A 72,089-nucleotide genomic window follows, 5' to 3' on the forward strand; every position below is an offset into this window, starting at 1 on the left:
ATGAAATTAAAAGATGCTTGCTCCTTGGAAGGAAAATTATGACAAAGGCTTATGACAGCATATTAAAAAGCAGAGACATCACATTGCCAACAAAGGTCTGTGTAGTCAAAGTTATGGTTTTTCCAGTAGTCATGTATGGATGCAGATTTGGACAATAAAGAAGGCTGAGTGCCAAAGAATTGATGCCTTTGAATTGTGGTGCTAGAGAAGACGCTTGAGAGTCCCTTGGACTGCAAAGAGATCAAGCTAGTCAATCCTAAAGATCGCCCTGAATATTATGTGCAGCAAAAGCAGTAGTTTTGGGGAAACTTTTAACATGAAATGCATCTGTTAGAAAAGAATAAAGACTGAAAATCAATCATCTAAACTTCTACTTTAGGATAACTAAAAACAAGCAAACCAAATTAAATCCAGCTTCTAGCTAATGCAATAAAAAGGAAAGGAAATTAGATGTTCTAATTATTAAGGAAGAAATAAAGGTTATTTTTTGTTTTTTGTTTTTACAGATGACATGATATTTTAAGAGAAAACACAAAAAACCTACTAGAACTAACAACAACCTTATACAGGTTCCTGGAGAAGGCAATGGCAACCCAGTCCAGTATTCTTACCTGGAGAATCCTATGGATGGAGGAGCCTGGTAGGCTGCAGTCCATGGGGTCACGAAGAGTTGGACACGACGGAGCGACTTCACTTTCACTTTTATGCGTTGGAGAAGGAAATGGCAACCTACTCCTGTGTTCTTGCCTGGAGAATCCCAGGGACAGCGGAGCCTGGTGGGCTGCCGCCTATGGGATCACACAGAGTCGGACATGACTGAAGCAACTTAGCAGCAGCAGCAGCATACAGTTTCCATGACACAAGTTAATATAAAATAGCCAATTGCTTTCCTTTATGCTAGCAATGAACAAGTGGAATTTGAAACTTAAAAATAATACCATTTATGTTAGTATCCAGAAATTTAAATACTTAAGTATAAGTCTAAAAATATATAAGACCTATATAAGGAAAACTATAAAACTCTAATGAAAGGAATCAAAGAACTATAAAAACAGAGAAATATTCTATGTGCATGGATAAGAAGCCTCATTATCATCAGGATATCAGTTCTTCCCACCTTGATCTTTAGATTCAATGCAATCTCAATGAAAATAAGAGCAAATTGTCATTTTGGATATTGACAAACAGACTCTAAAATTTATGTGTAGTGGCAAAAGACCCAGAATAGACAATATAATACTGAAGGAGAAAAACAGTTTGAAGAATAACACTACCTGACTTCAAGGCTTACTATAAAGCTACAGTAATCAAAACATTATGGCAGACTCACAGATACAGAAAACAAACTTGAGGTTACCACCGAGTAGAGGGAATGGGAAAGGGACAAATCACAGGTATAGGATTAACAGATACACACTATTATACATAAAATGTATACACAACAAAGTATTACTGTTTATTACAGGGAATTATACCCAATATCTTGTAATAACCTGTAACAGAGTATACATTACAAAAATAGTGAAACAATATGCTATATACTTGAAATAAACACAATATCATAAATTAACTATATTTCAGTTTAAAAAAGATAATGTGTTATTAGTGAAAGAATAGACATATAGATCAATGAAGAGAACTCAAAAATAGACTCATAAATATGCTCAATTGATCTCAAGAAAGGAGTAAAGGCATTGCACTGGAGAAAAGATAGTCTTTTCAATAAGTGAGGCTGAAATAACTAGACAGCCATATGCAAAAAAAGGAATTTAGGCATAGATTTTACATTTTTTGCAAATATTAACTCAAAATGGATAACAGACCTAAATATAAAGTACAAAAGTATAAAATTTCTAGAATATAACATAGGATAAATTCTAGATGACCTGAGATTTGATGATGACTCTAATATACAACACCAAGTTATACTCTATGAAAGAAAGAAAGAGCCAGTGTATTGAAATTTAATAATTCTGTTCTGCAAAAGACACTGTCCAGAGAACAAGAAATTAGTTCACAGACTGGGAGAAAATATTTGCAAAGATACATTGACAAAGGACCCATCCACAACACAGAAAGAACTTAACAGTAAGAAAACAACCTGATTGGGGGCAGTCCTAAGATGGCGGAGGAATAGGACAGGGAGACCACTTTCTCCCACACAAATTCATCAAAAGACCATTTGAATGCTGAGCAACTTCCACAAAACAACTTCTGAATGCTGGCAGAGGACACCAGGCACCGAGAAAGGCAGCCCATTCTCTTCAAAAGGAGGTAGGACAAAATATAAAAGACAAAAAGAGAGACAAAAGAGTTAGGGATGGAGACCCATCCAGGGAGGTAGTTGTGAAGGAGAGGTTTCCAAATACCAGGAAACACTCTCACTGGCGGGTCTGTGGGGAGTTTTAGAATCTCAGAGGGCAACATAAGTGGGAGGGAAAAAAAAAAAAACCCACAGAATACATGCCTAACTGCAACTCCCTGTGGAGAAGTAGCCCAGACACTCACGTCTGCCACAGCAAATGGGGGCTGAACAGGGAGGCACGGGTTGCATGTTTAGGGTAAGGACCAGGCCTGAGTGCCCTGAGGAAAATCTGAGGGAGCTAATGTGAGATAGAAACCCAAACTGTAGGATAGCCAGAGAGGGGAAAAAAGAGAGAGAGAAAGAGAGAACATTTCTGCAAAAAGCTCTAACCTAAGGCATAGCCATTGGAGAAGGAAATGGCAACCCACTCCAGTGTTCTTGCCTGGAGAATCCCAGGGACAGGGGAGCCTGGTGGGCTGCCATCTATGGGGTCGCACAGAGTGGGACACGACTGAAGTGACTTAGCAGCAGCAGCAAGGCATAGCCAGGCCTGCTCACAGAACAAAGGATTGAGCTAATATCAGAGGAGAGCTAGCTGGCTGCGGACTGGCCCATCCCCTCATGGGAGGCAGAGAGGCAGGCGGACAACAGCCACAGCCGAAAGGCAAGGGGCAATCTCGGCCCCAGAGATGGCATCCTCCACCAAACTGTGAGCAGGCTCCCCAGTTGCTAACCAAGTCTTCCTGGGACCCTGGATGGTTGACATCTGCCAAGAGGGTCACAGCCAGAGATCAACTCTCCAGAGGAGACACACAGCACATCTGAGATGGCGCTCTTGCTGTGCACCCAGGAAAATGAGCAGCTGGGACCTGGGAGGTGATAAGATGCACAGACCACCTGGGACAGTGCACTTGCCAAGCACCTGGTTGCCTGAGCTGCTCAGATCTGGGAAGGGCACAAAACGCATGCCCAATCGACTCTGTCCCTTTGTGGAATACCCAAGAACCTGAACCTGAGCAGCTTAGACCTGGGAAGTGCACAAAACCCAGGGGCCATTTTGGACAGTTCCCCTGCAGAGCAACCTGGAGCCGGAGCAGTGTAGACTGGGAAAGCACACGCACTGTGAGCTGGGGCAAACCCATTGTGGTCCATACACTACGAGCACTCCCCACATATACATGCCAGTGATATTTGTTTGCAAGGTTCCTCCCTCCCCACAGCACAACTGAACAAGTGAGCCTAAATAAGTGACCACCTTTGCCCCCTTGTTTCAGGGCAGAAATTAGACACTGAAGACACTTGCAAACAGCAGAAGCCAAAAAACAAAGTACAGGGAACCACTCTGGGGGTGACAGCTGCAACAGATTAAAACCCTATAGTTACCATTGACTAATCATTGAAAGGGGCCTATAGACCTTGAGAAGAAGTATAAGCTGGAACAAGGAACTATCTGAAACTGAACTGACCACACACTGCCCTCAACAGCTCCAGAGAAATTCCTAGATATATTTTACTACTATAATTTTTTTTATTTTTAAGTTCTTTATTACTCCTTTAATTTTCATTTTTATAACCTACTAGTTCAGTTGCTCAGTTGTATCTGACTCTTTGTGATCCTATGGATCACAGCACACCAGGGCTCCCTGTCCATCACCAACTCCCAGGGTTTACCCAAACTCATGTCCAGTGACTCAGTGATGCCATCCAACCATCTCATCCTCTGTCTTCCCCTTCTCCCTCTGCTCTCAATCTTTCCCAGCATCAGGGTCTTTTCAAATGAGTCAGCTCTCTGCATCAGGTGGCCAAAGTATTGGAGTTTCAGCTTCAACACCAGTCCTTCCAATGAACACTCGGGACTGATCTCCTTTAGGAAAGACTGGTTGGAACTCCTTGCAGTCCAAGGGACTCTCAAGGGTTTTCTCTAACACCACAGTTCAGAAGCATTAATTCTTCGGCACTCCATCTTACAAAAAAAAAAAAAAAAAAGACCCTATTTTTAAAGCAAATTTCACATATATTTTTTAATAATTTGGGGGATTTTATTTTGCATTTTTAATATTGTAATTTTGAGAGTCTAACCTCTACTCTAGAATTTTAATCTTTGCTTTTTGGTATTTGTTGTCAATTTTGTACATTTAAGAATCTAATTTTCAGTACCCATTTTTACTTAGGGGTGTGATTACTGGCTTGATTGCCTTCTCCCATTTTGACTCTCCTTTTTCTCCCCCAGGCCACCTCTATCTCCTCCCTCCCCCTTCTCTTCCCTACTTAACTCTATGAATCTCTGGGCTGTGGAGAACACTTAGGGAACTGATTACTAGCTAGATTGGTCTCTCTCCTTTTGACTTCACTCTTTTTTTTTTTTTACTTTTCTCTTCTCTTCTCTTCTCTTCTCTATCTCCTTCCTTCCTCTTCTCTTTGCTATGTAAGTCCGTGAATCTCTGTGGGTGTTCAAGACTGTGGAGAACACATAGAAAATTAATTACTGGCTAGATTGCTCTCTCCCCTTTTCATCCCCCCTCTTCTCCTCCTGGGCATCTCTGTCTCTCTCCTTCCTTTTCTCTTCTCCATGTAACTCTGTGAACCTCTCTGGGTGTCCCTCATTGTGGATAATCTTCACCATTAACCTAGATGTTTTATCATCAGTGCTTTATGGGTGGAGAGGTCTAGAAGTTACTGTAAGAATAAGACTGAAAGTCAGAGGCAGGATGCTTAAATCCAAAGCTTGAGAACACCAGAAAACTCCTGACTCCAGGGAACATTAATTGACAAGAGCTCATCCAAAAGCCTCCATACCTACACTGAAACCAGGCTCCACCCAAGAGCCAACAAGTTTCAGAGCAATATATACCATGCTAATTCTCCAGAAACACAGGAAAATAACCCTGAGCATTAATACACAAGCGGACAAAAGTCACACCAAACCCATAGACACCTCAAAACTCACTACTGGACACTTCATTGGACTCCAGAGACAAGAGATCCAGCTCCACCAACCAGAACACTGACAAAAGCTTCCCTAACCAGGAAATCTTGACAAGCCACTCATACAAACCCACCCACAGGGAGGAACTTCCACAATAAAGAGGAACCTCCACAATAAAGAGGAAGCGCAAATTTCCAGCATACAGAAACTCCACCCCAAACAAAGCAATCTAAACAAAATGAAGAGGAAGATAAATATTCAGCAGGTAAAGGAACATGATAATGCCCACCAAACCAAACAAAAGAGGAGGGGATAGGGAGTCTACCTGAAAAAGAATTCAGAATAATGATAGTAAAGATGATCTAAAATCTTGAAAACAAAATGGAATTACAGATAAATAGACTGGAGACAAGGATTGAGAGGATGCAAGAAATGTTTAACAAGGACCTAGAAGAAATAAAAAAGAGTCAATCAATTATGAATAAGGCAATAACTGAGATCAAAAGCACTCTGGAGGGAACCAACAGTAGAATAACTGAGGCAGAAGACAGGATAAGTGAGGTGGAAAATAGAAAGGTGGAAATAAATGAAGCAGAGAGGAAAAAAGAAACAAAAGAAATGAGGAAAACCTCAGAGACCTCTGGGACAATGTTAAATGCCCCAACATTCAAATCATAGGAATACCAGAAGAAGACAAAAAGAAAGACCATGAAAAAATACTTGAGGAGATAATAGTTGAAAACGTCCCTAAAATGGGGAAGGAAATAGCCATCCAAGTCCAAAAAAAAAAAAAAACAGAGAGTCCCAAACAGGATAAACCCAAGGCAAAACACCCCAAGACACATATTAATCAAATTAACAAAGATCAAACACAAACAGCAAATATTAAAAACAGCAAGGTAAAAGCAACAAATAACACACAAGGGGATTCCCATAAGGATAACAGTTGATCTTTCAATAGAAACTCTTCAGGACAGAAAGGAATGGCTGCTGCTGCTGCTAAGTTGCTTCAGTTGTGTCCGACTCTGTGCGACCCCATAGACGGCAGCCCACCAGACTTCTCTGTCCATGGGATTCTCCAGGCAAGAACACTGCAGTGGGTTGCCATTTCCTCCTCCAATTCATGAAAGTGAAAAGTGAAAGTGAAGTCACTCAGTTGTGTCCGACTCTTAGCGAACCCATGGACTGCAGTCTACCAGGCTCCTCCATCCATGGGATTTTCCAGGCCTGGATTTTCCAGAGTACTGGAGTGGGGTGCCATTGCCTTCTCCAAAAGGAATGGCAGGACCTATTCAAGTGATGAAAGAGAAAAACCTACAACCCAGATTACTATACACAGCAAGGATCTCATTCAAATATGAAGGAGAAATCAAAAGCTTTATAGACAAGCAAAAGCTGACAGAATTCAGTACCACCAAACCAGCTCTTCAACAGATGCTAAAGGAACTTCTCTAGACAGGAAACACAGAAAAGGTTGACAAACTTGAACCCAAAACAACAAAGTAAATGGAAATGGGATAATACTTATCAATAATTACCTTAAATGTAAATGGGTTGAATGCCCCAATCAAAAGACAAAGACTGGCTGAATGGATACAAAAACAAGACCCCTATATATGCTGTCTACAAGAGGCCCAGCTCAAAACAAGGAACACAAACAGATTATAAGTGAAAAGCTGGAAAAAGATATTTCATGCAAACGGAGACCAAAAGAAAGCACGAGTAGCAGTACTCATATCAGATAAAACAGACTTTGAAATAAAGTCACGAAAAGAGACAAAGAAGGACACTACACAATGATCAAAGGATCAATCCAAGAGAAGATATAACAATTGTAAATATATATGCACCCAACAAGGAGCACCACAATATGTAAGGCAAATGCTAACAAGTATGAAACGGGAAATTAGCAGTAACACAATAATAGTGGGAGACTTTAATACCCCACTCACAGCTATGGATAGATCAACTAAACATAAAATTAGCAAGGAAGCACAAATTTTAAATGATGCAATGGACCAGTTAGACCTAATTGATATGTATAGACATTTCACCACAAAACAATGAATTTCACCTATTTCTCAAGTGCGCACGGAATCTTCTCCAGAATAGATCACATCCTGGGCCATAAATCTAGCCTTGGTAAATTCAAAAAATTGAAATCATTTCAAGGATCTTTCTGATCACAATGCGGTAAGGTTAGAAGTCAACTACAGGAAAAAAAACTATTAAAAATACAAACATATGGAGACTAAACCACACGCTTATGAATAACCAACAAATCACAGAAGAAATAAAAAAGAAATCAAAATATGCATAGAAATAAATGACAATGAAAACACGACAACCCAAAACATATGGGATTCAGTAAAAGCAGTGCTAAGGGGAAGGTTCACAGCAATACAAGCTTACCCCAAGAAACAAGAGAAAAATCAAATAAATAACTTAACTCTACACCTAAAGCAACTATAAAAAAAAAAGAAGAAGAAGAAATGAAGAAGCCCAGGGTGAGTAGAAGGAAAGAAATCATAAAAATTAGGCCAGAAATAAATGAAAAAGAAACAAAGGAGACTATAGGAACAATCAACAAAACTAAAAGCTGGTTTTTTGAGAAGATAAATAAAATGGACAAACCATTAGTAAGACTTATCAAGAAAAAAGGGAGAAGAATCAAATCAACAGAATTAGAAATGAAAAAGGAGAAATCACAACAGACAACACAGAAATACAAAGGATCATAAGAGACTACTATCAGCAACTATATGCCAATAAAACAGACAACTTGAAAGAAATGGACAAATTCTTAGAAAAGTATAACTTTCTAAAACTGAACCAGAAAGAAATAAAAAATCTTAAGAGATCCATTACAAGCATGGAACTTGAAACTGTAATCAGAAATCTCCAAACAAATAAAATCACAGGACCAGATGGCTTCACAGCTAAATTCACCAAAAATTTAGAGAAGAGCTAACACCTATCCTACTCAAACTCTTCCAGAAAATTGCAGAGGAAGGTAAGTTGCCAAACTCATTCTATGAGGCCACCATCACCCAAATACCAAAACCAGACAAAGATGCCACATAAAAAGAAACAACAGGCCAATATCACTGATGAACATAGATGCAAAAATCCTCAACAAAATTCTACCAAACAGAATCCAACAACATATTAAAAAGATCATACATCATGACTAAGTGGGCTTTATGCCAGGGATGCAAGGATTCTTCAATATTTGCAAATCAAGCAAAGTGATACACAACAGTAACAAATTGAAAGATAAAAACCATATGATTATCTCAAAAGATACAGAGAAAGCCTTTGACAAAATTCAACATTCATTTATGATAAAAAAAAAAACCTCCAGAAAGCAGGCATAGAAGGAACATAGCTCAACATAATAAAAGCCATATATGATAAACCCAGAGCAAACATTATCCTCAATGGTGAAAAATTGAATACATTTCCCCTAAAGTCAGGAACAGGATAAGGGTGCCCATTCTCACCACTACTATTCAACATAGTTTTTTAAGTTTTAGCCATAGCAGTCAGAGAAGAAAAAGGAATAAAAGGAATCCAGATTGGAAAAGAAGAAGTAAAACTCTCACTGTTTGCAGGTGACATGATCCTCTACATAGAAAACCCTAAAGACACCACCAGGTAATTACTAATGCTAATCAATGAATACAGTAAAGTTGCAAGATATAAAATTAACACATAGAAATCCCTTGCATTCCTATACAGTAACAATGAGAAAACAGAAAGAGAAATTAAGGAAACAATTCCATTTGCCATTGCAATGAAAAGAATAAAATACTTAAGAATGTATCTACCTAAAGAAACAAAAGATCTATATATAGAAAACTATAAAACACTTATGAAAGAAATCAAAGAGGACACTAATAGATGGATAAATATACCGTGTTCATGGATTGGAAGAATCAATATAGTGAAAATGAGTATACTACCCAAAGCAATCTATAGATTCAATGCAATCCCTATCAAGCTACCAATGGTATTTTTCACAGAGCTAGAACAAATAATTTCACAATTTGTATGGAAATACAAAAAACCTCGAATAGCCAAAGCTATCTTGAGAAAGAAGAATGGAACTGGAGGAATCAACCTGCCTGACTTCAGGCTCTATTACAAAGCCACAGTCATCAAGACTGTATGGTATGCACAAAGACAGAAATATAGATCAATGGAACAAAACAGAAAGCCCAGAGATAAATCCACGCACCTGTGGACACCTTATCTTTGACAAAGGAGGCAAAAATATACAATGGAGGAGAAAAGACAATCGCTTTAACAAGTGGTTCTGGGAAAACTGGTCAACCACTTGTAAAAAGAATGAAACTAGAACATTTTCTAACACCATACACAAAAATAAACTCAAAATGGATTAAAGATATAAAAGTAAGACCAGAAATTATAAAACTCCTAAAGGAAAACATAGGCAAAACACTCTCTGACATAAATCACAGCAGGATCCTCTATGACCCACCTCCAAGAATAATGGAAATAAAAGCAAAAATAAACAAATGGGACCTAATTAAACTTAAAAGCTTTTGCACAACAAAGGAAATTATAAGCAAGGTCTAAAGACAACCTTCAGAATGGGAGAAAATAATAGCAAACAAAGCAACTGACAAATAATTAATCTCCAAAATATACAAGCAGCTCCTGTAGTTCAATTCCAGAAAAATAAAGGACCCAATCAATAAATGGGCCAAAGAACTAAACAGACATTTCTCCAAAGAATACATATACAGATGGCTAACAAACACATAAAAAGGTGCTCAACATTACTCATTGTCAGAGAAATGCAAATCAAAACCACAACAAGGTACCATCTCACGCCTGTCAGGATGGCTGCTGTCCAAAGTCTACAAACAATAAAAGCTGGATAGGGTGTGGAGAAAAGGGAACCCTCTTACACTGTTGGTGGGAATGCAAACTAGTACAGCCACTATGGAGAACAGTGTGAAGATTCCTTACAAAACTGGAAATAGTACTGCCATACGACCCAGAAATCCCACTGCTGGGTGTATACATCAAGGAAACCAGAATTGAAAGAGACACATGTAACCCAATCTTCATCACAACACTGTTTACAATAGCCAGGACATTGAAGCAACCTAGATGTCCATTGGCAGATGAATGGATAAGAAAGCTTTGGTACATATACACAATGGAATATTACTCAGCTATTAAAAAACAATGCATTTGAATCAGTTCTGATGAGTTGGATGAAACTGGAGCCTATTACACAGAGTGAAGTAAGCCAGAAAGAAAAATACCAATACAGTATACTAATGCATTTATATGGAATTTAGAAAGATGGTAATGATGACCCTATATGCGAGACAGTAAAAGAGACACAGATGTAAAGAACAGGCTTTTGGACTCTGTGGTAGAAGGCAAGGGTGGGTTGATTTAAGAGAATAGCATTGAACCATGTATATTACAATATGTGAAGTAGATCTCCAGTCCAGGTTTGATGCATGAGACACGTTTTCAGGGCCGGAGCACTGGGATGACCCTGAGGGACATGGAACACATGTACACCCATGGCTGATCCATGTCAATGTATGGCAAAAGCCATTACAATATTTTAAAGTAATTAGTCTCCAATTAAAATAAATTAATTAATTTTTTAATAAAACAACCTAATTAATAAATGGGCCAGAACTTAATATATATTTCATCAAAGAAGACATACAGATGGCCAATAAGCATATGAAAAGGTGCTTCAGAGGATATCATCAAGAAAAATGCAAATTAAAATAACAGTGAGCTACCATACCTATTAGAATGACTAAAGTCCAGAGTATTGTTTTTTTTTTTTTTTTTTTTTAAATTGTGAAACACTAGGAACTCTCATTCATTTCTGGTGAGATTGTGAAATGGCACAGCCACTTTGGAAGTGTTTGGTGTTTTTTTAATAAAACTAAACACACTCTTACTGTACCATCTAGCAATCATGCTCCTTCATATCTACCCAAAGGAGTTAAAAACTTATGTCCACAAAAGATCTGCAAGTGATTATCTATAGCAGCTTTTTTCATAATTGCCAAAACTTGGAATATTGTTAAGTGCTAAAAAGAAATGATCTATCAAGACATGAAAAAATGTAGAGGAACTTTAAATACACATTACTAAGTGAAAGAAGCCAAGTCTTAAAAGGCTACATACTGTATAATTCATTTTGGAAAAGTCAAAACTATGGAGACAATAGAAAGATCTATGGTTGCTCCAATACTTTGGCCACCTGATGCAAAGAGCCAACTCATTGGGAAAGACCTTGATGCTGGGAAAGATTGAAGGCACAAGGAGAAGAGAATGACAGAGGGTGAGATGGTTGGATGGCATCACTGACTGGATGGACTTGAGTTTGAACAATCTCTGGGAGATGGTGAAGACAGGGAAGCATGCTGTCTGCATGCAATCTGTGGGGCTGCAAAGAGTTGGACATGACTGAACAACAACAAATGGTTGTCAAAGACTACCTGGGAGTAAGGGATGAATAGGTGAAGCACAAAGGATTCTTACGGCAGTGAAACTACTCTGTACAATACTATATGGTGGATACATGCCATTATACACTTATCTGAGCCCATATAATACACAATACCAAGAATAAGCCCTAACATGAACTACTGACTTTGAGTGACAGTGATTTGTCAATGTACATTCATCAGTTGTAACAAATGTACCATTCCTGTGGGGAATGTTCATAATAGGAAAAGGTATGCATTTGTGGTAGCAGGGGGTATATGGAAAATCTCTGTATCTTATGCTCAGTACTACTGTGAGCCAAAACAGCTCTAAAAATAACTTCTATTAAAAAATTGGGAAGATAACTTTTTGATGGTAAAAGCTTACAAGGTATTATTATGTGTCTGATATATACAATCACGGAGAAGGCAATGGCACCCCACTCCAGTACTCTTGCCTGGAGAGTTCCATGGATGGAGGAGCCTGGTGGCTGCCATCTACGGGGTCACACAGAGTCGGACACGACTGAAGTAACTTAACATAGCATAGCATAGCATATACAATCAACTGTTGTAAATCAATAATAAATATTTATATTATACAACAAATAACTTGGGAAAAAATATACATAAGCAAGTCATAAAAGCTTCCCTGCAGCTTCAGACAGTAAAGAATCTGCCTGCAGTGTGGGAGACCCAGGTTTGATCCCTGGGTTGGGAAGATACTCTGGAGAAGGGAATGGCAACTCTCCCCAGTAGTCTCACCTGGAGAATTCCATGGACAGAGGAGCCTGGCAGGCTATAGTCCATGGAGTCTCAGAGTTGGACACAACTGAGCGATTAACACTTTCACAATGAATGGTTAACAGACATGTAAAAGTTGATTTCAACTCCATTTTTCAGCAGACAATTACAAATTAAAATAGCAATGTACACTGGTTTAAAATGCTACGATAGTAATGGATGAGTGCCAGAAAGTTTGAGTAAACCAAATATTAGCAAATGAAAAAAATATTAAACCTCATACCCAACTTGAGGGACATAGACTGATACCAATATTCTGCCGAGTAAATTGAATTAGTAAACATAAGCATACACAAAGTTTATCAATGAATCCCACTCTCAGATTAATATCCAAGACTAATCTATGCACTTACTAATAAAAGATCTCATGTAAAGATACACATCACTGCACTCCTTGTGGAAGTGCAATAATTTGCAACTTAGGTTTCCATTATTTGGGGAAGTAAGTAAAATTTAGTGCATACATACTTTAGAATAGTACTACACATCAATCAATAATGACGACCTGAAGGTCAAATAGCAACATAATTGATCTTCAAAGTATATGTTGGTATCTGGCAATATGAAACACTCAAGAAGTGGCCATTGAACTGAATGTTTTCAGATTCATTTGTTGTGCTTATTTGATCTGTTGGTATGACATTTAAAAAATGAATCAGTATTTGTACATAAAACAACAGCAATAATCTGTTCATATTTATACAACACTAATATATCTGGTTTAAAGATGAGTAACGCAAAAAAAAAAAAAAAGCTACCACATAGTGTGGTATTTTGGGTGTTGTTTTTATTTTTTTGGTTCTACATGATTCACCTAAACTAAATGATGGCTGTGAACAGAGCCCAGATTTTCTGACTATCAATGCCTGCTGAAAAATGTGTCAGATCAGTATATACTCTAATAGTGATTCCAACACTACAAAGTTAAAGAACTCCTTTTTTAAACCACTGACTATTTATCTTCCTGAAATATGAGCATAACTGGTAATACATGAGAAAAGTGATCCACAGATAGTGATAAACTCTTCCTGATCTAGCAGAAGAGTTTTATACCTGGCTCAGGGCTTTGCAACTTAGAGGCTGCATGCTGTCCAGCTTTTAGGTTCTGTGAACCAACCATAAATATATGAGTTTTCTATTCCACTTGCATAACTGCCAAATTGTATCAGCAACTTTCAAGTCTAATTGCTATGATCTGTTAATGACCACAGACATCTGATTACACAGAACAAAAAGATTTAAATTTTTGTCATCTTATACTAATATTGGCTTCCCAGGTGGCTCAGTGTTAAAGAATCTGCCTGCCAATGCAGGTGACACAGTAGACCTGGGTTTGATCCCTGGGTCAGGAAGATTCCCTGGAGTAGGAAATGGCAAACCACTCTAGTAATCTTGACTGGAAAATTCCATAGACAGAAGAACCTGGAAGGCTACAATCCATGGGGTTACAAAGAGTTGGACACGACTGAGCATACATACACTATGCTAATATTAATAGTAAAGTGATGTTATACATATTTGTTTAAATGTTTTTTAACTTTTTATTTTGTACTGGCTGTCAAGAAGATCCCCTGGAGGAGGAAATGGCAACCCACTCCAGTATTCTTGCCTAAAGAATCCTATTGACAGAGGAGCCTGGTGGGCTACAGTTCAGAGGGTCACGGAGTCAGACACGACTGAACTGACTTAGCACGCATGCATGCATAGCTGATTAACAATGTTGTTATAGTTTCAGGTGAACAGCAAAGGGACTCAGAAATACATATACATATATCCATTTTCCCCCAAACTCCCCTCCCATCGAGGCTGCCACATAACATTGAGCAGAGTTCCATGTGCTAAACAGAGGCTGATTTATGACAGGAATCCATACCTAAAAGCTTCTTTATCTTCATAACAAGCCAATTATGAAGAAATTAAAAGATACTTGCTCCTTGGAAGAAAATTTATGACAAAGCTATGCCATGCCATGCTTTGCTAAGTCACTTCAATCATGTCCCAGTCTATGTGACCCTATGGATTGTAGCCTGCCAGGTTCCTCTGTCCATGGGATTCTCCAGGCAAGAATACTGGAGTGGATTACCATTCTCTTCTCCAGGGAATATTTCTGACCCAGGGATCAAACCTGCGCCTCTTACATCTAACCTCCATTGGCAAATGAGTTCTTTACCACTAGCACCACCTGACAAACCTAGACAGCATATTAAAAAGCAAAGACATCACGTTGCCAACAAAGGTCCATAAAGTCAAAGCTATGGTTTTTCCAGTAGTCATGTATGGATGTGAGAGTTGGACTGTAAAGAAGGCAGAGTGCCAAAGAATTGATGCTTCTGAACTGTAGTGCTGGAGAAGACTCTTGAGAGTCCCTTGGACAAGGAGATCAAACCAGTCAATCCTAAAGGAAATCAACCCTGAATATTCATTGGAAGGACGGATGCTGAAGCTGAAACTGAAGCTGAAGCTCCAATAGTTTGGCTACCTGATGTGAAGAGCCGACTCACTGGAAAAGACCCTGATACTGGGAAAGATTGTGGGCAGGAGGAGAAGGGGACAACAGAGGATAAGATGGTTGGATGGCATCACCGATTCAAAAATGGACATGAGTTTGAGCAAACTTCAGAAGATAGTGAAGGACAGGGAAGCCTGTATAAAACATCATCTGGGAATTCCCTGGTGGTGTAATAGATAAGAATCTGCCTGCCAGTGCAGGAGAAATGACTTCAATCCCTGGTCCAGGAAGATTCTACATGCTGCAGAGCAACTAAGTCTGTGGGTCACAACTACTGAGCTCACACTCTAGGGTCTCTGAACTGCAGCTACTGACCCCACGTGGTACAACTACTAAAGTCCATATAGTTGGAGCCTGTGCTCCACAACAAGAGAAGCCAGTACAATGAGAAGCCCATGCATCACAATGAAGAGTCGCCCCCACCTGCTGCAACTAGAGAAGGCCCACATGCAGCAACGAAGACCCAGTACAACCATAAATAAATAAATAATACTAAAAAAAAAAACACATCATCTAACCATGCTTTCTATCTGAATTTCGAGTGTGAAGAAAGAGTAAAAGTAGAATTGGTCCTATATGTTTAAATCAGCTTCTGGTTTTCTTAGTCCTGCAAAAATGCTTCAATATGGACAAATTTTCAATCTCATTCTGAGTTTTTCCTAAATCTGTTGCATGCTTATGGAACTCAATCTGTTCTTTAAAAAAAAAAATTATTATGGTGTGATTGACATACACAAATGTGTACATATTTAATGTATACAACTTGATGCATTTGGAGATAATTATACATCCATGATGGAGAAGGCAATGGCACCCCATTCCAGCGTTCTTGCCTGGAGAATCCCAGGAACAGTGGAGCCTGGTGGGCTGCCATCTATGGGGTTGCACAAAGTCAGACACGACTGAAGCAACTTAGCAGCAGCATACATCCATGAAATTCTCACCAGTCTATACTATAAGGATATATATCACCTTCAGATATATATATATATATATATCACCTCCCACCCTCTTTATTATATTTTGTAGTAAGAACACAATGTATTAATAAGACCTACTCTCTTAGCAAAAGTTTAAGTATACAATATAGTCTAAGAATTATATTGTATAGTATATCTCTCAGACTTGTTCATCTTATATAAAAGAAGTTTTGTACCCTGTGACTAATACACCTGTATATCTTTCTCCCACCATAACCTGACAACCACCATCTTACTCTCTGCTTCAGTGAGTATGGCTATTTTAGATTCTTCATATAAGTGGTATCATATAGTATTGTAATTCTGTGTCTGGCTTATTTCACTTATTATAATGGTCTCCAGGTTCATCCATGTTTTCACAAATGGCAGGATTTCCTTCTTTTATATGTTCCTATACACAGAAATCAGAGAAGGCAATGGCAACCCACTCCAGTACTCTTGCCTGGAGAATCCCATGGACGGAGGAGCCTGGTAGGCTACAGTCCATGGGGTCTCTAAGAGTTGGACGTGACTGGGCGACTTCACTTTCACTTTTCACTTTCATGCATTGGAGAAGGAAATGACAACCCACTCCAGTATTCTTGCCTGGAGAATCCCAGGAACAGAGGAGCCTGTTGGGCTGCCGTTTATGGGGTCGCACAGAGTTAGACACGACTGACATGACTTAGCAGCAGCAGCAGCACACACAGAAACGATATTGGTGGATCATGTGGTAGTTTGTTTCTTAAGGAACTTTCATATCTTTTTCCATAGCATCTGTACCATTTTGCATTCCCACCAATAGGGTACAAGTGTTCCCTTATCTCTGCATCCTTACCAACAATTTTATCTTTTATTCTGTTGATAAGATTTTATCTTCTGCTTAGCCATGCTAATTGATAAGAGATGATATCACTGTGGTTTTGATTTTCAGTTCCCTGATGATTACTGATATTGCCTATCTTTTCATACACCTGTTGGCCATTTGGGTGTCTTCTTTGGAGAAATATATATTCAGTTTCTTTGCCTATATTTTATCAGGTTATTATTGTTATTGATTTAAATGATTTCCTTATATATCTTATATATTAACCCTTTTTCTGATATGTGGTTTGTAAATATGTTCTCCCATTCTGTAGGCCTGCCTTTATTTTTTTTTTCTGTGCAGAAGCTCTTCAGTTCAAGGTAGTTCCACTTTCCTTTTCCTCTTGTTGCTGTGTTTTTAGTGTCATATCCAAGAAATCATTGGCAAGACCAATGTCGAGAATCTTTTCCCCTGTTTTCTTCTAGAAGTTTTACAGTTTCAGGTCTTATGTTTAAATCTTTAATCTATATTGAGTTATTTTCAATGTACGGTATAAAATAAATGCCAATTCCACTCTTTTGCATGTGATTATCCAGCTTTCCCAACATAATTTGTTGAAAAGACTATCTTTTCCCCATGGTATATACTTGGCCCTTTTCAAAGACCAGTTCACTCTACATAGGTAGGTTTATATCGGGGCTCTAGATTCAGTTAAATTGGTCTTGATGCCTATTTTTATGTTAGTACCACATTGCTTGAGGGAAGGAAATTGCAACCCACTCCAGTATTCTTGCCTGGAAAATCCCATGGACAGAGCAGCCTGACAGACTAGAGTTCATGGGGTCACAAAGAGTTGGGCATGACTAAGCAACTTCACTTCACTTCACCACATTGTTTTGATCACTGTAGATTTGTAATATATTTTAAAAGCAAGGTGTGTGGTGACTCCAACTTTGTTTTCTTGCTCAAAATTGCTTTGACTGTTTAAAGTCTTTTGTGATTCCATATGAATTTTAGAATTTTTTTCTATTTCTATAAGAAGTGCCATTGGAATTTTGATGGGGATTGAACTTAATATTTATATCACTTTGGGTAGTATGACTTTTAACAATATTAATTTTTCCAGTTCATGGACATGAGGTGTCTTTCCATCTCTTTGTGTCTGCTTTCATTTCTTTCATTTGTGTTTTATAGTGTCAGTGTACAAGTCTTTCACTTCCTTGGTTAAATTTACTCCTAAGTATTTTATTCCTTTTTATGCTACTATAGATTTGATTGTTTTCTTAATTTTGTTTTCAGATAGTTTATTGCTGGTGTATAGAAATACAAATGATTTTTTATGTGTTGATTTTGTATCCTGCAACTTTACTGAATCAATTTATTAATCATATGTCTGTGCAAACACATGAAGTCTTTAGGATTTTCTACATAAAAGATCATGTCATTGACAGAGATAATGTTACTTGTTCCTTTCAATCTAGAACATCAATCTGTCCTTCTTATCTTCTGAATAATGTTGTTTTATTAGGTCATAGCTAAATATTTATCTGTTCCTATAAAGCTAATTTAATCCTCACAGCAACCCTAGGAGGGAAGTTCATTATCTCCACTTTACACTTGAAAAAGCTGAAGAATAGGAAAAATAACTTTCACAATGCATACAGTGAGTAATCGAAAATTCAGATTCAAATATAATCAATTGCCTCCAGAACCTGCTAAGTCAATGCACAATCAGGTATTATTATAAATTATAATTTCTACATTATAAACTTATCTTAATTAAAACATTTTGGTATTTGTACAGGACTTATCAAATTTATCAATCAAACAAAAAAGAAATCAGTAATAGACATTTATTTGTCAAAATACATGAAAGTTGAATTTGTAATAAATGTGACTTTAAATCAATACAGTGATTCTGGGAAAACTATCCATATGGGACAAATTATGTTTATTTCTAAGACCAAGTATTCAAAAACTTAAACTACAAATAGGTTAAAGACTCAAATATTTAAAATTTCATAAAATGAGTTAAATGCATATGACAGGTTCATCTCCTTTAATTACAGAAAGTATTCCTAAATAAGATGAGTCAGACTGATGAATCTAATTATATTAAATTTAAGACCTTATTTTTAACAAAAAAATAACAATAAGTTTAAAAAGACAAGTGATGGACCTGAAGAAAGTATTTGAGACATGCATAATGAACAAAAAAATTCTTATCAAGAAAAACTTACAAACTACCAACTGAGGAGACATGCAAATAACACAGGTAGTGGATATTTATAGAGGATGAAAATTGTCATAAAAGAATGCTCAGCTTTATCAGTAATCAGGGAAATGAAATTTCCAGGTCAAGAGATATAATTTTTAATCCATCAATTGGCAAAAGATAATATAATTTGATCATCTAAAACATTTAGCAAAAGTAGAAGAAACAGATTATGATATCTGACCCATTTCTAAAGCCTGTCTAGGGAATTCCCTGGTGGTCCAGTGGTTGGAACTCCATACTTGCACTGTTGAGGGCTCTGGTTTGATTTCTGGTCAGGGAACTAGATTCCCACATGCTGCAAGGTGCAGTCAGAAGGAAAAAAAAAAAAAACAACTGTCTATACTATATCTTTAAAATTTTCCAAATTTGTTCACTTCTCTTCATTGGAGAAGGCAATGGCACCCCACTCCAGTACTCTTGCCTGGAAAATCCCATGGACAAAGGAGCCTGGTAGGCTGCAGACCATGGGGTAGCAAAGAGTCGGACACGACTGAGTGACTTCACTTTCACTTTTCCCTTTCATGCACTGGAGAAGGAAATGGCAACCCACTCCAGTGTTCTTGCTTGGAGAATCCCAGGGACGGGGAGCCTGGTGGGCTGCCGTCTATGGGGTCGCACAGAGTCGGACACGACTGAAGCGACTTAGCGGCAGCAGCAGCAGCAGCAGCAGGCTAAATTATCAACATATCTCACCAGGGTGTGCGCTACATAAAATCCTACAGACAAGTATCCTATTTGTTTCTCTTATATCTCAACAAGTCATTCACTATTTAGGATCCAAAGTAATCATTTTTAAAAACACATCAACATCACTCCCCTTCCTTAAAATCTTTGAATGACTTCATTTTATTTAGGAAAAAAAAGTCAAACCCTTTCATCTGGTTTTCATGGTCCTATGGAATCTATAGCCTGTCTCCTTTCTCAACTTCATCTAATACTACTCTTATCGTTGCAGATTATGTCTCAAAAACACTGGATTATCTCTTTCTAGAACAAGCCAAGCTCGTCTCAATCTCAGGGTCTATGTATCTTCTGTTTCCTTTGTCAAGAATGATATCTTTTTTGTTCTTATTTGGTCTCTGGCTCAAATGTCATTTCCTAAACTAGGTCTTCTCTAAACACTTTGTATAATATTAATCCCCATCACTGCTATCCATATTATATCACTATTTATTACTACTTAATGTAATACTAATTATATATTGATTTGCTTATTATATACTTTACCTATTAAAATAAAAATTTAATCATAAACATATTTCAGTCTTCTCTTTAGCAAACCTAGTACTTGAAATATCATAAAATTGAATATTTTTTCAAATGAATAAACTGTTGATGGGAACAGAATTTGATACATCCCCTTTAAAGACAAATTTTCCATGGGAATATGCATATTCTATCATGTAGAAATTCTGTTTCTCAGTATCTACCCAAGACAAGCATAAGTACAAAGAATATAGGTTCAAAATGCTTATTTCACCAATGTTCACAACAGTGAAGTATTTAAGGAAAATTTGAATTTTACTCAGGCAAAAAATAGCTAAAAAATATAACATGTGCAATAAATTTGTCTCAACTCTAGCCATTCCAGGCTCTTTTGTTGACTATAATGGCTACTCCATTTCTTCTAAGGGATTCTTGCCCACAATAGTAGATATAATGGTCATCTGAGTTAAATTCATCCATTCCAGTCCATTTTAGTTCACTGATGCCTAAAATGTCAATGTTCAGTCTTGCCATCTCCTGTTTGATCACTACCAATTTACCTTGATTCATGGACCTAACATTCCAGGTTCCTATGCAATATTGTTCTTTATAGCATCAGATATTACTCCATCACCAGTCACATCCACAGCTGGGTGATGTATTTGCTTTGGCTCCATCTCTTCATTCTTTCTGGAATTACTATGAACAAAGTTAGTGGAGGTAATGGAATTCCAGTTGAGCTTTTTCAAATCCTAAAAGATGATGCTGTGAAATTGCTGCACTCAATATGCCAGCAAATTTGGAAAACTCAGCAGTGGTCACAGGACTGGGAAAGGTCAGTTTTCAGCCAATCCCAAAGACAGGCAATGCCAAAGAATGCTCAAACTACCACACAGTGGCACTCATCTCACATGCTTGCAAAGTAATGCTCAAAATCTTCCAAGCCAGGCTTCAACATACATGAACCATGAACTTCCAGATGTTCAAGCTGGATTTAGAAAAGGCAGAGGAACCAGAGATTAATTTGCCAACATTTGTTGGATCATGGAAAAAGCAAGAGAGTTCCAGAAAAACATCTGTTTCTGCTTTATTGACTACGCCAAAGCCTTCGACTGTGTGGATCACAACAAACTGTGGAAAATTCTGAAAGATCTGGGAATACCAGACCACCTTACCTGCTTCCTGAGAAATCTGTATACAGGTCAAGAAGCAACAGTTAGAAATGGATGTGGACCAACAGACTGGTTCCAAATCAGGAAGGGAGTATGTCAAGGCTGTATATTGTCACCCTGCTTATTTAACTTATATGCAGAGTACATCATGAGAAATGGCGGACTGGATGAAACATAAGCTGGAATCAAGATTGCCGGGAGAAATAGCAATAACCTCAGATATGCAGATGACACCACCCTTAGGGCAGAAGGTAAAGAACAAAAGAGCCTCTTGATGAAACTGAAAGAAGAGAGTGAAAAAGTTGGCTTAAAACTCAACATTCAGAAAACGAAGATCATGGCATGTGGTCCCATCACTTCATGGGAAATAGATGGGAAAACAGTGGAAACAGTGAGAGACTTTATTTTTGGGGACTCCAGAATCACTGCAAATGGTGACTGTAGCCATGAAATTAAAAGATTCTTGCCCCTTGGAAGAAAAGCTATGACCAATCTAGACAGCATATTGAAAAACAGAAACATTACTTTACCAGCAAAGGTCCATCTAGTCAAAGTTATAGTTTTTCCAGTGGTCATGTATGGATGTGCGAGTTGGACTATAAAGAAAGCTGAGTGCTGAAGAATTGATGCTTTTGAACTGTGGTGTTGGAGAAGACTCTTGAGAGTCCCTTGGACTGCAAGAAGATCCAACCAGTCAATCCCAAAGTCAGTCAGTCCTGAATATTCATTGGAAGGACTGATCCTGAAGTTGAAACTCCAATACTTTGGCCACCTGATGCGAAGAACTCACTCATTGGAAAAAATACTGATGGTGGGGAAGATTGAAGGCAGGAGGAGAAGGGGATGACAGAGGATGAGATGGTTGGATGGCATCACCGACTCAATGGATATGAGTTTGAGTAAGCTTTGGGAGTTGGTGATGGACAGGGAAGCCTGGTGTGCTGCAGTCCATGGGCTCACAAAGAGTCAGACATGACTGAGTGACTGAACTGAACTAGCCTTTCCACTCTCATTCTAGTCAATAGAAAGGAGTATGGAACTGAGGAAGGATCTGTCCCCTCCCTTAAATGATACTTATTGAAAATCACATGTAGCACTTTTGTTTACATCCTATTGGCCAGAAGTTAATCATATGACCATACTTGACAGCAAGGGAGTCTGAAATGTGTCATGATTTTTCAGATGGACAATGCCCAGCTAATGACCAAAATTTGTCTTGTTAAGGGAAAAAGGGTGGTATGTTTGGGACAACAATTGACCATCTCTACCACATAACCATTTTAAAATAACCCTGTGTATTGTGGTTTTCTATGCAACATAAGAAATTTGGGGCCTGGGGAAGAGGTGAGTACACGGGCTTATCATATTTGAAAGCAAATGAAGAGTTCACTGAAGAACATCCATGATAAAGGATGGTTTCAGGAGTGTGGGGGTGTGCAGCCTATATCATACAGTATCATGACATCAGAAGGACTCCCTAATTAGTTTAATGCTCTCATGTCACCATCATGAAACTCCTAACTTTTTAATAAAGGGCTATGCATTGTACTGGCACCCACAAATTAAGTAGCTGATCTTGTCCATGACACATATTTGCTCCTTAGAGTTTAGCTGGTATGGATGTGATTCAGAACTTGAATTTACTTCAGTTATTCACTTCACTTAGAAATATCTTTTGTATAAAAATAATGTGAGTTAAGGGCCAAATATACTGAAGTAAAGAAACTTCAAATGACAGCATGAAGTTAATAACTGAAGCAGTACAAGCCCTGAGGGGATTTTGTAAGGGAGCAAAGAGCAAATACACAATGCCAGTAGAGTGAAAACAAATACATGACAGTGCTTAATGGACTTCTACCAAAACATCTTCCCTAAGAATAAAGCTGAAATTGCCTGTCTTAAAGCAGGCAATTACTCAAACGTAGAACCACAACTCTTCCCAGCCAGGAAATGAGTTTCCAAGTTTTCTTGCAAAAGAAACTTTGTAATATTTGTTTTTGTCAGATCTCTCACCCAAATCCTTTGCTTCCTTCTCTTTTATTTTGATGGTCTTGTCATCAGGCTCTCCCTCCCTCCCATGCTGCATCTTAATTGAGCAGAGATGGCAGAGAAGACTATATACTTTGTAACTATACCTTTCACTTGATTGATGTTTCAGTTGCAAGTGATTGAGTGGATTTATTTCTTCTTCCTTACCTTTCATTACCTAATTTCTAGTTTTTGATTCTCTTGGGAAGAACATACTTTATGAACTAGATTTGGGATTTAATCCAGAGTGACCTCAGAATTTTAAAACTAGAAGTTTACCTTTTAGTTAAAGATTGGGTAACTTTGATTAACTTGAATACTCTGAGTATCTAAAAATAGTTACTAGTTATAAATCTTTCTTTAAAAATTAGAAATGAAATTTTCAATAGATATATATGCTTATTTATAAGGAAATGACAGCCCACTCCAGTATTCTTGCCTGGAGAATTTCATGGACAAAAGGGCCTGGCAGGCTACAGTCCATGGGATCACAAAGAGTTGGACACAACTGAGCGACTAACACATATATGCTTATACAAACATTACTATTACAATAAATAAAACAATAATAAACGCATATTGAGGTAGACCTTGAGCTAAGTGTTCCTAAAACCCTAGGGTAAGTATTAGTACCATCCTTAATTTTCATATTAAGTAACTGAGACTCATGTAAAGATATCACATAGCATGCTTAAAACCATAATAAATTCCAAAATTCAAAAGAGAAATTCAAATACATACTTTTAAATAAATAAAGGGAGAGGCTGTATCATTTCACCTTCAAATAGCGTATAGAATATTTTCTCCTCACATGACAGGTGCTCAAGTAATATATGTTGAATTGGGATCATAATGTACAAAAACTCTGGAGAAACCATTCACATTTTTGCCAAGAGACGTGCAACACAACAGCTATATGGAACACTGAATTTTAGGAGTAAGTCATAGAAGAAGGCCACCTGACACCTAAGAATATCAACCCACATTGTGGGTTAAGTAAATAAAAAATAAAGTTCTATTGTGTCTAAGGAAACACTGAGATTTATTTATCACAGCACCTATTTGTATGTTATCTATTATAGAATAATATATTTAATTTTTTATTCAATTGAGAGTAAACTCTGAGACTCAATACAGCTATAGTCAAAAGAAAACCAAGTATGTTATCTATTATAGAATAATATATTTAATTTTATTCAATTGAGAGTAAACTCTGAGACTCAGTAAAGCTATAGTCAAAAGAAAACCAAAAGCCATAAATTAATTTATTAGAAGAAACATTGAAAATAGATGAGAGACTTCCCTGGTGGACCAGTGGTAAAGAATCTGTCTTGTAATGCGAGGGATATGGGTTGGATCCCTGGTTGGGGAACTAGGACCCCACATACCATGGAGCAACTAAACCTGCACACCATAAACACTGAGCTACCCCTGAAGCCAATGCACTCTGGAGCCCAGGATCCACAACTACTGAGCCCACATGACACAACTAGAAAACCCATGGGCCACATGGAAAAAATCCAACATGACACGATTATGACCTGACACCACCAAATTCTTTAAAAATATATTAAAAAAAAAGAAAATTGAAGAAATGACAAAAGCATCCATTTAAAGTAGGTAGAAACAGAACAACAAAATAAACCATTACAAATTGAAACAATAATAAAATGGAATAAGATGAAATAACAACCAAGATGCACAATATTCATAACGTACACCTCAGTGGCATTAAGTACATTCACATTGTTGTACAATCATCACCACCACCTTCCCAGGCTGAAATTTTGTACCCCTTCAACAACAACTCCGTATTGCCTCCTCCCCTAGGCCCTGACAACCACTATTCTTTGTCTATGAATAATACTGTTATGAACACAACTGTAAAACTGTGTTCCTACTTTCAGTTCTTTGGAATATATATCCAATAGTGGAACTACTGGGTGGTATGATAATTCTATGTACCATAATTTGCTTTTAAAAGCCCAGTAAACAGTTAAAGCTCTAAGAAAAGTAGATAGAGGATAAAATTAATATAAGGGAGGAGAAGGGAAATATAATTATGTATATAGAGTATATTAAAATATTATATGAAATTTATACCAATATATTTGAGTTTAAAAATTTAAAGAAGTATATATAGAGATATAAAGGTACATACACACACAAGAACACAGAAAATAGACCATAGAAGTAATTGAGTTGATGATTAGCCAGTAAAAATATAACAGTTTCAGACTTTCTTACAGGTGAATATTATTAAAACACTATGGAACATAAAGTTATCTGTATTTCAACATTCTGCTGATTATATAACAACAAGTATAGCCACCACCTCATACTCTAAATTGATAAAATCCTAATAACCAAAAACAGTTCAAGCACATTTATATTCTACATATATTTTTCTTGACTCATTGTATAGGCTAAACTTTGTAAATATTAGAAAAACATAAAATAATTATTTATAATCAATATGACTGTTTCTTTAGAGCATTCAAGTAAACAAATTGAAAAAAAAATTAGACCTACAAGGAGATCAAGTAGTTATCCAAATAAAAATCTACATGTAAAAATTAATAATATTGCTTTATAATATCAGTAACCATTTTGAAAATGTCATGAAAATGATCCCATTTCCAATTCTAACAAATACATAAAATATATTAGGAATTTTAACTTATACCAAAATAAATGAAAACAAGCACATGATTCGGGTTAAGAAGACACAATATTGTACACAGCTTATACAGTGTATATGAAAGATAATTTAAATGAAAATAGCTGAGAAGGAGGAAGGGAATTAAGAAGAAAGAAATTACCTGTGAAAACAGACTGCTGCTGCTGCTGCTAAGTCGCTTCAGTCGTGTCTGACTCTGTGCGACCCCATAGACGGCAGCCCACCAGGGTCCCCGTCCCTGGGATTCTCCAGGCAAGAACACTGGAGTGGGTTGCCATTTCCTTCTCCAATGCATGAAAGTGAAAAGTGAAAGTGAAGTCGCTCAGTCATGTCCGACTCTTAGCGACCCCATGGACTGCAGCCTACCAGGCTCTTCTGTCCATGGGATTCTCCAGGCAAGAGTACTGGAGTGGGGTGCCATTGCCTTCTCTGGTGAAAACAGACTGCGTCAAGTTGTTAAAAAGAGTGATATAATAATGACTTAGATAATAGACCACAGTAAGAGATTCCATAAACAGATCAACATACGTCTGGAAAGTGAGTATACTGTAAAGGTACAAAGGAACTTGTCAGTAACTATTGCTGGGGCTACTGCTATAAATTTATAGGGGGAAAAACAAATACACATATGCATTTCAAATGAACAGAACACCTAGACTTGAAATAATAAGTTAGAGATTGAAAAAATACAGAAACAACATTGATTTTAAAGTTTGTGAACAGGTTAGGGAAGGACTTCTTGAGATACAAAAGCAAAGAAACACAAATGAATCTTCTGACAGTTCTTTCTATATGCAATTGTGGGGACAGAGCAAATGAGCCAAGGTGGCGTGTTCAGGCTCTCTCGCCGCATGTTTTGTAAATAATGACTATGTAACAGCTGAGATCATTTATAGCACTGCACGTGTGCATCACAAGGAACTCGCTTGGACAGGGGCTACTGTGTGCACTACGCCTGTATGAGCTACACCATGAAAGCCCTGGTTGCTGTTTCATTGGGGCTACACTGGAAGAGCATCAAAGTCATGTTATATGAAGTTAAGTTATGGCTATGTTATGGCTGTGTTATGGTTATGTTATACCTGTTGTGGCAGCCAGGAGAGAGGTTTTGTTATTGCCACTGTGCCAGCCAGGAGAGAGGCTGTGTTATGGCTGCCATGCCAGCCAGGAGAGAATAAATATGTCTGCAGTTCCTACAGCTCCTCAAGTCTTCTTCCAGCCTCTTAGCTTATGCCTTGTGCACCCTGGGTTTGGCAAACAGTGTGAACAGTGATACAATTGGCATCATGAACAGGATCAGTGATACAGAAAGCAAAAATATTATTGTTCTAAAAAATCCATATGGAAAAATGAATGACAAATTCAGAGAAAATATTTGCAGATGTGTTTTATATAATAATAATGAATATCTTACAAATAAAGAAAACAGAGATAAACAACTACAGATTAGAGAAGAATCAGTATGAATGTTCAAGTCACAAGCATAAAAATGGTGGTGAAACAAATATGATTAATAATAATTCTCATATGATGAAAGCACAAAATAACATTGAGAAGAGTGTACTCTGGAATGGTAGCATGAGGTTTTGTTTTTGTTTTTGTTTTTTTACTCTATGGCTTAAAACTCAACATTCAAAAAACGAAGATCATGGCATCTGGTCCCATCATTTCACGGCAAATAGAAGGGGAAAAAAGTGGAAGCAGTAACAGATTTTCTTTTCTTGGGCTCCCAAATCACTCTGGACAGTGACTACAACCACAAAATTAAAAGATTTTGTTCCTTGGTAGGAAAACTATGAGAAATCTAGACAGCATCTTAAAAAACAGAGATCATTTTGCCAACAAAGGTCAGTATAGTCAAAGCTATGGTTTATCCAGTAGTCATGTACAGATGTGAGAGTTGGACCATAAAGAAGGCTGAGCATCAAAGAATTGATGCTTTTGAATTGTGATATTGGAAATGACTCGAGAGTCCTTTGGACTTCAAAAAGATCTAACCAGTCAATCCTAAAGAAAATCAGCCCTGAATAATCATTGGAAGGACTGAATTGTTAAAAATTTCCTAAATTTGATTTTAAATGTACACATCCAATAAGATCAACAAATTATAAGCAGAATAAAAACAAAGGCATCCACCCTCATAAGTCATTATCAAGATATGTAAAGACAAAGAGAAAATCTTGGCATTTTTTTTACTGAAGTATAGTGGATTTACAATAATATGTTTGTTTCAGATATACAGCATAGTGATTCAATATTTTTTACAGTTTGTATTCTTTTAAAAGTTATTAAAAGATAATGGCTGTAATTCCCTGTGCTTACACCCCTCCCTTCATGCTTCTCCTCATTGGTAACAGCTAGTTTGTTTTCTGCATCTATGAGTTTCTTTCTTTTTTGCTATTTACATTTATTTGTACTCTTTAAATTTGTACTTTTTAAATTTAAAAGAAGGAAATGGCAACCCACGCCAGATTCTTGCCTGGAGAATCCCATGGACAGAGGAACCTGGTGAGCCACAGTCCACAGGATCGCAAAGAGTCGGACACGACTGAAACAACTTAGCACAAGCACACACGTACTCTTTTTCAGATTCCAAGTCTAAGGGATATAGACTAATTGTGCTGTCATTTTCCTTGATGTACAGAATGAATTCCTTAATAAAAAGATCCAATTAGAAAGGAAAAATTCAATACCTGAAATATAAAACATCCTATAAGGGAAAAATAGCAGACTAATTGATATAGAAGAATATATACATCATCTGGAGATAGAATAATGGAAATCACCCAGTATGTGGCAAAATAAATACAAATTTAAAATATTAAAACATTTAAAGAGATTTTAAGAACATTCAGTTGAGTTCAGTTCAGTTGCTCAGTCGTGTCCAACTCTTTGCGACCCCAAGAACTGCAGCACACCAGGCCCCCCTGTCTATCACCAACTCCTGGAGTCCACCCAAACCTATGTCCATTAAGTTGGTGATGCCATCCAACCATCTCCTTGCAGTCCAAGGGATTCTCAAGAGTCTTCTCCAACACCACAGTCCAAAAGCATCAATTCTTTAGCGTTCAGCTTTTTTATAGTCCAACTCTCACATCCATACATGACTATTGGAAAAACCATAGCCTTGACGAGACAGACCTTTGTTGACAAAGTAAAGTCTCTGCTTTTTAATATGGTGTCCAGGTTGGTCATAACTTTCTTTCCAAGGAGTAAGTGTCTTTTAATTTCATGGCTGCAATCACCATCTGCAGTGGTTTTGGAGCCCAGAAAAATAAAGTCTGACACTGTTTCCACTGTTTCCCCATCTATTTCCCAAGAAGTGATGGGAGAAGATGCCATGATCTTCATTTTCTGAATGTTGAGCTTTAAGCCAACTTTTTCACTCTCGTCTTTCACTTTCATCAAGAGGCTTTTTAGTTCTTCTTCACTTTCTGCCATAAGGGTGGTGTCATCTGCATATCTGAGGTTATTGATATTTCTCCTGGCAATCTTGATTCCAGCTTGTGCTTCTTCCAGACCAGCATTTCTCATGATGTACTCTGCATATAAGTTAAATAAGCAGGGTGACAATATACAGCCTTGACCTACTCCTTTTCCTATTTGGAACCAGTCTGTTGTTTCATGTCCAGTTGTAACTGTTGCTTCCTGACCTGCATACAGGTTTCTCAAGAGGCAGGTCAGGTCATCTGGTATCCTCATCTCTTCCAGAATTTTCCACAGTTTATTGTGATCCACACAGTCAAAGGCTTTGGCATAGTCAATAAAGCAGAAATAGATGTTTTTCTGGAACTCTCTTGCTTTTTCAATGGTCCAGTGGATGTTGGCAGTTTGATCTCTGGTTCCTCTGCCTTTTCTAAAACCAGCTTGAACATCTGGAAGTTCACAGTTCACATATTTCTGAAGCCTGGCTTGGAGATTTTGAGCATTACTTTACTAGCATGTGAGATGAGAACATTAAGAATACCAACTTTCATATTATAAAGCTACCGGAAGTAAATGAGAGAGAAGTGGTTAAAAATGTATTTGAGGAAATTGTAGCTACAAAGTACCCAAACCTGAAGAAAGAAACAGAAGCATGGAGTATTGAAAACAGGATGAACGTATACAGACCCAAACCAAAACACATAATGAAAATGGAAAAATTTAAAGAGAGAATTTAGAAGGCATCAGGAGAAATACCAAGAGTTATACACAAGGAAATCTCCATAAGACTATCAGTTGACTTTTTGGCAGAAACTTTTTAGGCCAGAAGGGAGTGGCATGATATATTCAAAGCACTAAAAGGGAAATACCAACAATCTAGGATACTTTACCCAGAAATATCATTTAGAATAGAAACAGAATAACTTCTCAGAGAAACAAAACCTTAAAGATGGTAATAATAACCCTGTGTACAAGACAGCAAAAGAGACACTGATGTATAGATTAGTCTTATGGACTCTGTGGGAGAGGGAGAGGGTGGGGAGATTTGGGAGAATGGCACTGAAACATGTATAATATCATGTACAAAATGAGTCACCAGTCCAGGTTCGATGCACGATACTGGATGCTTGGGGCTGGTGCACTGGGACGACCCAGAGGGATGGTATGGGGAGGGAGGAGGGAGGAGGGTTCAGGATGGGGAACACATGTATACCTGTGGCGGATTCATTTCGATATTTGGCAAAACTAATACAATATTGTAAAGTTTAAAAATAAAATACAATTAAAAAAAAAAGAATTCATGAATACTAAGCCTACGCTGAAAGAAATGTTAAAGAGAGTCTTCTATAAATGTAAAAGAAGTGAGAATCTTTAGGAAAGGGAAAATTCAACTTGGAAAACCAAACGTATAGTAAGGATTAAGGATCAACCACTTCAGTCAATACAAAGATTAAAAGACAAAAAATAAATAAACTGTAAAAGCAAATAAAACTACAATAAACAGTTAAGGAGTAAGCTTGAAATGTAAAATATGACATCAAAAACACAAAATGTGGGAGAAAAGAGTTAAAAATGTGATCATTTAGAATGTATTTGAACTTAAATCACTACTAGTTTAAAACAAGTTGAAGTAATTTTGGTTCAACATATATGAACTCATGGTAAACACACAACAAAAACCTCCAATAGAAACACAAAAGCTCAAAAGAAACAAACATAAGCATACTATAAATCATCCAACCACAAAAGTAAAAAACAAATGTAGAAACAAGCAGAGAAGAACTACAGAAATAATCAGAAAACAAATCATAAAATGGCAATAAGTACATGAAATTGAAAGTCACTCAGTGATGTCCAACTCTTTGCAACCCCATGGACTATACAGTCCATGGAATTCTCCAGGCCAGAATACTGGAGTAGGTAACCTTTCCCTTCTCCAGAGGATCTTCCCAACCCAGGAATCGAACCCAGGTCTCCCACATTCCAGGTGTATTCTTTACCAGCTGAGCCACAAGGGAATCCCAAGAATACTGGAGTGCATACCTATCAATTATTTTAAATGCCAATGAACTAAATGCTCCTGTCAAAAGACATATTGACTGGATTTAAAAAAAAAAAAGATCCACCTATCTGCTGTGTACAAGAGGCTCATTTCAGACCTAAAGACACACACAGACTGAAAGTGAGGGTATGGAAAAGAATATTTCCTGTAAATGGAAGCTACAAGAAAGCAGAAGTAGCAGTACTCAGACAAAATAGACTTTAAATGAAAGAGAAAATCTTGGAAGCAGCAGGGGGTAAAATGACACTTTACCTACTAAGAAAACATAAAATATTAATAGCCAACTTTTCATTTTAAAAATATGGGGGCTAGAAGTCAGTGAGATTACATTCAATGTACTAAGAGAAAAATAAACTCTCAACCAAGAACCATATATCTAGCAAAACCATCTTTCAAAAATTAAGAGGAGGTAAAGTTGATCCTGCTGCTGCTAAGTCGCTTCAGTCGTGTCTGACTCTGTGCGACCCCATAGACGGCAGCCCACCAGGGTCCCCTGTCCCTGGGATTCTCCAGGCAAGAACACTGGAGTGGGTTGCCATTTCCTTCTCTAATGCATGAAAGTGAAAAGTGAAAGTGAAGTCGCTCAGGCGTGTCCGACTCTTAGCGACCTCATGGACTGCAGCCTACCAGGCTCCTCCGTCCATGGGATTTTCCAGGCAAGAGTACTGGAGTGGGGTGCCATTGCCTTCTCTAGATAAACAAAAATTGACAGTTTTATGTTTGTTTTTTTGCTGGCAAACCCACTTCAGGCTGAAAGAAACATTAGACAGTAATTCAAATCCATTGGAAAAAACTGAGTGTCATTACAGGTCATTATTTAGGGAAAAATAAGACAATAAAATTATATATATCCTTCTTCTTCCTTCTCTCAACCAATTTAAACTTTAACTGTATAAAACAATTGTATACAATTGCATTACTGAGTACATAATTTATGTGAATATAATATCTTTGATAATAAAAGCATAAAAGAGACAGGTAATTACGAACAAAGTTATACTGGACTAAGGAAATGACAACACATGGTGATATGAATCAACAGAGAAAAATAAAACAGAATTTAAACATTCTTTACAATTGCACATGGAACGTTCTCCAGGATAGACAACACATTAGGCCAAAAACAGGTCAAATAATTTGTGATTACTGAAATCAATGAAAGTATCTTTTCCAATCATAGTGGAATGAAACTAGAAATCAATAGCACAAGGCATATTAGTCAGGACTCCCATAATAATACTATATACTAACAGCAAAAATTCATTTTATCACAGTTCTGGTGGCTGGAATTTTGGGATCACAGTGCTAGCCTTGAAGATTCTGGTCAGTAGCCACTTCCTGACTCACAGATGGACTCTTTCTAGATGAGTCCTCACAAGACACACACAGAGAAAAAGCTCTCTGCTGTCTCTCTCTGCTGCTGCTGCTGCTGCTAAGTCACTTCAGTCGTGTCTGACTCTGTGCGACCCCATAGACGGCAGCCTACCAGGCTCCCCTGTCCCTGGGATTCTCCAGGCAAGAACACTGGAATGGGTTTCGATTTCCTTCTCCAATGCGTGAAAGTGAAGTCGCTCAGTCGTGTCCGACTCTTCACGACCCTATGGACTGCAGCCTACCAGGCTTCTCCGTCCATGGGATTTTCCAGGCAAGAGTACTGGAATGGCCTGGCATCGCTTTCTCCGCTGACTCTCTCTAGAAGGGCATTAATCCCACCATGAATAACCTACTCTCGTTACTTTATATCTAATGATTTCCTCATCTCCAAATACAAACACATTGGTGGTTAGGAATTCAGATACAAATTTGGGGGAGACACTATTTAGTCTATAGTATTCCAACCCTGGCCCACAAAATTCATGACCTTCTTGCATGCAAAATGTCTTCATTCTGTGATATTCTGATTTAAAATAAAAACTATATTTTTGGTCTTCATCCCTGTTTCAGGCACAGAGATTCTAAAATCCTTGCAATTTCTTAAGTGATTAGAACCATATAGATATCTTTTGTTACATTAATTAGGTGGCTTTTAGACCCCACCTAAGGATGGGGGTGGTGTCATCTGCATATCTGAGGTTATTGATATTTCTCCCAGCAATCTTGATTCCAGCTTGTGCTTCATCCAGCCCAGTGTTTTTCATGATGTACTCTGCATATAAGTTAAATAAGCACAGAGAGAAGATGTACTCTGCATATAAGTTAAATAAGAGGAGAGTGAAAAAGTTGGCTTAAAGCTCAACATTCAGAAAACTAAAATCATGGCATCTGGTCCCATCATTTCATGGGAAATAGATGGATAAACAGTGGAAACAGTGACTGACTTTATTTTCTCAGGCTCCAAAATCACTGCAGATGGTGACTGCAGCCATGAAATTAAAAGACACTTACTCCTTGGAAGGAAGTTATGACCAACCTAGATAGCATATTCAAAAACAGAGACATTACTTTGCCAACAAAGGTCCGTCTAGTCAAGGCTATGGTTTTTCCAGTGGTCATGTATGGATGTGAGAGTTGGACTGTGAAGAAGGCTAAGCGCCAAAGAATTGATGCTTTTGAATTGTGGTGTTGGAGAAGACTCTTGAGAGTCCCTTGGACTGCAAGGAGATCCAACCAGTCAATCCTAAAGGAAATCAGTCCTGAATGTTCATTGCAATGACTGATGTTGAAGCTGAAATTCTAATACTTTGGCCACCTGATGTGAAGAACTGACTTACTGGAAAAGACCCTGATGCTGGGAAAGATTGAAAACAGGAGGAGAAGGGGATGACAGAGGATGAGATGGTTGGATGGCATCACCTACTCAATGGACATGAGTTTCAATAAACCCCGGGAGTTGGTGATGGACAGTGAGGCCTGGCATGCTGCAGTCCATGGGATCACAAAGAGTCAGACATGACCGCGCGACTGAACTGAACCGAAGAATGGGGAATTGTTGCCAGGAGAACCAACTATGTGATTAGAAGGTTAGAATTTTCAGTCCCACCCCTGATTTTCCAGGAGGGGAGAAGGCCTTGAGGTTGAATCATTTGTTATTGGCCAATGATTTAGTCAGTCATGACTATGTAATGAACCCTCCTTAAAAACATAAAAAGACAGAATTTTGGCCCTGTTCAGAGAGCTTCTATGTGAGGGAATCAGAATGCTTCTGCATACCACACTGTCAGACCCCAAACTTCATAAGGACAGAGCTTTTCTGTTTAGGACCTCACCCTATTTAGCTGGTCATCTGGCTATTGATTCATGTCATTTAATATGTTTTTCAGTTGCTCAGTCACATCTGACTTTTTGCAACCCCATGAACTGCAGCACACCAGTCTTCCCTGTCCTTCACTCTCCCCAAGAGTTTACTCAAACTCATGTGCATTGAGTCGATGACACCATCCAACCATCTCATCCTCTGTCATCTCCTCCGCCTGCCTTCAATCTTTCCCAGCATCAGGGTCTTTCCCAATGAGTCAGCTCTTCACATCAGGTGGCCAAAGTATTGGAACTTCAGCATCAGTCTTTCTAATGAATATTCAGGGTTGCTTTGATACATTTTTATAATAAATTGGCAGTCTGGTGAGTAAATAGGTTTTGCTGAATTCCGTGAGACATTCTAGCAAATTAATTGAACTAAAAAAATGGGTTGTGTAGCTGTTTGGTTAGAAGTACAAATACCAACCTGGGCTGGTGACTGGCTTGTACAGTGGAGTGTGGTCTTGGGACTTAAGTCCTTTATCTGTAGAATCTGGTTCTATCTCTGCACAGATAGGGCTAAAATTGACTTGATTTCTTAGACATCATTTTGCCATCTGAGAATTATTTGCTTGTGTGGGGAAACTTCCACACAGACACATTGAAATGAAGCCTTGGAACACTTTTCTTATTCCATCTCAATAGCCAAAAAATAAATAAATAAACTCTTATAGCCAAAAACCAAACAAACAAAAAACTCTTAAATTGTTCCAGTATCAACTCAAAAGTCTAAAATCAATCTATCATGTAATTATCATCAAACCAGATATGGATGAAACTTCAGGTATGATTTATACTGCAGCAATATTCCTATGCAGGTATGAACCTGTGAAATGAGACAGATTATGTGCTTCCAAAATACAATGGAAGGATAGGCATATGATAAACATTCTTATCTCAGACAGAATTTGGAAGAAAGAAAGGTGTGATGGATTTCAAGCAAGTTCAAAACCTAGCAAAGTAAATTCCATTATATTGTAAGGTTCAAGAATAATCCTCTTTAGCTTGATCTTCCAACTTCTAAGTCCAGTGGGGTGGCAGCATCACTTGCACAACTCTGAAAAGGGATCTTGCACTCTAAAGTGCTTCCAGATTAGAGTCTTGTTGGGTAGTCCTGCCATCAAAGCTTCACTGGTGGTCCTGCCTTCCTGACTCTGCCTTACAGTCTCACTCCCAAGACTCAAGCCAGAGGCCATTATTCTGGCCTGTTCAAACTGAAGCAATGGTACTGATGATCCTTGAATCATCCATAGGATTATTCTTCTATCTTCTTAAGAATTAGTACATGTACACAGCTGAATAGTTCTATTGTTCCATCCTATCCAATCCAAGAAGACTGACACTTTGCTTCAATTCATTCTATCTCCATCCCCTTCAGTTCAAAAGGTCAGTGGTTCTGTTCAGATGATTTCTTAAGTTCTTTATTCAGCAATAGTCCAGTCTAACCCTTGGTGTTCTCTCCAGAATATGATTTCTCATTTTTTACAGTATGAAGAGGCAGAAAAATTTTCCAGATCTTCAAGTTCTGCTTACGTTTTTCTTACCAATTCCTTTCTCAATTCACCTTTCTCTTTTGCATTTTACTATAAACATTCAAGAGGAATCAAATATATCCTCAGATAAATATCCAATTTCAATGCTTGCAAATTCTGTCTTCCACAAACACTTGAACACAATTAAGCCAAATTGTTTGCCATTTTATAACAAGGATCACCTTTCTTCCAAATGCCAATAACACGGTCCTCATTTCCATCTAATACCTTACAAGAATCACCCTTAATGTCCATATTTCTAGCACAGACTTCAAAACTCTTCCATCCTCTACCCATTACCCAGTCCAAAACTGCCTCCATGTGTTTAAGTATATTATGGCACCACTCCACTCTTGGTATCAAAATCTGTGTTAGTTTGGTTGACTGCCACAACAAATTCTATAGACAGAGTGGCTTTAAAAAAGCAAAATTTATTTTATAACAGTTCTGAAGGGTGCATATACAAGATCAGACTGCCAGCAAAGTCAAGTTCTAATGAGAGTACTCATTCTGGGTTTTACCAGAATGGCCACCTACTCTTTTTGTCCTTACATGACAGAGAGAAAGAGAGCAAGCTTCCTGTTACCTCTTATGAGGGCACTGATCCCATAATAAGGGTCTCACCCTCATGAACTAATCTAAACCTAATTACCTTCCAAGGTCCCATGTCTAAATACCAGCACATTGAGGGCAAGGGTTTCAACATATGAATTGGTGGCGGTGGGGGGGGGGGGGCGGGAATGGATTAAGTCCACAGGGCAAAAAAGACTGGAAAATCTGCAATTATGTGGAAATTATAAAGTATGCTCTTGAAATTCCAGTAGCTCAATAAGAAGTCAAAAGGGAAATTAGAAAGTATTTTGGGGAAAGTGAAAATGAAAGCAAAGCATTCCGAAACTTGCTAGTTGCAGTGAAAGCAGTGCTAAGAATACTTAGACATGTAAGTGTGTACATTTAAAAAGAAGAAAGATCTCAATTCAACAAGTAAATTTACAACTCAACAAAGTAGAAAAAGAAGAAACTAAACCAAAGCTAGCAGGAGGTAAATAATGTTAGAGGAGAGACCAATGAATAGAGAATAGAAAAAACTATAGACAAAAATCAGCAAAAATAAGAGTTGGTTTTTTGAAAAGGTGAAAAAAATTGACAAAACTTAGATAGATTAATATATATATTATATATATATATAATATATATATAATCTATATATATAACTGGTCTCTATAATTTTTCAGTCTCTACGATTTTCATATATATATATATATATATATTTTATATCAAAACCAGACAAAGAGACTATAAAAAGGTGAAGCTACACTCTAGTAGCCCTGATGCATTCTGAAGCAGAAATCTTCAACAAAACACTAGCAAACTAAGTTGTACGGCACATTAAACAGATTATGTACCATGATCAAATGGGATTTGTTTTGAAATACAAGGATGGTTTAATATATGAAAATCAATATAATATACCACATTAAGAAAATAAAGGCCAAAACAAAATGATAGTGTCAATTGGGGAAGAAAAAATATTTTTTTTTTAAATTTTTTATTCCTTTATTTCTCATGTGTTCCCCATCCTGAACCCTCCTCCCTCCTCCCTCCCCATACCATCCCTCTGGGTCGTCCCAGTAATAATTCAAAACATTTTAATAGTAAAAACACTGAGCAAATCAGAAAAAGGAAAAAGAAAAAAGAAAAAGGCATAAACTACTTTAGCATAATAAAGGGCATTTATGAAAAGTCCATAGCACACTTTATACTCAATTAGTTCAGTTCAGTCGCTCAGACTCTTTATGACCCCATGGACTGCAGGTCAGACTTCCCTGTCCAAAACCAACTCCCGAAGCTTACTCAAACTCATGTCCATTGATTCGGTGATGCTATCCAACCATCTCATCCTCTTTCGTCCCCTGCTCCTCCTACCTTCAATTTTTCCCAGAATCAGGGTCTTTTCAAGTGCGTCAGTTCTTCACATTAGGTGGCCAAAGTATTGGAGTTTCAGCTTCAGGATCAGTCATTCCAATGAATATTCAGGACTGATTTCCTTTAGGAAGGACTGGTTGGATCTCCTTGTAGTCCAAAGGACTCTCAAGAGTCTTCTCCAACACCACAGTTCAAAAGCGTCAATTCTTCAGCACTCAGCTTTCTTTATAGTCCAGCTCTCACATACATACATGACTACTGGAAAAACCAAAGCTTTGACTAGACAGACCTTTGTTGACAAAGCAATGTCTCTGCTTTTGAATATGCTATCTAGGTTTGTCATAGCTTTCCTTCCAAGGAGCAAGCATCTTAATTTCATGACTGCAGTCACCACCTACAGTGATTTTGGACACCAAGAAAATTAACTCTCTCACTGTTTCCATTGTTTCCCCATCTATTTGCCAAGAAGTGATGGGACAGGATGCCATGATCTTAGTTTTCTAAGATCATGTTGAGCTTTAAGACAACTTTTTCACTCTCCTCTTTCAAAAGGTTTCATCAAGGGGCTCTTTAGTTCTTCTTTGCTTTCTGCCATAAGGGTGGTGCCATCTGCATATCTGAGGTTTTATATTTCTCCCAGCAATCTTGCTTCCAGCTTGTGCTTCTTCCAGCCCAGTGTTTCACATGATGTACTCTGCATATAAGTTAAATAAGCACGGTGACAATATACAGCCTTGATGTAGTCCTTTCCCTATTTGGAACCAGTCTGTTGTTCCAAGTCCAGTTCAAACTGTTGCTTCTTGATCTGCATACAGATTTCTCAGGAGGAAGGTGAGGTGGTCTGATATTCCCATCTCTTTGAGAATTTTCCAGTTTGTTGTGATCTACACAGTCAAAATCTTTGGTATAGTCAATAAAGCAGAAGTAGATGTTTCTGGAACTCTTTGGCTTTTTCAGTGATCCAACAGATGTTGGCAATTTGATTTCTGGTTCCTCTGCCTTTTGTAAATCCAGGTTGAAGATCTGGAAGTTCATGCTTCACGTTCTGTTGAAGCCTGGCTTGGAGAATTTTGAGCATGACTTTGCTAGAGTGTGAGATGAGTGCCATTGTGTGGCAGTTTGATCATTCTTTTACATTGATTTTCTTTGGGATTGGAATGAAAATTGACCCTTTCCAGTACTGTGGCCACTGCTGAGTTTTCCAAATTTGCTGACATATTGAGTACAGCACTTTCACAGCATCATCTTTGAGGATTTGAAATAGCTCAACTGGAATTCCCTCAACTCCACTAGCTTTGTTCGTACTGATGTTTCCCAAGGTCCATTTGACTTTACATTCCAGGATGTCTGGTTCTAGGTGAGTGATCAAACCATCATGATTATCTGGGTCATGAAGATCTTTTCTGTATAGTTCTGTGTATTCTTGCCACCTCTTCTTAATAACTTTTGCTAGGTCCATACCATTTCTGTCCTTTACTGTGCCCATCTTTGTATGAAATATTCCCTTGGTATCTCTAATTTTCTTGAAGAGAACTCTGGTCTTTCCCATTCTCTTGTTTTCCACTATTCCTTTGCATTGATCAATGAGGAAGGCTTTCTTATCTCTCCTTGCCATTCTTTGGAACTCTGCATTCAAATGGGTAGATCTTTCCTTTTCTCCTTTGCCTTTCACTTCTTTTCTTTTCACAGCTATATGTAAGGCCTCCCCAGACAGCCATTTTGCCTTTTGCATTTCTTTTCCTTGAGGATGGTCTTGATCCCTGTCTTCTGTACAATGTCATGAACCTCCATCCATAGTTCTTCAGGCATTCTGTCTATCAGATCTAATCCCTTGAATCTATTTGTCACTTCCACTGTATAGTTAAGTAACTTGATTTAGGTCATACCTAAATGGTCTAGTGGTTTTCCCTACTTTCTTCAATTTAAGTCTTAATTTGACAATAAGGAATTCATGATCTGAGCCACAGTCAGCTCCCAGTCTTGTTTTTGCTGACTGTATTGAGCTTCTCCATCTTCGGCTGCAAAGAATATAATCAATCTGATATCAGTATTGACCAACTGGTGATGTCTATGTATAGATTCTCTTGTGTTGTTGGAAGAGGGTGTTTGCTATGACTAGTGCATTCTCTTGGAAAATCTCTGTTAGTCTTTGACCTGCTTCATTCTGTATTCCAAGGTGAAATTTGCCTGTTACTCCAGGTATTTCTTGACTTTGTACTTTTGCTTTCCAGTTCCCTGTGATGAAAAGGACATCTTTTTTGGGTGGTAGTTCTAGGAGGTCTTGTAGGTCATCATAGAACCATTCAACTTCAGCTTTTTCAGCATTACTCGTTAGGGCATAGGCTTGGGTTACTGTGATATTGAATGGTTTGCCTTGGAAATGAACAGAGATCATTCTATAGTTTCTGAGATTGCATCCAAGTATTGAATTTCAGACTCTTGTTGACTATGATGGCTACTCCATTTCTTCTAAGGGCCCACAGTAGTAGATATACTGGTTATCTGAGTTAAATTCACCCATTCCAGTCCATTTTATTACGCTGATTCCTAAAATGTCAATGTTCACTCTTGCCCTCTCCTGTTTGACCACTTCCAATTTGCCTTGATTCATAGACCTAACATTCCAGGTTCCTATGCAATATTGCTATTTACAGCACCAGACTTTACTTCTATCACCAGTCACATCCAAAACTGGGTGTTTTTTTTTTTTTTTTTTTTTTTTGCTTTGGTTCCATCTCTTCATTCTTTCTGGAGTTATTTTTCCACTGATCTCCAGTAGCATGTTTGGTACCTACTGACCTGGGGAGTTCATCTTTCAGTGTCCTATCTTTTTGCCTTTTCATACTGTCCATGGGGTTCTCAAGGCAAGGATCCTGAAGTGGTTTACCATTCTCTTCTCCAGTGGACCACGTTTTGTCAGAACTCTCCACCATGATCCGTCCATTTTGGGTGGCCCTACACAGCATGGCACATAGTTTCACTGAGTTAGACAAGGCTGTGATCCATGTGATCAGATTGGTTAGTTTTCTGTGATTATGGTTTTCAGTCTCTCTGCCCTTGATGGAGAAGGATAAGAGGCTTATGGAGACTTCCTGATGGGAGAGACTGACTGAGGGGGAAACTGGGTCTTGTTCTGATGGGCAGGGCCAAGCTCAGTAAATCTTTAACTTAATTTTCTGTTGAAGGGTGGGGCTGTGCTCCCTCCCTCTTATTTGACCTGAGGCCAAACTATGGTGGAGGTAATGAAGATAATGGCGACCTCCTTCAAAAGGTCCCATGCCTGCACTGCTCCACACAGTGCCCCCAACCCTGCAGCAGGCCACCACCAACGCACACCTCTGCCAGGGACTCCTGGACACTCACCGGCAAGTCTGGGTCAGTCTCTTTTGGGGTCACCGCTCCTTTCTCCTGGGTCCTGGTACACACAGGTTTTGTTTGTGCCCTCCAAGAGTCTGTTTCCCAGTCCTGCATAAATTCTGGCAGCTCTATAGTGGGATTAATGGCAACCTCCTCCAAGAGGGCTTATGCCATGTGCAGGTCTACTGCACCCAGAGCCCCTGCAGCAGTCCACTGCTGACCCATACCTTTGCAGGGGACACTCAAGTACAATTCTGTCTCAGTCTCTTTGGGATCTCTGGGTCCTGGTGCACACAAGGTTTGTTTGATTCCTCTGAGCGTCTATGGCGGGTATGGGGTTTCATTCTAAACGTGATTTCACCCCTCCTACCATCTTGCTGGGGCTTTTCCTTTGCCCTTAGACATGGAGTATCTCCTCAATGTCACCCCAGTGCTGCACAGACTCAATGGTGAAAGACTAAATACTTTTCCTCTAAGACCAGGAACAAAGCAATCATGCCACTTCTATTCATGATGCTATTGGATAGTATTTCCAATAGCAAACAGGTAAGACCAACCCAAATGTCCATTAATAGATAATGGAAAAGCAAACATTGTATACATATGCTGTAAAATATCATGTAGCTTTAGAAATGAAGGATATCCTGCTACATGCAATAACATGGATAAAGCTGAAGGGAATTTTGGTAAGTGAAATAGGCTGGTCACAAAATGAAAATACTATATAATTTTATTCATATGAGGTATCTAATATAGTTAAATTAATAGAATCAAATAGTCAAATAATTATTCCCAGGAGCTGGATAAATGGTGAAAAAAGGAAATGCTGTTTAATGCAGATAAATTTTAGATTTGAAAATATATCTTCTTTATAAATATTATCAGTTCTTTTTTATCCTTTCCTATGATTTTCATGCATGTTTATCTTCAGATTTTATACTGTTCCTCTTTGACAATGACTGCATTTACCCTCATGGTTAACTATGTGAACTTTTTCCTAAGCTCTGCCTTCATGTTTTCCAAAACCACTGTGGTGTTATCCAAAGAGATCAGGGCTAACTTTGTTCTCTAGGCTGATTAATGACAAGTGCTAATGATACTAATGACTCAATTCTGTCATCACTTTGGTTTTTGAGTATACATAGCTTGAGGCAGCATCAAAAGGCAGGGAAGAACACAGGAAACAGACAGGCAAATACAAAATGAGATTGATTTTTCCTTTATATCCAGATTCCACCTGGTCTTAAGTAAACTATGTCAATTCTTTTTAGACGCTTGAGCATCATTTGGAACAAAACATTGTTGGCATCTATGCTACCTATCCATGCTGGAATTCTTCCCTTAAGTCAGAATATTCAGGATATGTGCTGGTGGGGACAGCTTCCAAGACGGCTCAGTGGTAAAGAATCAGCCTGCCAATTCAGGAGACAGGGGTTAAATCCCTGGGTCAGAATATCCCCCAGAAGAGGACATTGTAACCCATTCCAGTATTTTGCTTGGCAAATCCCACGGGCAGAGGAGCCAGGGGTCCATGGGGTCGCAAAAAGTCAGACACATCTTAGCGGCTAAGATGTGTGAGGACAGACACTGAGAGTGACGCTTATCTTCTTTATGGATAGATGGTCCCTCACATAAAACTGCATCCCTAAGAGATTTCCACTTATTTAACTTCTTTTTTAGAATTTAATTTTCAGAACATTATCTATTACATCAGAATTGGGAATTAGTCTCATTTATAGCTCAAAAAATGAGTGAGAAGAATGTCTTATAACAAGGTATTTATATTAAAAATTGCTTACAACCCCCAGAGAGTTTCCATATTTATTACATTCTTCCAAAATAAGTAATTTTTGCAAATAATTGGTAAATGCTGGCACAGTGGTAAAGAATCTGCCTGCCAATGCTGGAAATGTGGGTTCAATCTCTGGGTCAGGAAGATTCCCTGGAGGAGGGCATGGCAACCCACTCCAGTATTCTTAACTGGAAAATTCCATGGACAGGGGAGCCTGGAGCACTAAAGTCCATGAGGTTGCAAAGATTTTGTCACAACTGAGTGACTGAGAACAATACACATCAAGAGAAGAGGCATATATAAGCTACTGAAATTTGGGGAGCAGGGTATTTTTATTTTCCTGAAAAAGAAGCCTAACTATCTAAATCCAAGTCACCACTACTCTTTAGCAATGTAAGAGTCACATACCCCTCACAGAAGAGCAAACCCAACAGACATGGGAGCCTCAAGCTGTGCTTATCCAATCACCAATATAATAGAATACAGACATCACTACCATAGCACCTATCAACAATCATCTTGAGGGAAAAAGTCAGTAATATTCCTGCTTTTGAAGCGGCTTTGGAAACTCTAAAATCTTTATGAGTACAGATGCTTATGGCAACAGAGATGTACCAAACAAATCTGTTAGACTATATGCACAAACTGCTTTGGAAAAGCTTTGTTGTCCTGATTATTATTTAAGCAGTCTACATCTGTCCTCCAAGCAATATCTAACTGAGATTTCACCTTGTATGTGAAAGCTCTAGCTGCAAAATGCCACAAAAATCTCTTGCTTTTTCTGTGTACTTACTTTCTCCCTAATAAGTGATAACCAATTGGGACATCCCTACAAACTGCTTTCATTTATTCTTCACCATTATGATGTGTATAAGTCTTATTTCTTTAATCACATTGCAAGCTGGAAATCTGTTATATGAATTTTCCAAGTTCTGTTATATCCAACACAGAATCAAGAAATTAGTAGCAGTTTATAGGCCTTCAAAAAAATTCTCCCAATTTATTTTTTAAACTGACTCTTGAAACTGAGACAATACAACCTTCAGGAATAGTGAAAACTCCCCTAAGTGACTAATGTGTTACAATGGTGGGAGTTAGGCCCTAGAAGAAATAAATGAGGCTGATCATAATTGCCTAGAGCAGCTATTCTGGAACTTGGCTACCTACACATAACAGAGAGGGAGCTTTAAAAAGTACTGAGGACTGGCTCCCTCCCCCAGAGATACTGGATTAATTTGCTTTATATGCATGTTGAGCATTGGAATTTTTTAAAATGCTCTATGTGGTTCCAATGTGTAGTCGAGGTTGAGACGCATCAGTCTACAGTTATATAGACCTTCACTTGCTCTTGAATATTCAATGTTTTTGTAACTGGAATTTTTCTCCTATGACCAAAACTCTAGTTTAGGGGAAATATTTTTTGTAAGTATATATTTTCTTTGATTAAAAAATGAAATTCCAATATAAGCAGACCGTGAGAACCTATCTTTCATGAGGAAAATAATGAAGATTTATAATCACCTAAAACTATGTTACAAACTGCATTTAACATTATGTAATACATGTTCTCAGAAACAACGTTTTTGTGGAGGACATCTAAATGAAAAATTCCTATTTAAGACATGATCACTACTTTTCTGAAAAATACAATATTAGCATCCTAATGATATAAAAACCACCCCAATGTTGTTGTTTTTTTTTACCCAAAATAACCTAGCCTTGAAAGTTATAGAAAAATGTATCCTGCTATTTAAGTCACTGATTTCTTTCTACAATCCAAATTGCTTTTAGTCATCTACCCAACTGAAAGCAATGACTTTTCTTCTATTACCTTGCTACTATGTTGCTACAGGGAAACATGTTTCAAAAATTTTCCTTTGGTTTTCTCCTTTGAACATCTAATTAACTTCAGCAGAAAAATATCTCAATTTTCCAAAGGATCTCTTTCAATAAATTCGGATTTTCCAACAAACTGGGATTTATTTTGAAGTGAATTATTAAAGATTTTCACAGAGAGAACATTCCTTCTGTCTTTTCTTCAGTAATCTCTGCCTGGTAAGACTTCATACTGGAAAAGCGAATGCTTAACTAATGATTTTATAATTTGAATTTAATAATTTTGATTTTATTTAATAATTTGAATATTAAATCTGGGTGATATTTTCACCAATATTGTTTACCTACAGGAAGTGGTAAAATTGATAATCAGCTAGAATAGCAGGTTAGAGTAGCAAGAACCATATACTCTAGTAGTGTGATAGGACTGGTTGAGCACAAACTCTAACATCTTTTTGAGTTTATTTATTCAAAGAAAGTTTTAGAGTTGTTTACTAATAGTCTTTCAGATAAAAACTAGGAGAACTTAAAGTACTTAACACAAAATATCTGTTGCCTTGCTTGTAAAATGATGATGATAAACCCTACCTCACTTATTATAGACAAGATTAAATGAAATTTGTGAAATGGCTTCCAGCACACTGCTTGCCACATAGTTGATTCTTATTAAATATCAAAAAGGCAGGCATAAAACCTGATCCCCTTCCTTCAAAACTGAAGAAAATTTTTCTTAGAGAGATAAACTCACCCATTTCAAGTTTTGAACTTAGTAAAGGGGTGGGCTTAGAACTGGAGGCCAATCAGTCAATAAATAATGAATGAGTTAAACTATTTACTTTCTTATATGAAAAACTTCATCCATGAAATTTATTTCCAAATTTAGATGAAATGCTCATTATTCACATTTGTGCCAGGACTGCCATGAATGTCCATTTACATTTTTACCTGTTTATAAGTAAGGTAAAATTTAAACAACAACAACAAAAGTTACTGCAAGTTTTGTCCCATTGCTTTCCTGTGGAAGCCTGCTTAATATTTTAACCTAAGTTTTACAAAGATATTCCACCCATAATTCATCCTTTCAAGTATAGTAAAAGAATTTAAGATTTTTCAAAATATATGTTTAATGCAAATAAATGACTCTTCCTTTCCATTTTCTCACATGAACATTCCAGGTACACAAACATGAGACTGCATGGAAGGGCCATACTGTTTAATTAACATTTCATTTTTCCTTTCTTTTGATTTATTTGTATTGCTTTAATATTCAAATAATTTCTGTATTCTTTGCTCTTAAAAACTGTTTTATTTCCATGATTATTAAATGAATTAAAAGAACAAAAAAGGAAGTCTTGTATGCTCACTATTCAATACTGAAATAAATGTAGAAAAAAATCAATAAGACATCTGGTTTCAATTTTGATATATAAGGAACTTGGAAGTAGCCCAATTCTTCCTAACAAGTAAAAAGCTGAACAAATTGAAAAATCAACAACTCCTCTTAGATCTATAAGTGAAGTAAGGTCACAGAACAAATCATGGCACCCAAAATTCGAGAGACAACAGGAAAATCCAGAGAATCACACTTGCCAGTGCAAAACCCACAAGCAGAGGTCCCTGTGGGAACAAGTGCTGGGATAGGAAAACATGAACTATAATTGAAAAATTGCTGGAGGCCCTGTGTAGGCAAGTCTGAGGGAAAAAAAAACTCTAAGAAAATCCAGTCATTGGAGGAGGAGCACACTTTTATGAGTTTTACCTCTAGGAGCTTAATCAGGTTCTTGTAGCAAATATCAGTGAAAAATCCCCTCAGATTTCTGTCAGGAAAGGGGGGAAAGGAACCATAGCTATGAAGAAATAATATCTGAGCTTGAGGATATCTTGATAAAAAATTCCAAAACTGAAAAGGGGGAAAAAGACTGAAATAAACAGAACAGAATATCTAATAATATGGGGACACCTAATAAAGATCACCTACGAGGAGCTTGTGGAGGGCACGGGCGGCCTGGAGGAGGACACGGCCCTTCCCGAGGGTCTGCAGGGCTGGCGTGGGGGGCCCACTGCAGGAGAGCCCAGCCTACCGCCTCCATCTGGAGAGCAGCCTCTGGGACCCCCAGGAAGCAAATTAAAGCACATGTAACCTGAAGCAATGGCACCCTACTCAAGTACTCTTGCCTGGAAAATCTCACGGATCGGGGAGCCTGGTGGACTGCAGTCCATAGGGTCGCATAGAGTCGGACACGACTGAGCGACTTTACTTTCAGTTTTCACTTTCACACATTGGAGAAGGAAATGGCAACCCACTCCAGTGTTCTTGCCTGGAGAATCCCAGGGACGGGGAGCCTGGTGGGCTGCCATCTATGGGGTCGCATAGAGTCGGACACAACTGAAGCGACTTAGCAGCACCAATAAAGCTGTAACCTACATGTAATGGAAATACCTGAAGAAGAAGAGAGAAAAGAACAGAAGATATATTTGAAACAATTATGAATGAGAATTTCCTGAATTTAATGTCAGATATCAAATCAAAGTACCAGGAAACAAAAAAACATCAAGAAGGAAAAAATGTTTACAAAACTACGCCAAGGCATATTCAAACTTCAGAAATTCAAAGAAAAAGAAAAAAATTCCAAAAGACGCCACATGGGGGGAAAAGCCTATAAAGGAGCAAAGGTAACAATTATATCTGACTTGTACTCAGAAATCATGCAAGTAAGAAGAGACTGGAGTACAATAGTGAAAGTGTTGAGAGAAGAAAAACAACACTGACCTAGAATTCTGTACTGCATGAAATTATCCTTCAAAAGCCAAAGAGAAATCAAGACATTCTCAAACAAACAAAAATTGAGGGAATTTGTTGCCAGTACACCTGCCTTGCAAGAAACGTTCAAAAAAATTTTAGAGAAAACAAAATGATATAGGTCTGAAACTTGGGCATTAATTAAGAAAAGCATCAGAGAAGGAAATTAGTTAAAGTAAAATGAAAACTTTTTTTTCATTCATAATTGATTTGATAGATTACAGTTTGTTCAAAATAATAGCAAAAATGTATTTATGTGTGCTTATGGTATATGCTTATACACTATATATGAAATGATTGACAGTAATGATACAAGGCATGGAAAGGGAAATTTAGGATTATTTTGTTATTCTAAGGTAATCACATTACTTCACTCTGAACATCAAGACTCTAAATATACACATAGGAAATAGAGTGTTAGAGATGATAAAGAAAAAACAAGATCCAACTATGTGATATCTACAGGAAACTTTAAATATAAAAACACATATAGACTGATAGCAAATGGATGATGAGTATGCTAAGATTAATCCAAAGAAAGTAGAAGTGGCTCTATTAATTTCAGACAGCACAAGTTATTAGGGATAAAGAGGGACATTACATAATGATAAATAAGTCATTTCTCTGAGAAGACATAACAATCCTTTAACATGTATGTGTGTAATAGTAGATATCAAAATACTTGAGGCAAAAATTTATAGAACTGGGAGAAATAAATAAATTCTCTATTATAGTTGGAAACTGTACATCCCTCTATCAGAAATGGAAAGATGAAGCAGACAGAATATTAGTAAAAACATTCAGTTCAGTTCTGCTCAGTCGCTCAGTCGTGTCTGACTCTGCGACCCCATGAATTGCAGCACGCCAGGCCTCTGTGTCCATCACCAACTCCCAGAGTTCACTCAAACTCATGTCCATCGAGTCAGTAATGCCATCCAGCCATCTCATCCTCTGTCGTCCCCTTCTCCTCTTGCCCCCAATCCCTCCCAGCATCATAGTCTTTTCCAATGAGTCAACTCTTCGCATGAGGTGGCCAAAGTCCTGGAGTTTCAGCTTCAGCATCATTCCCTCCAAAGAAATCCCAGGGCTGATCTCCTTCAGAATGGACTGGTTGGGTCTCCTTGCAGTCCAAGGGACTCTCAAGAGTCTTCTCCAACACCACAGTTCAAAAGCATCAATTCTCTGGCGCTCAGCTTTCTTCACAGTCCAACTCTCACACATGACTACTGGAAAAACCATAGCCTTGACTAGATGGACTTTTGTTGGCAAAGTAATGTTTCTGCTTTTAAATATGCTGTCTAGGTTGGTCATAACTTTCCTTCCAAGGAGTAAGCGTCTTTTAATTTCATGGCTGCAATCACCATCGGCAGTGACTTTGGAGCCCAAAAAAATAAAGTCTGACACTGTTTCCACTGTTTCCCCATTTATTTCCCATGAAGTGATGGGACCAGATGCCATGATCTTAGTTCTCTGAATGTTGAGTAAGAACATAGTTGAATTCAAAAACATCATCAATCAACTGGATATAATTGGCATCTACAGAGTACATTAATAATATCAGAATACATATTTTTCTCAACTCATAGGAATATTTACCATGATATGCCACATTCTGGGCTGTTAAATATACCTCAGACTACTTAAAAGAATAGAAGTCATACATTTAAAAAAAATTAAATTAAAAAAAAAAAAGAATAGAAGTCATACAATGTCTTCTCTCAGACCAATGATTAAGGAAATCAATAATAGAAAGATGGTTGGGAAAGCCCAAAATACTTGGAGCTTAAATCATTTCTACATAACACAAGAGTCACAAAAGATATTTTAAGAAAGCTGTCTCTCACACTGCTCAGCTGGACTCACCCTGGCACTCCTTCTGATTGTGAATAATTATAAATACAGCAGATACAAAAAAAAAAAGAAAAGTAAAATAGTTTGAAGCAATTGAAAATGGAAACAATTTATCTGAATTTGTGAGATACAGTGAAAGTAGTGCTTCCAGGGGGAGATATATAGCATTGAGTGAATATATTAGACAAAAAGAAAGATCTAAAATCAATTATCTAAGCTTCCACCTTAGAAACTAAAAAGAGAAGAGCAAATTACATATAAAGGAAAACTGTGAACAAGTCTATGCCCACAAATTTGGTAACCTAGATGAAATGGACTTATTTCCTCAAAGACACAATCTGCCACAATTCATACAAAAAGAAATAGACAATCTGAACAGATCTATATTAAATAAACTGAATCAATAATTACTTTCCCAAACAGAAAGGAATAGGACAATGTAGGTTCACTGGTGAATTCTATCAAAACCTTCAGAGAAGAAATTATACCAATTCCATACAACATTTTCCAGAAGATGGAAGGCAGCAGGGAATAATTCCTAACTCATTCTATGAGGCCAAGATTAGCCCAAAACCAAAATCAGAAAAAGACATAAGAAATCTATAGACCAGGATCTCTCAAGAACAGAGGTGAAAAGTCATTTAAAAACTAGCACATCATATCTAACAATGTATTAAAAAATTGTATTTGAAGACCAAGTGAGACTTATCTCAGGCATGCAAGGTTGATTCAACATTTGAAAGCAATTAATATAAATTAATGAAAATGCAAAAAGATAGGACACTGAAAGATGAACTCCCCAGATCGATAGGTACCCAATATGCTACTGGAGAAGATTGAAGAAATAGCTCCAGAAAAGAATGAAGAGGCTGAGCCAAAGCAAAAACAATGTCCAGTTGTGGATGTCACTGGTGATGGAAGTGAAGTCTGATGCTGTAAAGAACAATATCTCATAGGAACCTGGAATGTTAGGTCCATAAATCAAGGTAAATTGGAAGTGGTTAAACAGGAGATAGCAAGAGTGAACATTGACATTTTAGGAATCAGTGAAATAAAATGGACCAGAATGGGCAAATTTAATTCAGATGACCATTATATCAACTACTGTGTGCAAGAATCCCTTAGAAGAAATGGAGCAGCCCTCATAGTCAAGAAAACAGTCTGAAATGCAGTTCTTGGATGCAATCTCAAAAACGACAGAATGATCTCTGTTCATTTGCAAGGCAAACCTTTCAATATCACAGTAATCCAAGTCCATGCCCCATTGAATAATACTGAAGAAGCTGAAGTTGAGTGGTTCTATGAAGAGGTACAAGAACTTCTGGAACTAACATCCCCAAAAGATGTCCTTTTCATTATAGGGGACTGGAATACAAAAGTAGGAAGCCAAGAGATATCTGGAGTAACAGGCAAGTTTGGGCTTGGAGTACAAAATGAAGCAGGGCAAAGGCTAACAGAGTTTTGTCAAGAGAATGCACTGGTCATAGCAAACACCCTCTTCCAACAACACAAGAGACAACTCTACACATGGACATCACCAGATGGTCAATACTGAAATCAGACTGATTATATTCTTTGCAGCCAAAGATGGAGAAGCTCTATACAGTCAGCAAAAACAAGACTGGGAGCTGACTGTGGCTCAGACCATGAACTACTTACTGAAAAATTAAGACTTCAACTGAGGAAAGTAAAAAGAAAACCATTAGACCATTCAGGTATGACCTAAATCAAATCCCTTACGATTATACAATGGAAGTGAAAAATAGATTGGAGGGATTAGATCTGATAGACAGAGTGCCTGAAGAACTATGGATGGAGGTTTATGACATTGTACAGGAGGCAGGGATCAAGACCATCCCCAAGAAAAACAAATGCAAAAAGAAAAAATGGTTGTATAAGGAGGCCTTACAAATAGAAAAGAAGTGAAAAGGACAGTTGAAAAGGAGAGATACACCTATTTGAATGCAGAGTTCCAAAGAATAGCAAGGAGAGAAAAGAAAGCCTTCCTCAGCGATCAATGCAAAGAAATAGAGGAAAACAATAGAATGGGAAAGACTAGAGATCTCTTCAAGAAAATTAGAGATACCAAGGGAACATTTCATGAAAATATGGGCACAGGAAAGGACAGAAATGGTATGGACATATCGGACTAAGAAGATATTAAGAAGAGGTGGCAAGAACACACAGAAGAAGTATAAGAAAAGATCTTCATGACCCATATAATCACGATGGTGTGATCACTCACCTAAAACCAGACATCCTGGAGTGCAAAGTCAAGTGGGCCTTAGGAAGCATCACTATGAACAAAGCTAGGGGAGTTGATGGAATTCCAGTTGAGCTATTTCAAATCCTAAAAGATGATGCTGTGAAAGTGCAGCACTCAATATGCCAGCAAATTTGGAAAACACAGGAGTGACTGGAAAAAGTCAGTTTTCATTCCAATCCCAAAGAGAAGCAATGCCAAAGAATCTTGAAACTATTGCACAGTTGCACTCATCTCACACACTAGCAAATAAGGCTCAAAAATTTCCAAACTTCAACAGTACATGAACAGTAAACTTCCAGATGTTCAAGCTGGATTTACAAAAGGCAGAGGAACCAGAGATCAAATTGCCAACATCTGTTGGATCATAGAAAATGAAAGAGAATTTCAGAAAAGCATCTACTTCTGCTTTATTGACTATGCTAAAGCCTTCTGTGGATCACAACAAACTATGGAAAATTCTTCAAGAGATGTGAATACCAGACCACCTTACCTGCCTCCTGAGAAATCTGTGAGCAGGTCAAGAAGCAATACTTAGAAGCAGACATAGAACAACGGACTGGTTCCAAATTGGGACAGGAGTACGTCAAGACCGTATATTGTCACCCTGCTTAGTTAACTTCTATGCTGAGTACATCATGTGAAATGCCAGACTGTATGAGGCACAAACTAGAATCAAGATTGCCAGGAGAAATATCAATAAATTCAGATATGCAAGTGACACCACCATTATGGCAGAAAGTGAAGAGAAACTAAAAAGCCTCTTGATAAAAGTGAAAGAGGAGAGTGAAAAACCTGGCTTAAAACTCAACATTCAAAAAACGAAGATCATTGTACCTTGTCCCATCACTTCATGGCAAATAGATGGGGAAACAATGGAAACAGTGACAGACTTTATTTTTTGGGTTCCAAAATCACTCCAGATAGTGACCTCAGCCATGAAATTAAATGACACTTGCTCCTTGGAAGAAAAGTTATGACCAACCTAGACAGAATATTAGAAAGCAGAGACATTACTTTACTGACCATATAGTCAAAGCTATGGTTTTCCCAGAAGTCATGTATGGATGTGAGAGTTGGATCATAAAGTAAGCTGAGCATTGAAGAATTGATGCTTTTGAACTGTAGTGTTGGAGAAGACTCAAGTGTCTCTTGGACTGCAAGGAGATAAACCAGTCAATCCTAAAGGAAATCAGTCTGAATATTCACTGGAAGCACGGATGGTGAAGCTGAAACTCCAATACTTTGGCCACCTGATGTGTAGAACTGAGTCATTAGAACACACCCTGAGTCTGGGAAAGATTGAAGGCAGGAGGAGAGAGGATGACAGAGAATGAAATGTTTGGATGGCATCACCAACTCAGTGGACATGAATTTGAGCAAGCTCCGGGAGTTTGGTGATGGACAGGGAAGCCTGGTGTGCATGGAGTCACAAAGAGTTGGACACAATTGAGTGACTGAACTGAAGTGAATATAAATACATCATATTAACATTCTAATGAAAAGTTACATGCTTATATCAATAGATGCAGAAAAACATTTGATAAAATCTAATATCCACTCATGATAAAAATAATCTCAGTAAACTATAAATAGAGGGGAATCTCCTTACATTGATTTTAAAAAATCTACAAAAATTCTATAGCTGATAACATACTTGACAGTGTGAAACTTGAATCTTTCTAATATCAGAAAGAAGGCAAAAAAAAAAAAAAAGAAACAAGGTAAGTACGTCCCCTCTCACCTCTTGTTTTCAACATCATACTAGAAGGCTAGCTAATCCAATGAGAAAACGAAATAAAAAGCATACACATTTGGAAGAAAGAAATAAAACTTTAGATGACATTGCTGTTTATGCAGAAGGCAAAAAAAAAAAAAAATCCTGGAACTAATAAACAATATAGCAAAGTTGCAGGATACAAAATTCAATTGTTTCCTTAAATATCAGCAATGATGGAATTTGAAATTAAAACACAATACCATTTACATTAACCTCCCCTCCAAAGTGAAATACCTAAGTATGAAACTAATGAAAGAATGTACAAGATATATATGAGAAAAACTATAAAACTGATGAAACAAATTGAAGAACTAATATGGAGATATTCCATGTTCATGGATAAAGGATCAGTAGTGTCAAAATGTCAGTTTTTTTCCAACTTTACCTATTGATTCAATACAATTCCAATAAAGATATTGACAAGTTATTTTATGGATATTGACAAACCGATTCTTAAGTTGATATAGAGAGGCAAAAGACTCAGAACCGTCACCATGATATTGAAGGATAAATGGATCACAGACATAAATGTAACAACACATAAATATAGAAGGCCTCAAAAAATAAAACATAGGGAGAATTTTAGATGAGCTGAAGTTTGACATAACTTTCTGATACAATACCAAATGCATGATCTTTGAAAGAAATATTCCACAGGCTGTACTTAATTAAAAGTAAATGTTTTTTAGGTTCCTTTCATGTTTTGGCTGTTGTAAACAGTGCTGCAATGAACACTGGGGTGTATGCATCCTTTTGAACCAAGTTTTTCTCCAGATACATGTCCAGGAGTGGGATTGCTGGATATATGGTAGCTCTATTTTTATTTTTTTAAGGGACTTCCATAAGTAAATCAAAGGATAAGTGGATAAAGAAGATGTTGTACATATATACAAGGAATAATATTCATCTGTTTAACAGAAGTAAATAATGCCACTAGCAGCAACATGGATGGACATGGAGATTATCATACTAAGTGAAGTAGGCCAAAAAGATAAAGACAAATATCATATTATATCACTTATATGCAGAATATTAAAAAAAGATGCAAATGAACTTATTTACAAAACAGAAAAAGACTCACACACTTAAAGAATGAACTTATGGTTACCAGGGGGGAGAGTGGAGGAGGGATAGATCGGAAGTTTGGGATCGACATGTACACACTGCTATATATAAAATAAATGACCAACAAGGCCCCACTGTATACTACAGGGAACTCTGCTCAATATTCTGTAATAATCTAAAAAGGAAAATAATTTGAAAAAAGCAGATACATGCATAACTGAATCACTTTGCTATACACCTGAAATTAACACATTAATAATTAACTATACTCTAATATAATTTTTAAATAAGTGACTTGTACACAGTATTAACACAAAATACATATACCAAGAAAAATTATGAAACAATTTTTGAAGGAAAGTATCCAAAAGACACAAAAGAAGATTTGAACAATTTATTTATTTTTATTTTAAATTTATTTATTTTAATTGGAGGCTAATTACTTTACAATATTGCATTGGTTTTGCCATACATCAACATGAATCTGCCACGGGTGTACACGTGCTCCCCATCCTGAATCCCCCTCCAACCTCCCTCCCCATACCATCCCTCTGGGTCATCCCAGTGCACCAGCCCCGAGCATCCTGTACCCTGCATCGAACCTGGACTGGCAATTCATTTCTTATGATATTATACATGTTTCAATGCCATTCTCCCAAATCATCCCACCAATTTAGATATATGATGTTTGTCACTGTTTGAATGATTCTCAAGAAACCTTGAATAGCCATTGCATATAATTGGCTGGGAATAAAATTTATTTTATCTTTTGGATTAGTCTACCAGAAACCATTATTTTTATCCCAATATAGCTATGATATTGTCTATTCATAGTTTTAAGTATATTTATGGAAAAGTTATAATAGTGTTTTTTTCAATATTTTCTTAAATATCATGGAACCATTATGCTCATTTATTTGCAAAATTAAGATCTATTTACACTTTTTAATCCTGCTTTTTTCTTAAAAGTTTATTTTGAGCGTGATTAAAAAACATTAAATACTCTTTGAAAATATTCACTGTATAAAACAGTCTTCGAAAATATTTAGCAGGTTAAATATCAGCTTTTGAAATAGAGCTACCATAAGACTTCCCTGGTGGCTCAGATGGTAAAGCGTCTGCCTGTAATGCAGGAGACTTTGGTTCAATCCCTGGATCAGGAAGATCTCCTGGAGGAGGAAATGGCAACCCACTCCAGTATTCTTGCCTGGAAAATCCCATGGATGGAGGATCCTGGTAGGCTACAGTACATGGGGTTGCAAAGAGTCAGACATGACTGAGTGACTTAATTTTAAATATCAGCAGCCTATAAGGGTACCACAATGCACTTAACCATCTTTCTTTCTCATATAGCATTTTTTTCCTCAACCAGGCCATAACTCCTACCAAGGCATTTCTATTGTCATAATCACTTTGAAAAAAGTAGTAGTATTAGTTGCTCAGTCATGTTCAACTCTTTGCAACCTCATGGACTATAGCCTGCCATGCTCCCCTGTCCATGGGATTCTCCAGGCAAGAATACTGGAATGAGTTGCCATTCCCTTCTCCAGAGGATCTTCCCAACCCAGGTATCAAACCCAAGACTCCTGCACTGCAGGCAGATTCTTTACCTTCTGAGACACAAAGGAAGAACCCTAGTGACCTCTACTGTTGCCATATATAATAGTATCTTATCGTTCAGTCACTCAGTTGTGTCTGACTCTTTGTAGTCACATGGACTGCAGCACGCCAGGCTTCCCTGTCCTTCACTATTTCCCAGAGTTTCTCAAACTCATGTCCATTGAGTCAGTGACACCATCCAGTCACCTCATCCTGTCATCCCCTTCTCCTGCTGCCTTCTATCTTTCCCAGCATCAGGGTCTTTTCCAATGAGTCAGCTCTTTGCATCAGGTGGCTAAAGTATTGGACAAAGTATTGACCAAACTGGGCTTCCCTGATAGCTCAGCTGGTAGAGTCCACCTGCAATGCAGGAGACCCTGACAATTCCTGAGTCAGGGAGATCCACTGAAGAAGGGATAGGCTACCCACTCCAGTATTCTTGGGCTTCCCTTGTGGCTCAGCTGGTAAAGAATCTGCCTGCAATGCAAGAGACCTGGGTTCAATTCCTGGGTTGGGAAGATCCCCTGGAGAAGGGAAAGGCTACCCACTCCAGTATTCTGGCCTTGAGAATTCCATGGACTGCATAGTCCATGGGGTTGCAAAGAATCAGACACAACTGAGTGACTTTCACTTTCACTTTTTTCATTGGCCAAAGTGCTTCAGCTTCAGCATCAGTCCTTCCAATGAATACTCAGGGTTGATCTCCTTTAGGATTGACTGGTTTGATCTCCTTGCAGTTGGAGGGACTCTCAAGAGTCTTCTCCAACACTGCTTCAACTTTGTCAACCTAAAAACACCATTCTGTGAAGTTGCCAACTTGCTTCCTAACATCTATTTGCAAAATACATCTGGAATCTCTTCACTTCCATTAGTCTACATTACTGCCCTGTTCTAAGGCATTAATTTTCATCTAGACAACTGTAATAAGTTTTCAAAATAATTATTCTGCTTCTTATTTTGTTCCCTGCAAACTATTCTCCAAAAAGTAGCCAAAGTGAGCTTTTAAAATGTAATCAGTTTGCTATATTCTCTTCAAGTTCTTTCAATAGCTTCTCAACACATTTAGAATAAAGTTCACATTCCTTAGAGGTGTTGCAAGGTCCAATGTAAATCTTCCTCTCTTTTTAGTTGATTGCATAGAACCAGGTGTCTTTCTGTTGTTCATAAATTTTAAGTCTTTTTCTGTCTTGGACTTTTATTTCAACATAGAAACTCTTCCCTCAGATCTCAATTTAAATGCCATCACCTAAGCATATAAAGTAGTCCCTAGTTTCTCTTCATCAACTCATGTTTTCTTCTTTATAGGACTTATTAGGACTTGGTTTGCTTTTCTCTTTTTTGTGTGTTTTTTCTTTTGTTTATTGTCTCCCTCCAATAAAATGCAAACTCTTTGAAAGATATGATTTTGTGTGTCTCATTTCTACTGTATACCCTGGGTTTCAGACAGTATCTGGCATGTTGTAGCTACTGAACAAATAATTGTGACTGAATTTATGAATGAGTAAATGAATGATGTTTTGGTATTTTGAATTATCTTCAATTTTTATCATTGTGCTACCATTAACATTTTATATATAAATATTTCCTATTTTTAAATGGTATACAAGATACGTGTCAAAAGGTATATGGATCTGAGAGCTAAAAACTGATTTCCAGAAATGTTGTAATGATTTTTACTTTTATAAGCAGTATATGAGAGTGTTCATTTCCACTAATATTATTACCAATTTTTAATCCATTATCATTTCAGAAGCAAAATGTTGTACATTTGGTGATTTACTTTGCAGTTATTTGATTATTGAAAAGATTGAACAAGCACATTTATACTTTATAAACTTTTAATATAATTCAGTAAATTAGTTGGTTATATCCTTTGCTCATTTAATTTTACTTAGGTATACAAACAATTGGTTCAAGATAAATAAAGGAGTATGACAGGGCGGCTTACTGTTACCCTGTTTGTTTAACCTGTACATTGAGCACATCATGAGAAATGCTGAGCTGGATGAGTTAGAAGCTAGAATCAAGATAGGCAGGAAAACATCAACAACCTCAGATACATGGATGATATCACTCTAATGGCAGAAAAGGAAGAGGAACTAAAGAGCCTCTTGATGAGGGTGAAGGAGGCAAGTGAACAAGTCAGCTTAAGATTAAATATTAAAAAAAAAAAAACTAAGATCATGGGATCTACCTCATTACTACAATTTCACTGTGAGTCCTTGGGAAAGTTATTTGACTTCTCTGTGTCTTAGTTTACTCATATATAAAATGGTGACAGTAACAGTAGCTACCCCTAATGGGCTGTCATGAGAATTAAATGCGTCACTATGGATTTAAAAAAAAAATAAAAAGAAACTTAAAACAGTTAAAAAAAAATACTAGCCTTTGACCTATATCTTATATGGTAAACAAAAATCAACTAAAATGGATTAAAGACTTAAGCATAAAACCTGAAAGTATAAAATTTGCAGAAGAAAGCATAGGGAAAAGCCTCTCTGGCATTGCCCTTTGGCCCCAAAAATAAAGTCAGCCACTGTTTCCACTCTTTCCACTGTTTCCCCATCTATTTCCCATAAAGTGATGGGACCAGATGCCATGATCTTCATTTTCTGAATGTTGAGCTTTAAGCCAACTTTTTCACTCTCCACTTTCACTTTCATCAAGAGGCTTTTTAGTTCCTCTTCACTTTCTGCCATAAGGGTGGTGTCATCTGCATATCTGAGGTTATTGATATTTCTACCGGCAATCTTGATTCCAGCTTGTGCTTCTTCCAGCCCAGCATTTCTCATGATGTACTCTGCATATAAGCTAAATAAGCAGGGTGACAATATACAGCCTTGACGAACTCCTTTTCCTATTTGGAACCAGTCTGTTGTTCCATGTCCAGTTCTAACTGTTGCTTCCTGATCTGCATACAGATTTCTCAAGAAGCAGGTCAGGTGGTCTGGTATTCCCATCTCTTTAAGAATTTTCCACAGTTTGTTGTGATCCACACAGTCAAAGGCTTTGGCATAGTCAATAAAGCAGAAATAGATGTTTTTCTGGAACTCTCTTGCTTTTTTGATGATCCAACGGATGTTGGCAGTTTGATCTCTGGTTCCTCTGCCTTTTCTAAAACCAGCTTGAACATCTGGAAGTTCATGGTTCACATTTTCCTGAAGCCTGGCTTGGAGAATTTTGAGCACTACTTTACTAGCGTGTGAGATGAGTGCAACTGTGGGTAGTTTGAGCATTCTTTGCCATTGCCTTTCTTACAGACTGGAATGAAAACGGACCTTTTCCAGTCCTGTGGCCACTGCTGAGTTTTCCAAATTTGCTGGCATATTGAGTGCATCACTTTCACAGCATCATCTTTTGTATATTGGTACAGTAATTATGGAAAACAATTATAGAAGTGAGTGAAATATTTAAAAATAGAACTACCAAATGGAAAACAATTATAGAGGTTAGTCAAATATTTAAAAATAGAACTACCATATCATCCAGCAATCTCACTTTTGGAAATATATCCAAAGAAACGAAATTACTGTCTCAAAGAGATGTGCTTATTCCCATGTTTAGTACAGCACTATTCAGAATAGCGAAGATATGGAAACAACCAAAATGTCTATGGACAGATGAATGGAAAAAGAAAATGTGATATATGTACACACAATTGAATATTATTCAGACTTTAAAAGAAGGAAAAAATCCTGGGATTTGTGACCTAGGGGACATTATACTAAGTATAATAAGCCAGTCAGAGAGGAACAAATACTGTATGATATTATTTACATGCAGGCTACTGATACAAGATGGTGGACTAAGCACATATCTCTTATTTTTTTCTGAAGACTCATTGAAATTAGAGGGGGAAAAAGATTGTTAATGAAAACATGTGTGGGATTTCTTATTATTTTTAGATATCATTAGACAGAAGATCTTAATGAATTTCAAAAAATTTAAAATATAAATCACTTAGATCATATCAAAAAGAGTGTCCAACCTAAAAACTGACAAAAGACAAAAGTAGAGGTGGGTTTGTTTATTCCTTGGAGGCAAAACCACAAAGATGGTCCAAAATTAAATACAGTATTGTGAAAATTAAGAAAGATTAGCTAGAGGCCATAAGTAATGGTAAATTGTTAAAGTTTTATCTACAGAAAATCAGTGAGAATTAACTTATGCCACAATTTCCTTTGTATGCTATATATAAACTCTCAGAATATAACTGGAGATTTTATCTATAAATAACTTTTACCTTTGGAAAACTAAAGCTCCTAGCACTGGTGTAGACAACTCATATAAAACAACCTTCCTGTCCTTGCCTTAGTGTTTGAGATATTAAATCTGTGTGTTCTGCCTGCTAGATTCATATACACACACACACGGTAAAATAAATCCTGTCAGTTGACATGATCTGCTGATATTCAAAGAGCTTGGCATTAGCTCTCCCATTGGAGAAAACTGTCAGGCAAAAGCAGACTCCATACATGCAAAGGAAACCTATTCAGTTACTTATATAAGAAAACCTGTTCCCTTATTCCTAAATAGGAATTGGCAACAAAGAAAAACTATATGATTAAAAAAAATCCAGTGGCACGAAAGAGAGCCAAAGTAAACAAGTGAAATTACTGACCATAGGGAAAATGAAAATATGTGAAGTTGCCCCAAACATACACACACAATTATAAACACTGTAAAAGTTTCAAGAAGATATTGCACACATAACACAGTGTGTTAAAGAAGAATCAATGAATAACTCAGAATACTTTGAAATTAAGTATATTAAAAAAGGGGGTATGAAAGATGGAGTCAAGGGTGTTTCCCAGAATAAAAATGAAAGTATGCAAAGAGAGCATATGAGAGTAGAGATAATATATACTTAGAATAAAGTCAGGAGGTTCAATATCTAGTAAGGGTGTCATAGAAGGATAATAAAAAAGAAGAAATAACAAATAATTAAAGAAAAATGAACAGATTTGAAGGTAGACATGTGCCTTCAAATTGGAGAGATCCACTGAATGCAAAGAAGTATGGATGAAATAAAAGCATACATAAACACAATATTGTTTCTGTTTTTTTACAGTGAATACAGTAGATTAAGTGCAAAGAAATGATCCTAAAAATTTCTTAAGGAGAAAAAAATATTCTGCTGCAAAGAAACAATTAGATCATCATATAATTCCTCAGTAGTGGCCACAGGACTGGAAAAGGTCCGTTTTCATTCCAATCCCAAAGAAAGGCAATGCCAAAGAATGCTCAAACTACCAGACAATTGCACTCATCTCACACGCTAGTAAAGTAATGCTCAAAATTCTCCAAGCCAGGCTTCAGGAAAATGTGAACTGTGAACTTCCTGATGTTCAAGCTGGTTTTAGAAAAGGCAGAGGAACCAGAGATCAAATTGCCAACATCCGTTGGATCATGGAAAAAGCAAGAGAGTTCCAGAAAAGCATCTATTTCTGCTTTATTGACTATGCCAAAGCCTTTGACTGTGTGGATCACAATAAACTGTGGAAAATTCTTCAAGAGATGGGAATACCAGACCAACTGATCTGCCTCTTGAGAAATTTGTATGCAGGTCAGGAAGCAACAGTTAGAACTGGACATGGAACAACAGACTGGTTCCAAATAGGAAAAGGAGTATGTCAAGGCTGTATATTGTCACCCTGTTTATTTAACTTATATGCAGAGTACATCATGAGAAATGCTGGACTGGAAGAAACACAAGCTGAAATCAAGATTGCCGAGAGAAATATCAATAACCTCAGATATGCAGATGACACCACCCTTATGGCAGAAAGTGAAGAGGAACTCAAAAGTCTCTTGATGAAAGTGAAAGAGGAGAGTGAAAAAGTTGGCTTAAAGCTCAACATTCAGAAAACAAAGATCATGGCATCCGGTCCCACCACTTCATGGGAAATATATGGGGAAACAGTGGAAACAGTGTCAGACTTTATTTTTCTGGGCTCCAAAATCACTACAGATGATGACTGCAGCCATGAAATTAAAAGACGCTTACTCCTTGGAAGGAAAGTTATGACCAACCTAAATAGCATATTCAAAAGCAGAGACATTACTTTGCCAACAAAGGTTTGTCTAGTCAAGGCTATGGTTTTTCCTGTGGTCATGTATGGATGTGAGAGTTGGACTGTGAAGAAGGCTGAGCACCAAAGAATTGATGCTTTTGAACTGTGGTGTTGGAGAAGACTCTTGAGAGTCCCTTGGACTGCAAGGAGATCCAACCAGTCCATTCTGAAGGAGATCAGCCCTGGGATTTCTTTGCAAGGAATGATGCTAAAGCTGAAACTCCAGTACTTTGGCTACCTCATGGGAAGAGTTGACTCATTGGAAAAGACTCTGACGCTGGGAGGGATTGGGGGCAGGAGGAGAAGGGGAAGACAGAGGATGAGATGGCTGGATGGCATCACTGACTCGATGGACATGAGTCTCAGTGAACTCCGGGAGTTGGTGATGGACAGGGAGGCCTGGCGTGCTGCGATTCATGGGGTCGCAAGGAGTCGGACACAACTGAGCGACTGATCTGATCTGATCTGATGATTCCTCTGTGTAAAAACGGATTGCAGCAGATATTATAGCATGTTTTCAACATCTTTAGCAATGCTATACTGAATCATAAATTAACCATGAGAAATGAAGTCATTTTCAGACATTCAACTTCTCATAAAGTTTACTATTCACTTACCATGTATAAAATAACTGTGAATGTACTTTTGTAATAACAGTACAAATAATCTTAAAAAAAGAGAAATAGTGGTAATATTCCAAACTGGAAAATGAGATAATTAAAAAATACAGTTTTCAATAGAATCAAAGGCATGAAATATGTAGGAGTAAATAAAGTGAAAGACATGCAAGACTTCTATACTGAAAATTCAGAGCAAATTATAGGAGATCTGATATAAATTAAGGGCTAGATCATGTTCATGGATTGGAAGATTTAATATTTTTTTAAGCTGTCATTCTTCACAAATCAATCCATAGAAGCAAATTAAGAAGTGCATCATAATACCCACACAATTTATTTTAAAAATAAATTGATTTCAAAAATGCATTTGTGATCAAACCAGTCAATCCTAAAGGAAATCAACTCTGAATATTCATGGAAAGGACTGATGCTGAAGCTGAAACTCCTATACTTTGGCCACTTGATGCAAAGAGCCAAGTCATTGGAAAAGACCCTGATGCTGGGAAAGATAGAAGGCAGGAGGAGAAGGGGGCAGCAGAGAATGAGATGATTAGATAGCATCACCAACTCAATGGACATGAATTTGCACAAACTCCAGGAGATAGTAGTGAAGAACAAGGAAGCCTGGTGTGCTGCATTCCATGGGGGTTGCAAAGAGTCAGATACGACTTTGCAACTGAACAAAATGTGTTTGAAAATGCAAAAAGCATAGAATTCCCAAAACTCTTAGCAAAGTATATGGTTGGATTACTTAAACTTGGAACTTCAAAACTTACATAATTACAGTAATCAAAATAGAGTGATATTGGTATAAAGATAGACACCTTGATTGATAGAACAATTTATAGTAGTAGAATACTGTATATGTGAAACATTGAACTCTTTCTCACACTATATATAAATTTTAAATAAAAGTGGTTTATAAATCTGATTATTTTTATAAATCTAAATGGGTTTCCCTGGTGTCTCAGATGGTAAAGAATCTACCTGTAATGCAGGAGACCCAGGTTCAATCCCAGGGTTGGGAAGATCCCAACCTGGAGAAAGAAATGGCAATCCACTCTAAAATATTCTTGCTTGGAGAATTCCATGTACAGAGGAGCCTGATGGGCTACAGTTCATGGGGTTGCAAAGAGTTGGACATGACTGAGAGACTAACATTTCCATAAATCTAAATAGGGCTTCCCAGGTGGAGCAGTGGTAAAGAATCTGCCTGTCAATGCAGGAGACACAAAGAGACATAGGTTTGATCCGTGGGTCGGGAAGATCCCCTGGAGTATATATGGCAACCCACTGCAATATTCTTGCCTGGAAAATTCCATGGACAGTGGAACCTGGTGGGCTACAGTCCACAAGGTTCAAAGTGTTGGACATGACTAAGTGTACATTCACACATATAAATCTAAACACAACATCTAAAACTAGAAAACTTTTAGGAGATAATATAGAGTATCTTTACCGCCTTGGGGTTAATAAAAAGGACTAACTGAAAAATCTATAATAAATTACATTTCAACAAAAATTTTGCTTATAATAATGTAAATGTATAGTCATGATAGTTATAAAATATTTATCTCACAAAGGACTTTATTCAGAATATATAAAAAGTTCTATATTAAATAATATAAAAGGCAATAAGTGAACAATAGTCTTGAAGAGACATTTCACCAAAGATATTGTGAAAGCACAATAAGTGTAGAGATACCTAAGGATTAATAATAAGCATGTTTTATGTGCTTCTTTGACATTCTTCTTTTTAGACATTCTTCTATATTTTATGAAGTGTCCAAATAATTTTCTGTTTTTAAAAGTTGGCATTTGTGTCTTATATGAAGTGAGTTTCTTATATCTTCTGAGTGTAAATCTTTTATCAGATGTTTTGAAAATATTTTCTCCCCATGGCTTATATTTTCATTTCTTTAACATCTTGCAAAGCACAGCAGTTTATAGTTTTGATGAATTCCAATTTATAATTCTTTTCTTTTGAAATTGCTTTCTGTGCCTTCTCAGAAATATTTACTTAATCTCAACTAAGGAAGATTTTCTCCCATGTTTTTTTTTTTTCAAGAAGCCTTAAAATTTTTGCTTTCACATGATCTTTTTATGTTAACCTTTGTGTATTTGTGTATGTATGAGGTAATGGTCAAGGTTCATGATTATTCAAGTGAATGTTCGAATATTCCAGCACCATTTGTTGAAGACTTCCCCTTACCTCACTGAATTTCCTTTGTTGCAAATCACTTGGCCGTACAGTGTGCAGGTCTATTTTGGAACTCTATTTTTTTTCCATCCAGCTATATATCTGGTCTTATATCAATACCGTGCTGCCTCAATTAATTTACTTTACTTTGGGAAGCAGTTAGGGGGAGTCCTCTAGTTTTAGTTGTCAGAATCATTTTTACTGTTTTGTTGACTTCTCTACAATTTTTTTTTTATTCTAGTTGCCAATTTCTACCAAAATCTTTCTGTAGTAATATCAGGAAGATGGCAGAATAGGAAGTCCTTGGCATTATTTCCCTTCACAGAAAGCCTAGCATCTATCCACAGATAAGAACACCTTTGTGAAAACCCCAGAATCCATGGGTGAAGGTGAATCATCCCCTTGCGCCACATGAGAAAAAAAAAAAGGCAACACCAACCAAAGAAACCCAGAAAAGCTGCATTAGAAGATAAGAGGAGCAGTTTCACTTTGACCATGTAACCCCTTCCCCAGGCCAACACAGAGCCACAGAGAGACACTTCCCTTTGGTCTATGGTTTTACCAGTGGCGAAAAGAGAACCTGAGGCACACATCCAGCTTCTCCAACTATTTGGGGCACCTCCTGGGAGACCACTTTGGTTTCACAGCACAGGGTAATCAGTAGGACTAGATGGCCAGGGGTCAAGTAGAAATAAAGAAAGGGACAGGGCTCAGGCAACCAGTGCAGGGATCTTGGCAGACCAGGTTCCTGATGGTAGCCACACAAGACCAGAGAGCTCAGCTCACTCACAGTGTTAAGCCAATGGTTCCATTTGGCTAGGAAGCACAGTGATCATTAGTTCTTCCTGGCTTTGGTACCCAGCAGTCTGGCCCAGCCAGAGAGCCCATAATAATATGGCCCAGCTTGAGTAAGCAAACACCACTGCCTAATGTGAGTGTAGCCTCTGGCCCCTCCTGACCAGGTAGGCCAGCCAACAATCTAGCCCAACTGTGCTGCATAGCCAGTGGCTTGCCGAATCACGAAGCCCAGTCTGCAGTCCCACCCAGCTGTGGAAAACAGCCTATGGCAGCACCCAATCATGAGAGCCAGACTGAGGCATCATCCAGCCATGGAACTTGAGATCCCCTCCAGTGGTGTGGCCAACCCTGAAGAACAGCCACAATGCAGTCCAACCAGTGGGACTACCTGGCCAGGGAGCACATCCTGAAGCCCTGACCAATTGTGGAGAACAATCATTGGCACCACCCAGCCAAAGAGCCCAGCCAGTGACCCCTCCTAACCTCAGAACATGAGCTTCTCCTGATAGTACCAGGAAACAAGCTGCTCCTGCCTACAGATGCTACCACGTGGCTCACCCATCCAGAGTTAGCCATGCTCACAGGTGACGGTGTTTCCTTGCTGAAGTGAGTCTGGAAAAGCTGGAAGAGGCAACTGCTTCCTCAAATGCTCAGGCTTTTCTAATAAAACAAGGATGTGACTATTAGTGTTATCTGGATAGGGAAGTAGCTGAGGACATCTGGCAGAGAAAATTGTGAGGTCATTTTTTACAATGCCAAATTGATTCCAGTAGGCTTCTCTCGTAGCTCAGTTGGTAAAGAATTTGCCTGCAATGCAGGAGATTTGGGTTCAATTCCTGGATCGGGAAGATCCTCTGGAGAAGCAAATGGCAACTCACTCCAGTATTCTTGCCTGGGAAATCCCATGAACAGAGGATCCTGGGGGCTACAGTCCATGGGGTTGCAAAGAGTCAGACATGACTTAGAGACTAAACCACCCTACAGATATTTATATGGAAATGTTCAGCAGGCAATGGGAAAAGAGAGCTAATGGCACAAGAGAGATTTTAAGCCTGGAGACAAAATTTGAGATCCAAAACTATTAATACTTAAAGATGGATTCACTCTGGAGAGTTGAAACTATGTGAAGGATTGTGAATGCCAAGGGAGAAATTTTAGAATGAGTAAAAACAGAAAAATTTGAAGCAAACAAATATTAGAAAGAAGGATTTGCAGACTTGCAGTTCCAAAAGTTGATTAGAAGAACTATTTGACATGGGTATCAGTTAAGTCCAAGGGATTTTACAGAACTACTAAAGAGATTTTATTTTCATCAAAATAAGAAGTATCTTTCAAAATATTTTGTTTTAAACTCTTAGATTTATATAATTGTTTCAACTTTCAACCAATTATATACTTAATCTCATATGAAATTAACCTCACCGTTATTCCATTCTGATTCCTTCTCAGCAAACCTGTTGGTACTCCACAATCCACTGTTCTTTTTCCTTTGACCCAATTATTTGTCCAATAACTGTCTCATGACTTTCTGCTGTCTACTATTGATCCTAATTGATTCCTCTTTTCTCTTTTTAGCTGTCTCTAGGCTATGTCAGAATTCATTATACATTTATAACCTTATTTGAGATTTTAGGAAAGTATCATCCTACTTATTCAACCATATCTCCTATTGTTTCTCAATCTGAATATTTTGTTTCTAGCAAGGCAATTTGCCACTACTGGCTTAACAGTATCTTGTGCAAATTGGAGAAGCTTTTCTTTTATTCATTATTGTTCCCTCTGCTGAGAACACACTATTCTTTTTTTCTTCATTTTTAAATCCACCCTACAATTATGGTTTAAGTCCAACCACATTTATGAAGCATTTTCCTTACTACATTAGCCCATCCTGATGTTGTTCAGTCACCCAGTCATGTCTTATTCTGCAAATCCATGGACTGTAGCATACCAGGGCTCTCTGTCCTTCACCATCTCCCAGTGTTTGCCCAAGTTCATGTCCATTGAATCAGTGATGCCATCCAGCCATCTTATCCTCCGATGGACTCTTCTCCTTCTTCCCTCAATCCTTCCCAGCTTCAGGGACTTATTTTCAATGAGGCAGCTGTTCTGATCCTGATCTTACCTTTTCTTAATTTGTTGCTTTAGCAACCAGTTTTCACAAATTAATCATGTATTGTCTCATTTTCTATGTAATCATTCTATGTGTTCATTGTCTGAACAAGTTAAGCAAATTTTTGTAATTTGCTTAACCCATCGTGAAGTAATAAACACATTTGTTGTTAAACATTTTTTAAGAAAAAGGTAATAAATGTATTTGGATTTTTTAAGTAGAAATTATTTCCATCATTTTAAAACATTTTTTTCCAAATTTTTTAGCTTGATAGATTCTTGTTCTTCCTTTATTCAATGGTAAAACTCCCTTCTCAATGAAGTATTTCTAGATCACCCAAGTACACATTGATCTTTCTTTGATAAGTGAAAGTGTTAGTCATTCAGTTACGTCTGACTCTGTAATCCCATGGACTGTAGCCCGCTTCTGCCCATGGAATTTGCCATGCAAGAGTACTGTAGTGGGTGATGATCAATAATTAGAATGTATTTTCCAGGGTGCATTCTAGTTGTTTTACATTCATCATGCTTGCATCATGGTGACAGTCTAATTAATAAGATAATCCTTGCCCTCACTTTGCTCACAATCTAGTTCAGGAATTAAACAGATCCATCAGTTTTAATTACAGCTTCATATGTGTGTTTTGGAGGTTGGGAGGCAGAGCTGAATGGATATGCTATGACTGAACTGTACGTAAATAAGTGACTTTCAAACTGCCAAGTGAAACACTAGTATTCTAGCATGAAAGTGTTTGATATTAATCCTCTCTGGAAATTAGGAAGCAGGAAAATCAACTTGATGGAAGAAGCATATTTATTACATCTTGACCTTCATTTGGAGCCTGTAATATGCTTTTTGGTTGAAATAAAGCTCTTGCAAAAGAATCAAGCTATGTTATTTAATATCACTGTTAAGTCCTTGAAGTAGCTTCATACAAGTTGATGTACTTGATTGAAATCTGTTTTAGTTTTTTTTTTTTAAATTACAGAATGAGATGATTTGTGAGAGAAAGAAGAGAAAAACACAGTCATCAATAATGCGGCACCCTCAGGCACATGAAGACATTTTAGGTTTTGAAATGGTATTTTTAACCAACTAAGACAAACTGTCATCAGTAACTATGGAATTTAATTTGCAAATAGCTCAAGTTGTCTCTTTGACAGTTGCTTGTGCATGAGCATATAGTCAATCCATGTGCCCTCTCCTTCTCTGGCATAAAAAGGCTGTGAGATGACATGTTATAGGTGACTCTCACTAAAAAAATCATCCTCTCTTTGAAATCGTTTTCATGTTTCTGTGACGTCTTTTGGGAAGCCTATGATGTGGGGATAGGATGAGCTTATATATCCATACATAGAGAATATACCTCTTGTATCATCCTTGTGTATTTCTCATCCTTTAGTTCATCCAATGTCCCAACATTCATCCATTCATTTTTCATTCAATCATTGTTAGCAACTTCTATATATCAGAAATCATTTTAGGCATGGATAATGCAAAACTGAATTAGACATGTTCCAAACTCTCAAGAAAATGACTCTTTGGAAGAGGAATGTTATATATGCAACCTTAAAATTATAATAATTTCTCGGCTTATGAGTACAAACTAAGGCCAACAAAATGAATGCAATGTGTTATCTTACTAACTCATCCTTCTTTAATTTTGGGACAAATCACTCTAAAATTCATTCTGTTCTCTAGTATCTCAGAAAAATCCATGGGAGGGACTATTTGTATATCCAAGTCAGTCCTGGCCAATGCTTGTGTTCTTGCCAACAATATATCCTAAATTATAAATCCCACTACTCCTCAGGCTTTTCTAGACCTCATAATTTGCCCTAAACTATGATCAGAGTTTTAGTTCATTGATTCCTAAAATGTCAATGTTCACTCACCATCTTCTGATTGACTGGGATAACCATGATGGTGTCATCACTCACCTAGAGCCAGTTAACCTGGAATGTGAAGTCAAGTGGGCCTTAGGAAGCATCACTACAAACAAAGCTAGTAGCGGTGATGGAATTCCAGCTGTGCTATTTAAAACCCTAAAAGATGATGCTGCACTCATCATCTTTTAAAGTGCTGCACTCAATATGTCAGCAAATTTGGAAAATTCAGCAGTGGTCACAGGACAGGAAAAGGTCAGTATTCATTCCAATCCCAAAGAAAGGCAACGCCAAAGAATGTTCAAATTACTGTACAATTACACACATTTTACATGCTAGCAAGATTATGCTCAGAATCCTGAAAGCTAGGCTTCAGCAGTACATGAACTGAGAACTTCCAGATCACAACCTGGATTTAGAAAAGGCAGAGGAACCAGAGACAACACTGTCAATATCTGTTGGACTATAGAGAAAGCAAGATAATTCCAGAAAAATATCTACTTCTGCTTCATTGACTACTCTGAAGCCTTTGACTGTGTGGATCATGACGAACCATGGAAAATTCTTCAAGAGATGGGAACACCAGACTACCTTACCTGCCTCCTGAGAAAACTGTATGCGGGTCAGGAAGCAACAGTTAGAACTGGACATGGAACAATGGACTGGTTCCAAATTGGGAAAGGAATACATCAGGGCTGTATATTATCACCCTGCTTATTTAACTTATATGCAGGGTACACCATGCAAAATGCCAGGCTGGATGAAGCACAAGCTGGAATCAAGATTGCTGGAAGAAATATCAATAACCTCAGATATGCAGATGACACCACTGTTATGGCAGAAAGTGAAGGGGAACTAAAGAACCTCTTAATGAAGGTGGCAGAAGAGAGTAAAAAAGCTAACTTAAAACTCAATAATTAAACAGATAAATATACTATTTAACTCCACATACATGACAACCATATCCCCATTCTAGTCAATCCAGGACATCTTCCATAAATATAACCATATAAGCATAATAATGTATTAAAAATTGCTTGATAGAAAGAAAAAGAAAAAAATTGCTTGATAGAGAACAAAATGGAATGGAGATGATATAAATTCTATGGTATGTAATGAAATATAACAGAATGTCAACATAGAGGAACTGATCTGGAAGATGCATGTTGAATGACTTCAGTAGAACATGAACAGAAGTGAAAGACAGCATGTTACAGGTAGATGAAGCAATATGAGCAAAGGCATAAGTTATTGAAAAAGTATGTTTATGTTCAGTCATCTGTGAGATGTTCATTATAGACAGAGCAAAAGAGAGGATGACAAGACTTTAGATGTGTTGAGTTTGAGATAACTGTGGAGCATTTGGAAGCAGAAAAGGAATAGGCAGCTGAAGCTTAGGATATATGCCTTGGCTGGATATAAAGATTATTAGTCATAAGCATTTTGGCAATTGACAGCATGGGACTGAATACTCAGGAAGAACATTTGGATAAATAAAAAAGTGTGGTAATGATGAAACCCTGCCAAAATTTAACATTTCAGGAGAAATGTGTTAGTGCCAATTTGATTGCAAAGACAGGGTCCCTCTCAAAGTTAACAAGAAGGGGAGAGGTTTTTGTTATAAGGATACAGAGATAATGCAGAACTAAGGACTAAAAAGAGGCTTCCCAGGTAGCTCAGTGGTAAAGAATCCACCTGCCAATACAAGA

Source organism: Bos javanicus, chromosome X (assembly GCF_032452875.1).
Source record: "Bos javanicus breed banteng chromosome X, ARS-OSU_banteng_1.0, whole genome shotgun sequence".
NCBI lineage: Eukaryota > Metazoa > Chordata > Mammalia > Artiodactyla > Bovidae > Bos > Bos javanicus.